At 43.4% G+C, this 60,948-nt stretch overlaps 3 protein-coding genes across 7 annotated transcripts; 2 read left to right on the top strand and 1 right to left on the bottom strand.

Moving 5' to 3' along the window:
* Positions 1-21,620: 21,620 nt before the first annotated feature.
* On the top strand, positions 21,621-29,669 carry chrna4b (cholinergic receptor, nicotinic, alpha 4b). The gene is made up of 6 exons (XM_034537043.1): positions 21,621-21,672; positions 23,966-24,117; positions 26,137-26,181; positions 26,265-26,374; positions 27,257-28,694; positions 29,544-29,669. The coding sequence occupies exons 1-6, from the start codon at positions 21,621-21,623 to the stop codon at positions 29,667-29,669; spliced, it is 1,923 nt and encodes a 640-aa protein (XP_034392934.1).
* Positions 29,670-34,642: 4,973 nt separating this feature from the next.
* On the bottom strand, positions 34,643-39,482 carry zgpat (zinc finger, CCCH-type with G patch domain). Its single transcript, XM_034538152.1, has 6 exons — positions 38,798-39,482; positions 38,255-38,388; positions 37,949-38,113; positions 37,582-37,704; positions 35,683-36,106; positions 34,643-35,124 (listed from the first exon to the last, which is right to left on the bottom strand). The coding sequence occupies exons 4-6, from the start codon at positions 37,700-37,702 to the stop codon at positions 34,986-34,988; spliced, it is 684 nt and encodes a 227-aa protein (XP_034394043.1). The 5' UTR covers positions 37,703-37,704; positions 37,949-38,113; positions 38,255-38,388; positions 38,798-39,482; the 3' UTR covers positions 34,643-34,985.
* Positions 39,483-40,515: 1,033 nt separating this feature from the next.
* On the top strand, positions 40,516-59,854 carry tti1 (TELO2 interacting protein 1). 5 transcript variants are annotated; one of them, XM_034537710.1, is made up of 14 exons: positions 40,516-40,782; positions 41,443-42,210; positions 42,717-43,054; positions 43,157-43,448; positions 44,477-44,651; positions 45,224-45,516; positions 47,471-47,881; positions 48,748-48,907; positions 49,151-49,315; positions 49,469-49,620; positions 50,334-50,474; positions 51,369-51,573; positions 57,249-57,336; positions 59,149-59,854. In XM_034537710.1, the coding sequence occupies exons 2-14, from the start codon at positions 41,485-41,487 to the stop codon at positions 59,408-59,410; spliced, it is 3,408 nt and encodes a 1,135-aa protein (XP_034393601.1). In that variant the 5' UTR covers positions 40,516-40,782; positions 41,443-41,484; the 3' UTR covers positions 59,411-59,854. The 5 variants fall into 5 exon arrangements, 4 of the variants coding, with proteins under 4 accessions (XP_034393601.1, XP_034393600.1, XP_034393603.1 ...); XM_034537709.1 differs by having other exon boundaries at positions 40,516-40,722; XM_034537712.1 differs by having other exon boundaries at positions 40,516-40,722; positions 49,472-49,620.
* Positions 59,855-60,948: the final 1,094 nt, after the last annotated feature.

Genomic DNA, 60,948 nt, shown 5'->3' on the forward strand with positions numbered 1-60,948 from the left:
GGAACAACTCACCTTTGATCAATGGTGGAGCAACACCACCCATGCAGTGTTTTGTGTGTGGTAATAGCCTCTAACTTTTAAAATGGTGAAAAAATAATGTTAATGTCATTAAAACGCAGTTAAAGCATTGACTCTCTTTTTAAGATGTAAAAGAAGCTTCACACCTGAAATATATTTGAGACAGGGCAAAAGCTATCAATTCTTACACTGAATATATATTTTACATTTGGTTTAACGGTCACAGTTTAACTACTTATCTTCCATTTTTCTAAAGTGAATTGCCACACTCATAAAGGGCAGAGTCATGCTTGGTCTTGACTTGGTCTCAGTTTGGATGGTCACTACAACGCTGGCTGACAGCTCAAATCTTTACTTCTAAGGTCATGTTGTACAAGGTACATTTGACTAAACGAGTCATTACTTCGATTTCGATTGAGAACCCCAAATTGAAGTTGACAGATCTTCATTTCATAGTTTTAGAGTGATCATGTTTGATGCCAATCATGATTACCTTGTAATTTCAAGAACGCTCCACATAAATTTGAGATTGGTCAGGGATATTGAATTGGAAAATGTATTAACACACCGATACTGTGTCTCATGAGCAGGTCTTCTTACTGCCCTGTGGTGTTGAAGCTGTATTGAGCAAGTTGAATGCTGGGTAATGCTCTGAATTTGTTTGTAGGGCGCATAATTTTTTGATAATCCAAGATTTACTTCAACACGACTTAAAATAATACGCCGGGGACCAGAAATTAGAAATACCTTTTGGTTATGTATTAGGTTTGAGCATTGAGTACGACCACAATATGACTACTACCAAATAACTCGAAATACAACAGTACTCATACTACCAATTTTACTGCAACATAAGAATCCCACTCACTTGTTTAAATGAATGGAGATATAACAGAAGATAGCGAAACAATGGGAAGAGTTCTGTTGCTGAGTCCATTAAGGTCGCACAATGTAGCTCAATAAATCCTTCTCAGCAAAATGAAGGAAACATAATTCAACTCCAGGCAAACAAACATAATTAAACTCCTCGCAGACAAAGAAACAATGCCGCTAAAGCACAATAAGTTCTCAGCTTATTCCATGTTAGTGCTTAAATTATAATTGTTCATGGTAAACTTCAGCACACGTCGTCATACTGCAGATAGACAAAAGAAGCCACAAGACTGCATACTGGAGATATAACCACTGTCCTGGCCCGACAGACTCGGGAGAAGGATGAACTCGAGAGGTAGATGTAGATCTTTCTGGCCGATACAGCAAATTACCAATATGTGAATATTTACAGAGCCTAGAAAATGTAGCTGCTTTTCCATTCATTAGTATGCAGTGGGAGTAGCAGGGTTGATCTCACAGAGCCTTTAGGAGAACATCTTACTGATGTTAAGAGTCTAAAAGAGCCAGGTTCCCCATGAATGACTGGTACTACCTGATAGCAACTGCCAAAGGAAGCTAATCGGGGTGGTGGGTATATCTGATCTTAAATCCATAACTGATAGTGACATCAGGAAATGCTTCAATAATTACAATGATGGATTCTTGAACCAAGAAAGCAGAAGGGGTATTCAAATGCATGGAGCTTTGGTGTCAGGGATGTCCGCACGCCCAAGGAGACGACACTCGTCATAAGGCCTTTGTCTGACCAGGAGTTTTAACTCTCTGACCTTGTGGAAAAGAAGAGAGAGAGAGAGAGAGAGATAGAGATAGAGATAGAGAGTGAGAGGAGAAGACAGGGAAACAAAACTGAGCCACATAAATAATCTGTTGACTGCACGTCGAACGACTTGAAGGCAAGCGTTTGGTCTCGTTCCTTCTCATATTCGACTAGGAAATAATTCATTAATTTATTGACACCTTGGTGATTACCGTGGCGATATGCCAGCTCTAATTACAAATTTGGCAGAAGTGTGTGAATGTGTGGTGACCTGGCCCGATGATTAGAAAGGGATGATGGAGAGAGGCATGATTGGCGTATCTTGTAGTTTCACAGAAGTTAAAACAAGCTGCAAAGCTCACAAGGCCCCTCCAACCCCCCATCTCCCAAAAAAAAGATGGCCTCTGAATAGTATTTGTGGTCGCAGACAGTGTTTGAATTGAACCAGTGAGCTCTGAAGTAAAAATAGAAGTTCTTGGAAGGAAGTGGGGGTTCTTTATTTCTTTTGTATGGAAATGGGGAACGTTGAAGGTCGAAGAGAACCAGTCAGCTGAAGACAATTGAGCCACTGAGATAAATGTGAGTGAATGAAGCTCAAAATGGGAATAGGTCTGGCCATGTGAGCGGAAGCTCACCACAGAATAATGTGAAAAAAGTCAAATTTGAAGGTCTTTAAACAATTTTGTACTTTTTCTAGTGGGAATAAAGTTTGAGCAACACCGCTGTGGAGGTCTGCACCCATTAAGGTTTCTAATAGGCTGCTGATAAGTGTGTTCACACGCTGCTGATAAGGTGTGTTCACTCGTAGCTCCGGTTAGCATCATATAGAAAGGCCAAAGATAGTGTATAGCAGATGCCTGGAACATCTGGAAGGGTACAGCCAATCAGAGGCAGAGTAGGGGTGGGGTCTTCCTGCAAGACATGTTCATTGACCAATCAGATGCTTTTACCCGCCTACTGACTTTTGATGGATGAAGCTTATTTACTTAACTTAGATTTATCTTATTCGAGTAAATCAATAAATATAATTTTAAATTGACCAGGCATATAAATAGTTCAATTAATGTGTGAATAAATGAATATACACATGAATGAATAAATCTGAAGTCTGAATATTCAAAATACACTAACAAAAACAAAAGTGGCGATGTATGCAATCGGCTCAAAGTGGTCGTAGAAGACGCGTCCTACAATCTTGCCAAAAACAAAATGGCATTCACCAAGCTGTCTGCCCGCTGAATGACAGCAAATGTCAGTGAGTGAGGAGTCGGCAGACAGTCAATGTGTACAACAGGCAATAAAAAGTGGTTTGAAATAGTGTGAGTTGGCAAAGCCACGAGAGGCCCTTGCGCATTCAGCCATAACTGGACACCCACAATATTATGCAGTTTGCTGCTGCAAAAGAGAGAGATTGCCGTGGACAGACAAAGAGCTGCACACTCACTCACAGGCGCATGTATTCACACAGACGCGAGTGATTGCGTGATTCTTCGAGTGGAGATAATCATTTTCTTTAGTCATGCTGTCTGAGTGTATGAAGTCTTTACTCCTTTAGTATTTGTGTAAAGGAAGGCATTGATGATAGAGGTGAAGAAGATGAGTGTTGTGTGTTTTTAAGGGAATACGACCATGTGGAGGAGACCCATCTGTCCTGCTTGTTTTTCAAATCTGACAGACGGTGCTATTCAGTGGAGTGAGCAACTTGTCATAAATGAACGCAGATGGCATTGCGGTGTTTATTCACGGAGACTTGTTGTCATCGAGGGGAACGAATGGAAGCCATGTCATGACCAAGAGGCATGTGAGGGATTTGAGCTGAGAGTTCAAGGGGTGAAGTTGTAACTTCAGCTCAATGGATGGGAGGCAAAGGTGCGAGCGGATTGCTTAACCTGTGTTAAAGCCTGCAAGACCTCGATCTTAACGGAGACCGGGCTGAGGTGCACAATGCCGAGGATGCAGTCGTCGTCTCATTTGGATGTGAATGTAAAATGGTTGGCCTTGACGTGCGTCTGCTGTAGACCAACGTGACTTCCAGCCAGGCGCTTTATACAAATAGAACTCCGTCTACAATCTGGTTTGAAGCTGTGTCTTTTGTGCACATCGTGATTAGAAATCCTTGAATTCATAATTATATTCAATGTTCCACTAACAAGCATTTTCCAAGGCTTTCCGCTGCATGCCTTCGTCAGCAAATGTAGTTTGCCCATGTGGCATAGGTCTGGATCCTTGATCCGCTAATAACAGTATTTGTCCTGTTTAATAAGCGTGGTGCAGAGCTTTAAAGGGCTACTTTTAATGGATACTACAAGACAAGCAAGACCACTCCCACTTCACCCTGATGACATCACTCAGGCTTTCAGGACTTTAGAAAGTTTGCTGTGTTTTTTAAGGAGAATCAAATGTAGCTGACCTTTTTCTCACTGTGCTCGACCTCTGTGGGAGTGGACAGACCTCACAAATGCAAATGGTCAAATGCAGATAAATAAAAGTGTACATTTCTTATTTTTCTTCTTCCTATATAATACTGTCTAAAGGGTAAACTAGTTTGTTGGCATAATTTTTCAATACCAAATTAAATGGAATTACACAATAGTATTTGTTTGCATGATCTGAAAAGTAATAAGTACAACTGATCTTTTCAAGGTCTGGACGGAGTCCAGTGGAGCTGTTTCAAACTTATGTCTCTCAATCAAAACAGAGAGGACTCCTTTGCCACGTTTGGTAGAATTAGGTAGCATTAAAATGTTGTGTTATACTCTGAGGACGATCTGTAAAGTTATGCTTTCAAATGTCATGATGACGCGTGAAATGCTTGGAAAATATTGAAATCTGCAAATTAATGTTTTTAGCCTCTTTATGATTTCCTCTAGACCTTAGTCATCCCTTTTGGATTGGAAATGATTCATGACAAGCGAGATGTACTCTGACCTCTGATGCATTAGAGTTATTAGGGAGAGCTGTGAGTTACTGTGTAATTTACAATTTTAAATCTCAAAGTTTAAAATGGGGTGACATGCACTACTGTGTATTCATGGCAATTTGTCTTCCTGGAAAGGCTTTATATACTTGAAAAGCCTTAATGTGTTCAATGGACTCCTAAGAAATTGCTGTGTCGGCAAAACGTCTTCTCACTAGCCTGTCGGGACATTCCCAAGTGGACCGTCGACTCATAAAAGAACCAGATACAAATGGCACAAATGACTTTCAGTGAAAGCAGAAAATGAGTCAACGTCAAATAAAAAGCTAAATTGTATATTGTAAAAATACATAGACGCATTTCAACATACAATATAAACTTCATGAACTACAGCACATTGTACCAGGCAAATGGTGGCAGCCCTGTGAAGTGAGCCCGAGACCACAGTGGGTGGTGTGCGACGACACGATGGGGAACCCCAGGAAGTCTTGTCAAGCTCTGCAACACAATTATCACTCATCCATCTTTAATATCTCATCCATCTTCTCCACCTCCACTGACGGAGCCGTACTCACCTTGTAATTATTATCACAGCTGGCGTTCAAAAGGTGGAATTGGATCTTCGCCCCCCCCCCTAAAAAAAATACTGATATGTACAAAAAAAACTAAAAAGGTAGAGAGAACAAAATATTTAAATAATTTGTTGAAATCCATAGGCATTAAAGGTTGGTTTCAGAATCTGGAACGCCTCATTTCAGTCTGTAATGATCAAAATGTTGTAGCTTATGTCACACTTTACCTTTTGAGGTCCCCTCTCAGTGGTTTCCTGCATTACCCAGAATGTTTTATTAAAACATTGTCATTTAGTTATTCATTTAGCTACTAAGACAAACAATTCATCAACGCTGGGCTGTGTCACATGCGTTGTTATGAATCACACTGCTTTTCTTGGCAAGCCCCGCCCCACACCCTGTGTAGCATTGAAGCGCTGGGATTGGCCAAGCATCCCTGCTCACAGGCCCCAGGAAACCAGTTTGGTTCAGGTCCAACGTCCTGACCAATGGACTATCCTGACCCTAGCTACTCAAGGTCAATGCCTAACCTTAACCAATTGCCTCTGCCATAACCAGCTACATAGGACCTAAGTGTGAGGAGAAGGGCTGAAATCTATAAGCACAGGAAAGTGAATATACAGCGCAACAGGGCGTCTATGAGTGTGACGACAGGGTTTTACGAAATCTGAATTGAAATTCTCTCGATTCTCTCGAGTGATACTCTCAAATTGATAGACAACACTCAACACCACAACAGCTCTGCGTACGGCAGTTCACGACTGGCATTAGAGTGTGTCTCCACATGGTCGACTCGAGTGACCACTTGTGATGGGACATCACTTCCCCACTCCATGTGCAAATAGACACGTGTGCCAAGAGTTGAGTTTTCGTTCAAACAAAATCGTGACTGGTGTGTTAACTGCATGCCAGATTAATCAGAGCAAGCAAAGCCATATGGCCTCCTGAGTTACCACATAACATTACATTTAAAAGAGGTACTCACTCCACATGCAACGCATTTACTCAATATTCTCTGTCACGGGGCTGGGTGATAATCCAATATGATAATTTATCGTCTTTCAATGGAATCATATCGTTATGAAATCATATCGAGATATCATGATACACAATTACATCATCAGAAATTGATAAGAATAAGCACATACAAAGTCAAAGTTTTCTGAAAATCTGACTTGATAAGAACTCTGCTTACGGCAATGCCCTAGTGAAATTAAATCAAACTATTGTCTTAACCTCATTACTCTTTAATCGTGGGCAGGTATGTAAACATGTATGTATACATACATGAAAATGTTTCTTCATTTTTCTCTATAATTTCAAATTTATTTATTTAAATTATTTAAATTCAAACTAAAGTTCTTAATTAAATGAGTAAATTCTTTGTACTTTTTGTTTGTCAGGTATCTAATTCACATAGGGGTTTACAAAATGACGCTTTACCATGTGGCTATATTGACTATTTAATTATTGACCAGAAAACCAGAAAACATGCTTTATCGTGATATACATGTCATCGATATATGAAATAACCCATATCGGGAAAGAAGATTTTGGCCACAGAGTCTTTTTGAAACTTCACAAGGGAAGAAAGCCACATCACCATTTGTCACATAAAAAACAACAACTTCCGTTTGCATTAGTTTTCATCAAATTGCACATAAATGCTCAAAGGCACGTACACATTGGACAATAGAAACAGGGCAAATGTGGCCCGGGTCACATTCCTGTGCACACTGCTAAAGAGTTTTTGTGGCATCTTAGTTGCCGAGTTATTTGTGGAGATTCCTCACACGGCTCTGTTTACCTTCACGTTTCTAAATCAATTGGTTTCTTACTCGGCACACCAAAGATTAAACCTTTGTCATAAGCCTTTGAACCAGCATGTAAGATTGGTTAGTCGCTGCCCTATTGGAGTGAGACAAACGTAAAACACTTGTCCTGTCTATTTGCACTTCCATTAATTTAAAAGTGCCACTGGATAAGAGCCTGAAGGCATGAGTGCCCAAGACTCATCAAATGAATTAACAAGTGCATATAAAGACCCAGAGCTTTGGTTACAAAGCACTCGGAACTAACTCCACCGCAAAGTGACTTTGCATGACTGAAAATAGACTGATTGGCCAAAGCTAATTGTCAGTAGCATTAAACATTTATTCTTTACAGATAAAGAAGCCATGACGGATTGAAATTGTTGAATGCACATGGCAGGACATGCATTTGTCAGCAAAAAGTAGCACATTATTGAGAATGTTGAGGTATTGACAAGAGCCCACTCCCGCTGGACGTAGATGGTGACCTGAACATCAGCTGCTCTTAAGTATTCTTTATTTAATTAAAGCCATCACAATAGGGCTCTCTTTAAACCAGGCAATCTGTAGGCATTAGTGAAAGATTATTAACAACTAGGGTAGCAATAGCAGTTTGGTTAATGTGTTTTTATAATAGTTTTTTTTTATGCGGAAAATGATAAACCTAATATTTAATACGTTTCTTTTTCATTATCTCCAAAAGAAAGGCATTAAAAATACAAATCTGCCATATGTAACAACCGTAATGCCAATTACAAGAAAAACAATTTTCTTTTCTATTTTCCGTTGTTAATCTGTCATTTCAAAGATCTGCAGGAAAACATCAGCAAAACAAAATAATCATTCACGCTGTGGTGCCAAAAGTAATCTAATTAGATGTTGATTTCAAAATGATGTGTGGAGATGGAATTTAAGTGTTTCGATGCTGCAGCCAATCGTAACGCTGTAACTATTCCTTATACCATTCTGATGATATTCGTGCATATGTGTGCGTGAACCTGAAAACATTGACCTACTTACCGACCTTTAAAAGCATGGGTCTCCTGCAAATTTGACTGCACGAGTTGAGCAAAACATAAATTTCCTTTACAATAATGTTGAAACAGAATAAAATAAAAGCATTAAAAAACATTCCCCCACATGTGCATAAAATATGAGAGAAATAATGAAAACGAAGAATGGGCTTTTGTCTTCTTTTTTCATTCCATTAATCTATTGTGCACAATGTAGCTGAGTGCAGCAGGTCCACTAACATATAACACCAGCAGCAGCAGCATCCTCCTAGCTCACCTTGGCTTGGTACTACACAGGGGATTTACAGTACTAAGGTCATATTCAGAAGCTATACACATTGACATGTTTTTCTTTTTTATTTATTCATCTTTTTAGGCCAATTGTTTCAATGGACGGGAGCAATGTTTTTCCAGAGGGATTCATTCTTATAAATAAAATATCACCATGATACAAACACACACAAAAGCCCTCTAGCACAGCTGGAGAGTGTCTCCAACATTTCATCTTAGGGACCGTGGAAAGGAATATCCAAGAGGCCAGGCAGTAGACAGTCACCATGCATTTAGTCGTGCAGCGGTTGTTTGTCACAAATGTGGAAGGCTTCACTGAATATGCAACATGAAACATGCAAACTGCAATTTGCAACACAAGATCATTTCTTCTCACTTGTTTCAACACGTTTTACTAATCTAAACACCATACTTGCATATCTGCAATATTCACTCGGCCAGCAGTGGCTAAATAAGATAAAACCACCTTTTGCTCCTACCTTAAAGCAGTTGGCTGGGAGATGTTTTAAAATGTGTGCAACTCAACAAAATAAACCATAAGTGGAATGAAGTCAGGAAGTCAAAGACATTTTGTCTGCTTGATAAATTCAGCGCGTGTTTGGGGCAGAGTGTGTCCCGGCTGAAGCCTTAGTTGATCTGGCTCAGAGTTCTTATAAACCTGATGGAGACAGTGGAGTGAAGCCAGGAGGAGGCTATGACACTGGAGTGTGGCCATTAGGAACGGATATAAATACTTCTGCCTTAAGACAAGGTCGGACAGCACATTGCAGTGCTGAACACTGTGACTGCAAGCTTGTCATTGTGAGAGTCTGGCTGAGACCATTGTTAATGGGACAGTGTGTAGGACTTGGTGACATCTAGCGTGGTTACAGATTGCAACCAACTTACTCCCCCTCCGCTAAACTCCTTCCGCTTCCACCGTGAGCTGCCGAGTGCCAAACCATGGTACTGATGGTCCCCTATGCCGTGACATAACAACACTAAGAGGAGCATGGGTCCCTTATTCTCCCTATGTGATGCCAGCGTCCTCAGATTAGCTTCTATGTTGCAACTCTGGCCTCAGGTAGTAAACAGGGGTGAGCGAAACAAACGTTGTGGGGAATTGAGTTGGTTTTTGTGACTCATTTAGAGGAACTCCTCCATAAAAGCCGACATTTCCCAGAGTGCCTCCCTAAGAATGGGTATTAGCTTGTGTCCAGCAGTTTGTCAAACAGTATGTATGGATAGATGGATTAATAGTTTCTGGTCTCTTGAGGCTGTTTTTCAATCTCAGATTTCTCCCTCGTTTGACATTGCGAGAAACCAATTAATAGTTTTGAGCGAGGACCAAAAGGTGGAGGTGAAGGACCATCGACTGTCCATGAGAAGTGGACATGGACACCGTAAACCAGAAGTGACACGAGAAGGTGGAGCTTAGTACAACTGAATGCTGAACAATATTTTTTTTTAGCACACCAAAATGTAAGAATGAACTGAAAAACACTGAAATAGTTCAAAGTTGTAAGATGGAACGCACGGACAACTCCAAGAGACCAGACAACGCCGTGGTAGCGACCTGTCAATCACAAGGTAGCCCCGCCTTGAAGCATACCCTCCATTGTGGTCTATTTTACTCTAAATGGGACCATATATATGCTGCATTGAATAAGACTTGAAATTAGCGAATGAGCCCATAATTCCTTTCCATTACATTATCCACACCGCTTATCCCATTGACTGAATATATAGCTGCAATGAACATCTTCTATTCATGATGCGTTGACTCAGCTTTTCTCCCAAGCGCCACCAGTGTGCCGGGTGAAAATGATTGCTTCCAAAATACCAACCATATGTTGATATTCAACTCACTAAAGTATGCTATCAAAATTCGAAGCATGTTTTGAATGTGATGCATTTTGCTGTTGTTTGTTTTTGATGTAAAAAGTTTTACCTTTTAGTTTGCTTTCCAACACAATATACTAGTATTGGGTGTTGTCAGCTGTCGGAAACGTCAATACAGGACACACACACACACACACACACACACACTCACAAACTCCCTTGAACCTCCTTGTACTGAAGAGAAGACAGCAGGTGGATTTGGGGAGACACATTGAGATGGATGGTGACCCAAAGAGGGGCATGTGGTGGAAGGAAAAGAGAGCGAGAGAGTGGGGAGCAAGAAGCTGGGGAAAACCTTGGGACAAAAGTGGAAAGCCAAAAGGTAGAGACAGAAAAGGGCAACAGGGGGTCACCCTCCTACCGTTACTTTTCCACACATTTCTCTCTAAGCTTTAGTCGTTTCGGAAGGTGTCTGTATGACAGTTAGAGAGTCGAGAGATATTGAAGCTTTTCTAATTGCTTACCTGTGACGTAGGTAATCAGTGTTCAAGGCCTCTCTGAGGAGTTTTTGTCTGAATGAAATACTTCCAACAGACTGAGGAGGATGACTAATGGCTTGTGTGCACAATACAGGGGGAAACAAATCCTAATGCTTATACACATTCAGCAGCTTCTCTAGAGCACAAAGATGCCTCAAATGATGACGAGGCCGTGCGCACTTTGCCTGCACTTCCAACGCCGTCCTCAACCCTTGAATAAAGTGGATCTGGAAACTGCTGTCAACAGGCCCTCCGGCTGTTGACACCCCAAAAAAAGCTCTGCAGCGCAAATGACTTCCTTGTCAATCTCTGAAGAGCCTCGCTGCCCGGAGTCAAACAGCCTCTCTCCTCCATTATTACAGGAGACGAGAAAATGAGATGGGCTCCATTATGCTCATTGTTGGTCCAGCTGGTGGGCACCGACTTGAGCTACATGTCTGGTAATAGGAGCTCTGCTGAATATTCTTATGTTTCAGCGGGCCGGGAGGGCAGGTTGTGATGGGGCGACAATATAATATTACCAAGGCACTAAGGGGGCCCCGGGCTGTCATAATATTAGATTTTTACCAACCTTTTCAAAAAATCTGAAAACAAATCACAGTAATGCTGTCAGAGAAATTCATCTTTAACTTTGTTTATTAGGCATTGTGTCTCTTTTGTGGGTAATCAATTGCCAAATATGAGTTTAGAGAGGTGGAGAGGACGTCTGTAACCATAACTAAAATGTTTTAAGAGGCGCTGAATTATTTACATGATATTATAATATGTGTATTAAAAAACGTCAAATAAAAATGTCCCTCTTGAAATGTCACGGTTAATGATAATACCGGTGTACTTAAACACTCATACGCTAGGTCACACTGCAAAAGGCTGCGGGCGCCACAGACGCGCAGTATAATGTCTGCAAATGCTAAGAACATAGTTAATAAACAATAAATATAAATCTGACAATATCCCAGCACACAAGGAGTTAGCACAACTTTGACCATTGTGCATGCCCGACAGCAGCCTTCTCAGAGAGAATGGGCTAAGGAAGATTGGCAGTCCAATCCCCCGGCTACTCCAGTCCGCATCTTGATGAGGGTAAGATACCGAAGGCTTCGTAAGTATGTGTGAACGTGAATTAGATCTGATCCCGACGAGCAGGTTGTGGTGTACTGCGAGTCGTGGGGAGACGACAAAAGACACGATATATCATTGCATGTTCCTTTGCCATAGAGAGGTCCGCGCAGCAAAAGGTGCCAGCATGGTGAAACGTTGCCTTTTACTAATGATGTCATTGATGGATCGCCATCTGGAGCAAGAATCACGCGTGGCTCGCTGGGAAGCACAGCGGGATGGGCAATGAGGGGTCAGAGGCTAATAGTCCTGGAAGTCAGACAGGCACGTTGTGTGCCGTCGAGTTGACTCGTGATGGATGATGGAGCCATAATGCAACATGCCTGGGATGTTCAGGGTCCCGGCGTCGCCACGAGGGCCGCTCACTTCGGCCCGAGATAAATGACTCTTAATATTCATTGGAGATTTCCCTCTAATTCACTTGACATTTTGAGACGTCTCGTTAATTCCAACCCGTCTCCTATGAATTACATTTATATGCGACATTTCCACTCGGGAGAAATGTTCAGTGCAAATGCAGCAGGCGGTGTGATTTTCATATGGTGAAGCTCACAGTGAGGATATCTCGGTATGCACAATGACGTGAAAATAAAATCCTCACAATCATCATTTAGACTGCGTTCGCCACAATATGATCCAATCATCTGCAGTAGCTTCTTATTTACAGTGCTGCTTGATAATCTATGACAGTGTCCGATAACATTCCCAGAGGGCATTAGGACCAATTGTTGTTGAGATCCGACTCTCTTAGACCGTGAAGAGCTGAATATTTTGCCTATTATTATAATTACACAAAGAACAACATATTCACCGTCTTTCGAAATCAACAAGAAATGTATAGCACGCAACAGTGCTATATCTATATATCTTGTGTGATAATGCGATTTATGTTAATATTGGCATATGGAGCTGATGCAACTCTCACCGGGTTGTTTCCATGGGAGCGTTCCTTATTTTTCTTACACGTGTCATAGTGGTCGTCGATGTTGGCAGTTGACCTCATTAGTTCGAAATATCTTCAATTAGTGTATTTCAGCGGGATGAAGACATTCTCGAAAGGAAATCACAGTACAGAATATGGGGACATTATTGTGTCTGTAAGGCAAATGTTGATTGTAAATAAAAGTGGATTTTGCATGTGCCAAATACATACAAAATTATTATAATAATTCAATTTCCGACCGTTTTTTGGTGGCCCTACACTGTCTCCCAGGAGAGCCTCCTCAGCTGTTTTACTGAAATGCTGCTGACACGCCGGGGACTTCACACCGTACTCCCCCACACACAACACCATCCTCTAAAACACATCCTCCAGATATGGAACATTCTGCCACCACACCGCCGAGGTGATGCCTGGAGGTCCATCATTGCTGTTTACCGCGTGGACGTCATTGGAAGTTGATTTATGGCCAAATGGCGGCCTAATGTTAGTTTTTTATTGCATTATAAGGCCATAAAGACACACGGGAGAAACGTGTGTGCAAGCTTCACCCACATAGACAGATTACAGCCTTTGTTACACAGCTCATGTTTTTCAATTTTTTATTGAAGAAACATGCTGTTTAATGCCTTTGTTTAAAATGTGTTTATTTCCACATACTTTTAGAAAACTATGGACCTGAACTTCTTCGCACCATTATTACAATTGTAGCTTTTAAGTGTCACTTCTATGCCTCCATGTAGTTGATAAACAGAGGCACAGATAACTAGGTAACAACAAATGTAGACAAGATCTTTACTCAGCTTTTTCAAACAAATACATTTACAATGGGCTTTCATTCTGAAATTCCGGAACAATCAGTTATTCAAATCCAGTTGGCAATATTCTTTTTTTAATCTTAAGACGGCACACTGCTAACAGACACAGAGGTGAGTAAAGACAAAGTATGAGTTCCAGATGAAGACACCGGGTTAAGAGTTAAAGGCCAATCAGCACTGGCGTGGGCGGATGAGAATGCAGCTCACCTTCGCGATACCAAACAATGGTGGCACACTTACAGTTGCCTCTTATTTCCCATTTGTAATTATGCCGTGCCCCAAGCACTCGCGTGCTCATTATGATGCAAACGTGTGTCATATAAAGCAATATTGCATGGTTGAAAGATTACCTCCCTCCCACCAGTGCCACACTGATACCTCAGAGTGCAACCCTGTCCACGACAAAATGAAGTTCCCCATACAACTAAACTGCATTCTCAATTGCGTTACAAGGGAAATGTAGTTTTAAAACACATAATTATCATGCATTACATAACCCCCCAACAAATGTATGTGTTATTTCAAATAAAAATATGTCAGTGTTGACGTTTGGTTGCACACGGGACACAAACAGTGGTCTTCTGAGTGAAAGTCCTGTGTGTCTTTCTCCCATCGAACAACCCAGAATTCCGGCCTGACTACGACACATAAAAAACAAGTTGTTTGGGAGGGTCATTTCCAAAAGGCCAGGCTGCAGAGAGCGCGAGGGGGAGTGAATAGAGATATTGAACTCATTCTACAATAGACGAGAAAAATGTATCCAACAATGTTGCTGAATTATTCTCCAAATTCCGTAGCGTTCTCTTTCACCCTCTCTGTGCAGTCCCTCAGACATTAATAGCACATACATGCCCTCGCATGGAGAATACTGACTCAGCTGTGGCAGCAGAGGATTAGGGATCGTATCTTTTGTGTATAGTAATTAAACTGTAATTGAATTTTGTATTAGCTTAAACCTCAGGTGGCCTTTGTGTTAATCAAGTCTAATGTGGATATTGCAGAATCTCAACAAAACCACCGAAAGCTCTCGTTCCAATTACAAGTCGATGAGGCAACGCAACTTTGTTCATAATTGTTGTTGATATGACCCCGGCCCCCATTTATTAAATCCTATGGCGTCAGCCTTCTGTAGAGATGTGCTCCACTGATCATTTCTGATTTTATTGTGGTTATCTTTGGAATATAAATGGAGTTACGCATTGAGGCTGCACAGGAGATATCTCAAGGACTATTGTGTTCACCATTTAAAGGAGCCACTGGAGGTAAATGTTGTTCATAGACCCTGAGTGTTCTACTAACATCTAAAACAAATCAACTTTGTGAATGGATTCAAAGCAACAACAACAAAAGGCTTCTCTCTCAGCCGGTGGCGCTGTGTTGGAGACGGTTTGATTCTGAAGATGTAACAATGAAGATTTGATTCGAAGATCTGCAGTGAAGCGGTTTCAGGGAAAAAATAACAAGGTTACATCCATTTAATGTATTAAATGCATTGAATGCCATAGAAATTAGATCCGATTGATATCTCTTAAAAATGCCTTCAGTGAAGAAAGACGGACAGGGAAAGAGAGACAAGAGTATTACCTTGAGGGTGGAGGACTGGTGGAGGCTTAAGGAGGTTCTCTGTCCACAGCTGTTTTCTCTCCAGCATGGAGAACAACAAGGAAATCTTCCGTCTGTTCGGCATGTGTGAATATGCTCTTCGAGAATAAATGACTCTGTGTTGAATTGAAATACATATGCAGTACTTCCAAAGCATTAAATAGCATTGGTAAGAGTTTATAATAATCTGGCATAAATAAGTGGCATTGCAGCATTCATGATACTAAACAAGCCGGTGGAGAGTTGGGTCACGTCAATTCAGGACATGGAAATAACATATTATACTGTGTGTCCCCTAGTGCTGAAACAATGATGTCGAATCAGATGAAACATGAACATGTTGATTAAAACATTGCAGCTGCCATTATATATGATAAATGTGTCCCACTGTATATAAATAATAAATGTTTCTTTTTGTATTGATGTCAATCTTGTTCGAGAGAAAAACATTGGGGATCGGAAAAGTAGTGTGCAAGGCAAAGATAAATAAGATACCGACGTGTCAAGATCTCCCTTTAGCCTTGGCCCACGCCATAGCTTTTACAAGCTTTTTTATAAAAGGCGCAGTTATGACGTGTGGTGAATGCAGCGGTAAGGCGATTAGTTTCTGGGTTTTATTCTATTTGGCGGTCAACTTTTGGCAACCGACGAGGAACTACTGTTTTATTTATGAGATAAAGAAATGTATTTCCGTTCCCTGTGAAAACATCAAATGTCTTCATCCCCCAGTTATACAATGTGTGGTTCCCAACACTGACAATATTCTGCTCTAAATGTATCATTACTTTGACTAAGTTGTGACAGACATTATAAGGTAGCTCTAATGGGACTGTAATATCATGTCTATGATCAATCTATTAACGACCGACTGTCAATGGACACATAAAGCCAGGCACTGCTATTTCCCCCGGACATAGTATCATTTGGTTTAATGGTGTTTCTGCCGATTGATTTTCACAGTAATCTAAATTATATTGATCTAAAACTGCACTGATATCAACCACTGGCATCAGCGAGTGTAAAAAGACACAATTGAGTTGTCCTTGACGTCTTTCAAGAAATAAGGAAGTTGCATTAATGTCACCCTTGAGGATGAAACAAACAATGGTGGTGACATTTGGTTGTGTGTGTGTGTGTGTGTGTGTGTGTGTGTGTGCCTCACAGATGCCGCAGGTGCTCCATCTTTACTGGTGGTCCCCGGCCATCTCGGCCCCCCCCCCCCGGGCTGTTGCAGGTGGGTTTAAGGTTGGCAGCCCGAAGTGTGAACATTGTTCCATCGCCCGCAGCATTCAGGATGGCGTCGACATTCATCCACCGCTTCAGGGGGCTGCTTCCGTCCAATGTGACTCCATCCCACAAAGCAAAGTTGACCAAAAAAGAGGCAAAAGGCCACAATACTTTTATTATCCAAGGCTGAAAGACCTACATTCATATTCCCACAAGGCCTTCACAGAGAAGCAGATCTGTTCCACACAGATAATCCAGGAAAAGCGTTGCCTCTCCTTTTAAAGAAACCGATGCCGTGATTGACAGGTGATCTTGGCAACCTTAGTAGGCTGTTGATGCATGCATGGGATGAATCCCTGAATCTGTGTGGGTTGTTGTGTGTGTGGATGCATGTTAGTGTGAGTGTAACAAAGAGAGTTGTGTGAATCACTTGGGCAAATCCTGCACTGGAGAGCGCGCGCTGGCGATTTCAGATCCTGGGTCTGTTCCAGGGAGGGGGGGGGACACTGATCCGTGATCTGTCAATACTACAGATGCTTCACCGGGATTTTGGGAGCTCATCAATAATGCTACTATTCTCATGTATGATTCAATCCCTTCGCGGCTACCTACAACTGCCTGATTACCATTGAATCTGTAGCGCACCTTCTCACTCCTCGCTCTCGGCCATGTCCACGCAGAACGATCCATCTTGTTATTGTTAATGACCACTGAGTATAGTCGTGGACTTAAGTGGTACGGGAGGGTTATTTTGGCCAATATTCTGATTGGCCTCTTTTTTCTCGAGGACAAAATAATAAAGAGGAAATATTATTAATATTGGATCCCCAGGCCTACAAATTGTCAGACCATTTCTGTATTTTCCCAAACGACAATCCAACATTTACACCCACTTGGCCAGCTGTGTGAAGGTGAGAAAGAAGCCAGAGTTTCAACTTCTCCCTCCAGCTCTCTTTTTCTTTCATTCTGGACACTTTTCTTGTGAACAACCAAGTGCGACACGATGAATGTCTTCCGGGGAAAGACAAATGTGCGCCGTTATCCCCATATTTAAACGTTCTGATCGACGATACCTCAGCCCTCACTGTGCACTGCCACAAGGATTCATTGCACAGCTGCGTACATGAAAGATACTCTTGAATTGGTCTGAACCAAGATCATTTATTTACTCTGTCGGTCTGGTGGAGATTAGAAGGCAAAGTAGCAGTGCAACCTTAAAATAAAAGTATATAAAATGTAATTCTTGCAGGGAACCACCGCTCAGTGGTCAAAATGTGTATTATAGTAATATTATTTATTCAGTGAAGCTTAATACTGTAGATAGACACTGACTGGCCTTGAAGGTTATGTTTTTGTGGATTTGTTTGTCAGCAAAGAAGAACTACTGGCCAGATACTTGTGAAACTGAAAGGAAGGGTGTAACGCGGAACAAGGAAAAGCTTGTTAAATTGTGGAGGGGGATCCTAATCGCGGGGGCATTATGTTTCACTTACGGAAATAGCCTTGTTGGAGGTCTGCAATTTCTGAGTGCCCTTATATTTATCATTGTTTTGTTTTGATTTGTCTTGACATAACAGTATAGCTCTTTAGGTTCATCAGCAAACAATTTGAGCTAGGGCTTAAAGTTACAATATATAATGTTTCAGCAAAGGCAGGAAAGGTAGGGAACTGTTATTCTCGCCGCGATCTCACTTGGCCAAGTTGCCACTTCAAGACTGCGATTCGTCTTGTTTGATTTGGAGGAACATCACCCGGAGCTGCATCAATAACGCTGCGGAGGGACGATGTCATTGTCGGGTCTCAAGTCTTTATAAGCATTGAAGTCCCAAGCGAGGTTCAAGGGCCAAAAACGTCATTGTTGAGTCTTCAATTATTCAAACGTCATTATGTGCTCGTCAACGAATCGTTTGAACGATGAAAATGTGCCGAGTGATTCATTTTCCCTCCTGCTTACTCCAGACAGCCAGGCACAGAATCCAAACCGACAGGAAGACCCGGATTGTATATATATATATATATATATACAATATCATGCACTGAGCATAGTATTTCTTGTGTGGTTACAATGTGTCTCATATATCACAACTTTCTGTCTCTCCTGCCTTTCTCCCCATCAGTGGAACGGGCTTCTCTGAGAACGACAAGCAGAACATTATCGCGATTCTTAATCTAGGTTTGGCAGGGTGTCAACTCATTTCAAGCCCAAGTGGAGTTTGACTTTAAGTAGAGTTCTGAGATTGTGTATAATTGATTCAGCAAGTCAAATGTGACTCAGCTCTAAGTAACCTTTGAGACCCCTAACTGAAGTCTAAAGCTACATAAAGTACTACAAAGCAAGGTTGGCATGGGGACGTTTTTAGATCGCAGTCGTCAAATACGTTTAAAGTCACAGTGGGGAGCATTTAGGGAAATCTGTTGGCAGAAATAGAAATAATCACCTGAAAATAAGAATCTTGTTTACATTCCCTGAGAATGAGTGGTTTACGGCTACATAGACTGAATATAAGAAGTTGGTGGTTTGTGGACTGCACCACCAGTCAAACCAGTTGCATTTGAAGGGCCAAGACACTGCTCAGCTCATGTGTTGTCTTGGTCCAGATTGTTCAACCCTGGAAACTCAGAAATGTGTATGAAGCAGCCACGCCCGTCAGCTGCTCACCAACATGGCCGCAGAGGGTCAGCAAGTGTGTTTGGGCCCTGCCCATCGGAAGCAACGGTCATGGTGGGCATCACAAAATCCTCTCCAATATCAGGACGAGTTGAATTATTAAGCAGGCTGCAGCCAGAGGTGAATACTGCCACTGCTTATACTCCCTTACGGGGGCGGCCGTAGCTCTGGAGATACAGCTATCATCCACTAATCAGAAGGTGGGTGGTTCGATCCCTGGGGTCAACATGTCCTTTCGGAGGGAAGATACTGAATTTGCTTCCGGTGGCTTTTGTGTGTAGAGAGTGAATGTGTATCACTCCTGATGATGATCTTGTGCTACAAGTGTTTGAATGGGTGAAAGCTGGCTTGTGTTGAAGACTAGACAGAGAAGGGCCGTTTAAATAGCACTATATATATTAAAGAGCAATATGCCCAACATATTCTATCACAATATAGGTCATTTTTATATCTCTATATAGATATATATATATAATCTTTTCTAGAAACTTCATAAATAAATAATCTATTTAAAATAACCAAATGATTATGCCTCATTTTGTAAACTGATGTATACGTAAAAATAAAATAATTTATCTAAGAACTTGAGTGCAAAATCAATGTAACACTTTCAAGAGAAATTATTGAGAACAAAAACGCTACATAAGAGAATAGTTTGATGTAACTATACATTGGGGGTGCTCCCATGAGCCGAAATCGTATCAATTCCCAATTTTCACGGTGTGCTTGTTAGTGTCAATTTAGACGACGTAATTGTGTGTCGTGATATCACGATGTGATTCCATTGAAAGACGATAAACTCTCATATTAAACATTTACGCCCATCCCGATGTATCAGCGCAGTCCATTTCTCACACCATTGGTAAAGTGCAGATGGTCACAGAGGAGCTTATATGTGTCTATATGTGGGTGTGAGATAAACTGATGTATGTGTCAACCAGGCTGTAATTGGCCTATTCGTACACCCTGCACCTTTACTGCCTGTAAAGTCCCCCCCCCCCTCGCTGCGTTGTCCCACTTACAAATTCCTGCCGGACTCCTGACAGCAATCCAACTAAATAATCGGCCATCAAATCTCTGATGGTGAGAGTGAGCATCTGCGCTGAGAGGAATCTCTTCATCTGTCAAGTCACCGTTAGTCATCGGCGGATCAAGAGAGCCGCGTCTTTGATTTGAAAAAAATCAATGTGTATACTGCGGGGGCTCGTTCTCTGTGGGCTCACAGTGTATTGAAAAGAAGCATATCTGACAAAGACATCTACAGAGGCAAAATAGATCTCTCCCGCCCGGAAACCTCTTTGGTTGCGCTCCATCACGTAACGCAGTCCAAAGCCGGGCTTCTTCATCTCAAGTAAACATGACTCTCGAGTCAAGGTTTTATTTGAGTGCCTCACTCTTGCGTTGGTGCCATAAAAGCACGACATATTGGCCTTGCTGGGTGTGTGTGTGTGTGTGTGTGGAGGTGAGGGGGGGACAGTAAACACACCTAAAGCAAGTGCAACTGTCTCAGTAGAGTAGATGGCCAGCAATGGCACTGAGGGGGAAAAAAAGCTGTGAAGCAGACTGGCAGGGAAGCACAGAGAGAACGATACAATCTCTGTCTGACAGCACATGAGGGTCAGGGGTGTTTGAGAGAGAAAGGAGGGGGCTAGCATAAAAGGAGAGGGGGGGGGGGGGGGGGGGGGGGGGGGGGGGGGGGGGGGGGGGGGGGGGGGGGGGGGGGGGGGGGGGGGGGGGGGGGGGGGGGGGGGGGGGGGGGGGGGGGGGGGGGGGGGGGGGGGGGGGGGGGGGGGGGGGTATATGGGGGGGGGGGGGGGGGGGGGGGGGGGAATATATGCCCTGGGGAACGGGGCAGAAAGGAGACTGAAGAGTATCCAGAGTTCCTATGACTCACAGGCACTTTTACTAGACTGGTCTTTGACAGGCATCCACACACACACACACACACACAGCACTTCTTATGTAGAGAGGGTAAGAAAAAATATCAACAGATATATATTCTCTTTTTCTCTAACATGCACACTAACACACACACACACACACACACACACACACACACACAAAGAGACAGTCAAAAAAGTTCACTGTTTTTCATGGGAAAAAACAACTGAAGGTGAGACAGAAAAGTGTAACTGGGAGAAAAGCAAATAAGTGTGAGGGAAAGAGAATGCAAAGAGAGAAATGAGGTGTGTGTGTGTGTGTGCGTGCGTGTCTGTGTGAGAGAGTGAGAAAGGGAGAGAGAAATGGAGAGAGGTGAGGAGGCGGAGAGATGATAGGCGAGGGAGGGAGTAATGGAGATGGGGAGGGTGGAGAAGAGAGGGATGAGGCACACTTGTATGAAGGATTCCAGCGGAGTGAGGAGGGACGTTCAAGTGTTGACTCGAGGAGACTGAACTGCAGGTCTGGGGTCCTTCAGACTGAACACTGTGGACCGGACAGAAGACCAACTGAAGAGATGGACAGATGGGGGAGCACCAGGCCCGGGGCTGACACAGACCGACGTGACCTCTCCATCTGGCGGTTTGCCCTAATCTGAACCCTCCTGACGACCATCACGGGACACATGACCGACCCCGGGACTGAGGTCCAGCAGAAGTCGGAAGGGAGTTCGCAATGGATGTATACAAGTGTCTGAGCGTACTTTTCTTCACTCTTCCTCCACAAGGTAAGTCATTTCCCTGACTGACAGTTACAGTGGCTTCGCCTCTCATTTTTCTTTATCATCGTGAGGGACTGTGTGTATATGATTGGGGGCGGGGATGATGGTGTGTCAGGAAAGAGGGAGGGTTGTGGATGTTTTAATATATGCTCAAAGGAGGCTGGTCTATATGTATTGGGAGAGCAGGGGTGTGTCAACCTTTACTCACGACAATATATTTTTTCTTTAGTCGTTCAAGTTGATGCCTCAACCGTTCATCAGCTTTTCATAAAAAATAAATAAATAAAGTACACCAACATATTCAATACAACGCTCATTTTTGTGCAGTCCCTCATGACACTCCAGTCCCAGTATTGCATTAGAAATGAAGGAGAACTCAATCACTGACAACTGAAACACACAACCTTCAAGACACACAAACTTTGTTGCTTGCCATAGTTTTTATTGGACCAGGAGGTAGAAACTGCCTCTGTTGCTTAGTGACCTGGCAACAGCGCTTTGTTTATACAGGACTCACTTGTATAGAAAGTGATATTTGTGCTCTCATTCATTAGCAGCCTTCGAGAGTTCATTGATTTAAATGAGGACATAACTGGGTCTCGTGGCTCTGACACATCTACATAACTAAGCAGATCAAAACTATTTATTTATTTATTTATTTCTGACCAGATTTTACTAACTTTTCTGGATGATTTACATAATTCATTTAGTTTAATTTTTTATTGAATAAATATCGGAACAGTTGCTATCAATGAGACGCAGGCAGGGGAATGGCATGATTTACAGGAACTGGATACTCACAAAAATCGGAAAAGAGAGATTTGAGTGAGTGTGTGTCAGCCGACTGGAATGAAAAGGTTCAGGTTTCTTCATTCTGAGGTAACATCCCAGTCTGTGCCGGGGTTATTCACAGTTTCCCGTGAAGCCCATTGTGCAGAAGTAGGAAAACAGTCACCTATTTTCTCCTGCACACATTACTGCTCTGACTCACACATTGTCAAAGTCATGGCACCCGGCGAGCTCCCCCATCTAAACCCATTAGTGGCGAGGCTGCTTTACAGTCGACTGGACCGTCCCTGTTTATTTAATACCATCTGCATTCAACAGATATCGCTCCGAGGTGACGTGATGAAACAAAGGCACCTGTGTCGGTTTCTTTCATCTGCATAAAACGCGGAGACATTTCAAGGTTGTCGAGCATCTGGACATGTCGACCACATTAAGGCAGAAAGGGAAGTAAAAAACTGAATCCATTCAATAAAATATTGATCCCAAGCCTTTTACAAACTGAGGATGCCAGTTTTCTGGCCACTGAAGGACAGCCCTTCAGCTTTGATTGAGTGGATGGGAGAACCCGAGAGGAAGGCCGGCGGCATGACAACAACATCTGTGTCCTTGCTTCAAGAATACAAGTTAGAACAGCAATTTAATATTTTGTACAGTGGAAGTGCGAGGAATAATGATATATCAGTGAGGCTGGTGAGACCAAATCTCAGCCTATGATGAATCGCTTTGCCATTGAATTACCTGCACAGACAACAGGTAATTAATAGAAAAAAATGCCTAATTCAATATGAAAAAAAGAGGTCAGGGTTACAAAGGACATTGTGCTGTACGAGTCTCGGGACGATCTCCGTCCCTTTTTTAATTGTTCAGAGACCTTGTTGGGTCATCCTCAGTGCGGGGTGGGGTGGAGGCGGTGGGGTTGAGTTGCTCCATCAGAGCGGCCGTGGCAGAGAGACAGCGAGGGGGCGAGCGAGGGGTGAGACAGCTAGGGGGCGAGGGAGGGGTGAGACGTCTCGACAGTCCGCTCCATCAGCACGTCTGTGCTGTTCAGAGACACAGCGGATGTCCTCAGACTCGGATTCATACTTCCGCTTGTTCCTTCTCTCATCTCCACCCCTCCCCCCAGCACTCAGATACAGCCGCTTGTAACTAAACGCCACCTGTATAATAGAGGTCACCCTCCTTTTAGATTACACTCTGTACAGTGAATCCTTCTCGGCGGCACGGATCAGTTAAATCCATTAAAGATGAACGTATTGTAGAAAATATATTCAGTATTAATATTATGCATTTGAAATGGTGGCTTCTATTTGGAGTATCAAAGAGAAGAAAGAGAAACAAATCAAGGCTGCGCTCATAAAAGAGCACAACGGAGCAGCATTTATATGTAGTCTTGAGCATTGTTGAGTATTGTTTTGAACAGGCCATTTAATGACACATAAAGGGGGGGGGGGGGCATTGTAATTGATTGAAGCTTTCCTTCTGTGGCTAATCTCTTCTTCTCTCCCCTCAGTTTGTTTCCAAGTTCGACCTCGTGCCCACGCTGAAGAGAGGCTGCTCCAGGATCTGTTCGCACATTACAATAAGCTCTCCCGTCCTGTGGAAAACACTTCAGACACAGTGCTCGTCCACTTTGGACTGTCTATTGCCCAGCTCATCGATGTGGTGAGTAAAACCTCACAGCATTGTTACGTTTCACCAATAGCCGACCCCGCATATCAATAATAAGGGCCAACCAAAATAAATTCCTTTTGTTTTAGTTTTTCTACTGCTACAGAATACATATGTGCTCTGTGAATCACTGCCCTGTGGTCTCCTCTGATGACAAAATCAAGAGCCGAAAGGAAAAAAAGAAATTCTTTCATAATGGCGTCCGTAATACTTTGAATCTCCAACCAAAAATAGGTTTCATAAATATGTTTTTATATCCGTGTCGTATAACGCAAAACTCCGCGTGGTTAACATTGTGAACAATTGGTTATGTTTAGGCAACCAAACTACTTGGTTAAGGTTGGAAAAATGATCATAGCTTCTGTCACAATAATAACGTAAAATGCAACGAGAGTAAATAAGCAACACAATCGTATCAATGCTACATAACAGTAGTACATAAGTCAATGTTTACTTTTGGTTTCACATGGGACACAAGACGTGGTCTCCTGGGTGAAAGTCCTGTGTTTGTTGTGTTTGCTTCACCCAGCCACCAACCGCAGGGGGACTTTCTTGCTAGTTGTACTCGTTATTATTATCACCTAACTTTCAATAACAGTCCCTCGATAAACTACGTCCCTTTCTCCGCTGCACTACGTCACCGGTTCTGACCCAATGCAAATTCTACTCCTTCCGTCGCAAACTTAAAACACTTCTTTTTCGACTATACCTCGAATAGGGAAGGTAGCGCCGTAGTAGCACTTTAGTATCACTTAAATGTCTCTTACTGATAGCACTTTGTAGTTTAACTTTATTGAAGAAATTGTACTTGCTTGATTCTTGTTGTTCTGAGTTTGGACTCATGGTTTTAATGCACTTATTGTAAGTCGCTTTGGATAAAAGCGTCCGCTAAATGACAGGTAATGTAATGTAATGTAAATGCTAAAAGAAAAAATGTCTGCCGACTCATGGGCATCACAGGCAGACATTGACAGCAGCCGGCTACACCGCAGCTCTCCTTCTTATCTAACTTACAAACATGACCACATGTCCTGGACCTCCGCTCGCTGAACCAGCCACCAAACAAACGTTCGCCTTGGAAAAGTGCACCGCTAATGCCAGTTTTCAGGCTGAATAGCTAATAGGCAGGTCAGCTGCATCCCATTAAATTGCATGAAAACTGAAGTGCAAATATGACCTCGCTCAGTTCAGATGCAAGGCCCTTGAAAAGTTGATTCATTATTATGAATGTTGATCCAATGCAGATGTGTATAGTGTCAATACTCTCTACTACGTCTTATGTATCATATGCGTCACGATCACACTAGCAAACAGCTCAAAGCTACACCAGGCAAGGGAGATAAATCTAAATATACAGATCGCTTATCAGCGGAAATTAAGCCACAACAGAAGAGAATGATTTATTTTCACAAATTAAATTCAGTTGTCATGTATGCTATTGCTGGCAGTAAATAGCCAAATCCATGAGACAGCTGGTCTCAACCAAAAACATCTCTATTCCCTCTTGCCTCTTGTCTGATCTTTGCATTACGGACACAAATGATGTTACAAGGTCTCTGTAGACTAAGGTAAACCTGTTTTTATAAGGCCATTTGGAGCCATGCAAAGTTCCCTGGCACAGCTTCAATATGGAGTACGTGCAGCCTGCATTGCTACGTGGGACGATTTTTTTTCTCCGAGTTTTTGACACACAATTAGTTGGCAGGGTCTGCTTCTCATGCCCGGTTGTCTTCTCCTGCAGTGTGTGTTCACTGACTGCTGGGAGAGAGCTGGAGAGAGCAGCTTGCCAGCCCGTAGCATCACCGAATGTTTCTTTTCTTTTCTTGATGTATTACACAACTGTCAACAATCTATCTTTTTAAATAGAGGGTATGTTAACTTATTTTGAAAGCAGCTATAAAAAAAATAAAAGATGTAATAAAAAATGTAATAATTACTCTCATGCGATCGTACAATTCATTTGTATATCTGCAACATACAATTTTTCTCTCTCTCCCGTTTCCATGAAATTAGGACGAGAAGAACCAGATGATGACCACAAACGTCTGGGTCAAGCAAGTATGTAATAATATAGACACATACTAAATATACAGTCCAATATAAAGCTGCAGTATATACATTGGATTGATGTTTTCCTCCAGGAGTGGAACGATTACAAACTCCGCTGGAACCCGGAGGAATACGAAAATGTCACCTCCATCCGCATTCCCTCAGAGATCATCTGGAGGCCCGACATTGTCCTCTACAACAAGTGAGGATCTGTGTCAATAGCTTGTTTTCATGTGAAGAAAAGAGACTCTGAGTTCCCAAATATTGCCACATTCAATGCTAAACTAATGGCATAGCAGCCACTGTTCACATTGTGATGATTTAATTCCAACAGACCGGAGGGGACACTCTGAGATTCAGCATTTGTGCCTAACATCTTGGCCTGTGCCAATGTCGTAAAGTAATTCAGCTGAAATAAATGTGAACAAGGTCAGCGTTAATGGATGTGGTTACAAACACAGCCTGGGACATTGTACAAAGCAATACATTAGCCCAGGAATTAGAAGATGGAACGTAATTGAATGTGTTTCAAGGGGCGTCGGGTAAAATGCATCCCCAAGTAGACCTGTATTTATTTCACTTAAAATAAGGGAAATCAGCTCAAATTGAAAGGAAAAAAAACTGTATCGAAAACCTGGCATGACAGAATTTGCGTCATGATAGAAACCAGATTTTGCTTTCTCTGTAATAATATATATGAGGCTCAGCCATTTATTTGTCGGAATTAATAGGGAAAGGCAGGGCAACTTTATTTTTAAAGCACATTTCGTGCACAAGGTATTTCTCTAAATGGAAGACATTGTTTTTGTAACAACTACGGCCTTTTTTGCTAAAATTTTGCTCAGTTCTATGCTACAAGTTCACTTGAGTCAGCGGTTAAAAATGGTCAACTTTTCCAACCGAGAACAAATGACCAAATGTAATCCCTGTTAGATGGTTGTAAACAATAACATGTGGATTTAATGGTATTGCTTGAAGCCAGAATTAAAGTGTTGTAATGCAACCCTTGCTGAAGGTAAAAGTGTTAAGTACATTTTCTGTCCCACTTTTCTCCCCTCTCACACCCCGCTCTTTGTATGTGCAGTGCTGATGGCGACTTTGCGGTGACCCACCTCACGAAGGCGCATCTGTTCCACGACGGTCGGATAAAGTGGATGCCACCGGCCATCTACAAGTCTTCCTGCAGCATAGACGTCACCTTCTTCCCTTTTGACCAGCAGAGCTGCAAGATGAAGTTTGGCTCGTGGACCTACGACCGCGCCAAGATCGACCTCATCAGCATGGCCAGCGACGTGGACCAGATAGACTACTGGGAGAGCGGCGAGTGGGTCATCGTCAATGCAGTCGGCAAGTACAACACCAAAAAGTACGAGTGCTGCACGGAGATCTACTCGGACATCACCTACTACTTCATAATCCGGAGGCTTCCGCTGTTCTACACCATCAACCTCATCATCCCCTGTCTTCTTATCTCCTGCTTGACCGTGCTGGTGTTTTATTTGCCATCGCAATGTGGAGAGAAGATCACCCTGTGCATCTCAGTGCTGCTGTCCCTGACAGTGTTCCTCCTGCTGATCACAGAGATCATACCGTCGACATCGCTGGTGATTCCGCTGATTGGTGAATATCTGCTGTTCACCATGGTCTTCGTCACACTCTCCATCGTAATCACCGTCTTTGTTCTGAACGTACATCACCGGTCGCCACAAACCCACGGCATGCCTCACTGGGTGCGGAGGGTCTTCTTGGACATGGTGCCGCGGGTCCTCTTCATGAAGCGACCGCCGGGCACAGCCAAGCAGCACTGCAAGAAGCTCATCGAGATGATGCACCGACCGACCACCATATCGGCAACGGGCAACTCGCTGGCCTATTGGACGGGGTTGGAGATGGGGCTGAGAGAGATGTGCCAGGAGGAGACTGCTCTCCCAAAGACTCCATCCGACAGTCCAAGCGTCCTCGTCTGCTCGCCCTCTCCACCCTCTTCCCCTCTTGAGGACCGCAACGGGAATGATCACCCACTGAAGGCCAACATCTTCTGCGGGACCACATCTGGTCAGTATTCAGTTCTCTCCGAGAAGCAACCCCTACGGGGCCGCAACTCCGCAGCCTCGTCTTCTTCGCAATTATCCTTGCCCCCGGCTCTGCCACTGGGTCCACTCCACAGCCTTTCCAAGGAAAAACCAAATACACTGGCCCCAAATGGCCGCTCCCTCAGTGCGGAGCAAATGTGTGACCAGCAGAGGGAGCTCCCTCAGAGAGCCGGGCACCGCTGTCGCTCCCGCAGCTTCCAGTACTGCTGTCTGCACGATGAAGGGCCTGGGCTCATGGCGATCGCCGGGTGGGTGAAGAAACAAGCCCCGACAGATCACCCGGCAGGAACCATCACGGGGGAGTCAACTAAAGACGCGAGTACCCAACAGGACACCATTATTCCAACTATTTCCCCAGCTGTGCAACGGGCCATAGAAGGAGTTCAGTACGTCGCCGATCACCTCAGGGCGGAGGATGCAGATTTCTCGGTGAGTTGAAACATTACTTTTATTGAAATAATCAGTAAAGTCTTGGTCAATTACATAATAAGATCTAAATATACATGTAGTGCTCATATTTTGGAGGAGTCCAACAGAGCTCCTTACGGCTCAATATGGCTTCAATGAGTTTGTTGTATACCAGTACACACCCCTCAGCACAGGCAATAAGGCTGTCAACGGAAATTTGAACTGCTATTTTAATGAGGAAAAATATCAGTGTCCAATCTGTAATCATCTGTGCACATTCTCAGTGTATAAGCGGAATTACTTGCATTACATAATTGACCATCAGACAAGTGACAGTTTAATGAGACTTTAGCTCACGTCGCCCCATGTGTCATCCTGCTGGTCTCAAGTTTTGACCTGTGTAAAAAAAAGTCACACAGCTCGTTGAAATGAATCTGTGAAAATGCATTTTGATAAGGAAAGTACAGCACTGATTCAGTGTTAATTGCAGAGTCGCTCGCAAAAGAAAGAAAGCTGTCTCGTGGAAGGGGAGCAGAAGTTCCAAAATGTGTACAATTATTCTAAAATAAAGGAAATGACAAAGGTTGTTGCATTCATTGCCACCAGTCATTGTCAGGACTACAATGTACTTTCTATCTCTATCCAGAAAAGCCCCTTCTTTGGGACAATGGGACCTCTGTAATTTGACCTTGAATATTTCATAAGAGAGACGAGCAAGAATTGACTGACATTTCGGCGATAGCCGCCTCCTAATGAAAGAAACCAGCCATTCGAGAGAAATCAATGAAGGGTGAAACCGGACAGCTGGTAAAAAGAAAGGTGGTGTGAAATGTTGAAATGTCCCCCTCTGCTGTGTCTCTTCTCTGCTAGGTGAAAGAAGACTGGAAGTATGTGGCCATGGTCATTGACAGGATATTCCTCTGGATGTTTGTGCTGGTGTGTATACTGGGATCTGTGGGACTCTTTCTTCCTCCTTGGCTGGCTGGAATGATCTAGAATCTCGCCACTTAAATCTTAAATGACCAAGGGAACCACAAACACTTACAGAACACTCTGTCTTATTAAAAAAGAAGAAGAAGAAGAAGAAGAAAGAAAATTATGGTTTATCATTTCTTTATTTTTCAAAGGTACTTGCCCCAGGTTATCAAAAGGCTACTCGCGGAGAAACAAGATGAAATATCTCTCATTGATTCCATTGAGCGTATCAATTCTTTATGAGGGCAAAAGGCCAACAGCGGAAAAAAAGACCTTCCGTACCACTCTACTTTGAGCTTTATAGCCCACGCTATAACCTTTATAAAAAATTAAACACAAAAACAAAACGCCTCAGAAAAAGCGAGACTCAGGAAACGTTTTTTTTTTTGTGAGACGGTACAAGGTTGGGTTTGAATCTCCATTTCTGCTACAATGTCGATGTGAAATATATTCCAGTTTCAGTGCGTCCTGACTGGGAGTTGTGCGCGTGTGTTCAGGTGTGTGGTTTTGCTTTGCAGTGGTCACTGCTGAGGTGAGCGCACATACAGCTCTCTGCTTTTCTAATCCTTTCTTTTGTTGCTACCACAACACTTTGCCGTTAACAAGGTGGAATTTAAAGTCGGTCACGCATAGCCCTTCCTCCCCCTCAACCCCAGCCCATTGTTTTATATTGCTTGATCAATGAGTAGAATAGGAGTGGAATGAGTGGAAAATTATTATTATTTTTTTTTTGTCAAGCATGTCTTTCAAGAGCATAATAATTCCTTTTAGGAATTGATATTTAAAGTTTAAGGTGAATATCAATAAAGAACTGCCACATCATTCTTTACGAGACATTTATATTATTCTCTGGAATAAAGAAAACCATCTTTTTGGAAAGGAAAGTGCTGAAAAAGAAAGAACCCCCAAAAGAAAAGCTGTTCTTGATGAGCTGAAGGTTTCTGGCGGACAGAGGAAGCAGTGAAAGGCTGATGGTGAAATCACTTCTGAATATTTATGACAAAAAAGAAACTAGAGCGATGCCAACGAGCAGAGGAGTGTTGATGGGACATGTTTGAATTATTACACCATTAGGGAGAGATACCATTCCCCAAGGTGTTACATATTTTGACAATAAAAATGTGGTCCACCCTTTACAATACATTGAAGAGTATTATTGTTATTATTATTATTATTAATATTAATATTATTGCATACATGAGGCTGACTTTATTGTGGAAAGGATCCAAACCTTCCTCAATAAAATCACATTTTGTTCATTTAGATTTAGTGCATGACTTTTGCTGCTTTGCTTAATTAATCTTTTCAATATCTGCAACAGCTAAAAATGAACAGATGAAGGGACCGTTGGTTCTGTACAAACTGTTCAAACTATTAAGGAAAGGTTAATTGTGCTGCTGTATATTGACACAAATTACTAGATATAATATTATGATGGAATTATAAGATGCTGTTTTATGTCTCATAAATTGTTGCAGCAATGTTTGGATTGGTACGAATTGTTATACATATTTTGGAGCTAAATTCATCTATGCCGTGATTTGGTTTGAAACACTTTTGACATTTGGAGATTTCTGTAAGAATTGCATTTTTTTCGCCGATTGAATGTCAAGTGCTTCTGTCTGTAAACTTCTGTGAACCCCGTTGTGAGTCCCTACACCTGGGAAAACCACACGACCTCTGAATGCCACGGCTCTCTAGTTTGTGGACGTAACAATACCACATTTATGAATTCTAACAACTGCAGGGTTGTTGCCCAACGCTGCATGGGCTCATCATGAAGTGTCTGTCAAGGAGAAGCTCAAAATGGCCATGCCGGTTTTCCCTCGGCAGAATTTCGTCCTGAAGTTCGAGCGTTTTTACCCTTTTACCGACACCCTAGCAGGACTTGGTACCGATGAGGTCCTCTAGTTCCACATGACAACAGCAGCTTCGCTCTGGCTTCAAAACAGAGGCAGCTGTAGCCTGCGGATTGTTTTTGTGTTTCTGAATTGTTAATGTGTCCAAAAACGAAACAAAAAAAAGCATTAAATTCCCGTTCATAGCAAGTCATCGCCTCTCGTGCACTTTGATCCTGGTCCCATACACATAAAACTCCCGATTAGATTTAAAAAGCCTGTAACGTTACACCTGAATGGCCAAAGTGATGACCTTCATCTCGACCTCGGCTAACAAACTATTATATTTCCACTGGCTCAGCAGAAGACCGACCATTGATCATTATGTAAAAACACGCAGGGGAAAATTGCAATCAAGCACAATGTGGAAAGACAGCACTTTAAACAAGGTGATATATACCGAATGGCAGAGCCGTGTATTTATTCATAGAATCCAGCACGCAATTTGCAGAAGAAAGGCTGGATGATGGCCTGAAATGCAAAGCAGCTTTGTTGCAACTTTAAATGAGTTGAAAGCTTTATATAAAAAAAAAGATTAGCTTAAGTTATTCTTTTGTCTGTATGTAAAGATTCATACATGAACGGATATTAATTTCCTTTTGACCTTCATGTTTTCCCGGGAAGCACAACAAACGAGGACGGTCTTTATTAAACGACAAGCTAATTTTCCATTATACAAGTCGTGCCTTTTCAGCAAAGGATTTCATATGCAACATTCTGGTATTATTAATATTATACTTGTGCAACGTCTCAAGAAAGCCACGTGAGTACGTGAAACTATTATTCACGACTAAATGTCATTTTGGTACATTAACCTTGATTAAAACATTGAGACCGTCAATGCTAATTTCAATTATCGGGATTGTCTATTGCAGATCCATGTGCGAGGACTTGGATAATTCATTTAGACAAGGAGACGTGCTTTAATTTATTAGATGAACCTGATGGTGATGCCGCTCCCTGATATACTGCTAGTGATGGATGTACTCTATGCATGTTAGCACGTGTACATGCGTACCGGTTCTAGTCCCCCCAGCTGGCTTCTTGATGTTTCCAGCTGATTCATTTTAGAGTGAGAAACCTGTAGAGAGGATACAAACACATATGTCGGCTATTTTCTACGAGACCAAGTTAAAAGTCTGAGGCTAAACCCAACAGGTAACAGGCAAAAAGTCAGCTTTCTCCAAGTAGAAACTGAAATAAAGGATGTGCTGATGTTACAGTACGGGATTACAATCATGCTCTCGGGCCTGGTTTTGGGTTTCTATACGGACTGAACCACATCGCAGAACTGGAGTTTACTCGTTATGATGGATCCCTCAGCATTTAATATGGACACATTTCTGCCCGATACCGCTGACAGGCCTAGAAAAAGGCTAATAAGTGGACCGAGTTAAGGTTGTTTTATCAAACTATTTAAGGTCCGTACTTGAAATGCATGCTAGCACGCTGGTGTTAAGCGGGTATACTAATAACCATATAGTGGCAGCGACTCCCAGATCTCTCTCCCCCTTCAGTAGATACAAATATTTTCAAGCTGAGGAGGAACGTTAAAAACTTTGCGCCAATACGCATGGTCGATGTTGGGTGATGTTGAACTGCTGGTTACACCAAAGACACGAGGCTTCATCCTCTGGGGAACATGGACGCTCCAGACAAAATGCCATGGCAATTCGCTCAGTAGCTGTCGAGGTATGTGTGGACAGAAGCGGTGTCAGGCTGACCGGCTAAGAATGGATGAAATAGAAAATGCGATCGAAGAGAAGTGGCTAGAAAGTCCGACCCGCTCTACTCATCCACAGGTCATCCCCCTGTAGCCTGGCAACCCTCGGGGCCGGACAGCCTAAAGTGAATTCCTGAGTAAAACATCTGTCAAGGTGGCCTTCCAATCAATTTTCCCATCACATCTCCTTAATCACATAATCCGGACCCTGATAAGTGCTGATTAGCAGAGAAAACTCCCCTAATAGGCCCGTCTGAATCCACACGCCAGCCAGACGTCCGCAGGAGTGTGCACGGCATACAGACGACCAAGTTTGTAGACCACCCAGACACACACACACACACACACACACACACACAACCGGCTGTGTGGTGATACCGCCAGGGACCCGTAAATGGGGTAAAGTGTGAAGCACATACCCTCGAGGGATCCCATTAAATCAACGCACGTGCTGCATTTTTGCCTCCCCCCCCCCTAAAGATCAGCAATTTCAGCGTGATCCCTCCAGTCACCGGCAATTTAAAAGCGCTGCCACTCATCAGACCAGAGTACGAGCGGGACTTCCCTAAGGATACAGAGGGGGTGTGTGTGTGTGTGTGTGTGTGTGTGTGTGTGTGTGTGTGTGTGTGTGTGTGTGTGTGTGTGTGTGTGTGTGTGTGTGTGTGTGTGTGCCAGAGTCCATCCAGAGACTTGAAGGAGGGCTTACAGAGTGCACTGTATCTCCCAGCTGATTGCTTTAACATGAGGTATTTGCTATCTCTCTCCCCTGAGGGGACAAAAGGACTTGCTGATGGTCGCCAGTTTCTCAAGCCGTCTTCCATGCACTCGGGGTCACACTAAACTTTCAAATCCATCCCGACTGATTCTTTTGCAACGCCTTTATTAAAAAGAACATGTGCGGCAAATACAGTGGTTTTGCGCTTTATGCTGAATTCACATTATAAATTGCTCATAAGAAGGAGCTCATCTCCAGCTATCTTACATCTTAACTTAAACCTTTACCTTTACCTTTACTGCGTCCAGCGAGGCGGACGCAGTCACTGCTCAGCCCACCTACCGCCTACAGGCGATGTGTGTCGGATCAACGAGCAGACAAGGTGCTCTCCAAATTCATTATTTAATACAGGGGTTATGGTTGTAGCTTCAAAGCCGGTAAGAGGCGTGGGCGTATGGGGGGGCTTCGCTTCAGAACTGCGTAAAGGTCTCCCGACTCCCGAGGTTGTAATTTAAAAGTAAGACAGAGATCCGAGGTATACTGCAGTTACCGTTGGAACCGCCTCTGGCTAGAATTATTGAAGCCTCGCCCCGAAAAAATACAACAAAGGAAACACACAACTTAGGTGTATGGATTAAAAAGAAAGAAAGAAGGAAACTCCAAAGACAGGGTTTTTAGTGTGGATGAAGAAAAGTACACAAATTGCTCATCACAAATAAAATGTTGCATGGAACGATATTGTGAAGCGTTCAATTAGGAACCCGACAACTGTTCTCAACTAAATGAACTGCCCTGTCTTTACCAGAAATGATGATCAGCAAATGCTGCGTTCTGCATAAAATGGGCATCACAGCTCGAAGTCGAATCCATGATGCTGGTGAGGAATAATGCAAAAGAAATTTTTAAAAAAAGATAGCAAAAGAAAACTGGCAAGGGACAAAAGTTCATCTCAGGCAAGCAGTGCTTCCCGTTGTCCTCCGAGTCTTTGGAGAGAGCTGATGTTAAAACTCAGTCATCTTCTTGTGCGTGTCGGCCTTCCGGTTCTCTCGCTGGATGGACAGCTCCTGGGCTTTCTGCTGGGTCAGCAGCCGGCGGGCCGCTGACAGCTTCTCTTCCAGCTGCTTCACTCTGGAGGAGTCCCTTTGCACACAAATAACAAATAGATTAGGATTTACGCGACTTTGCAGAATAGGCTCACCGCGGAAAAACAAGTGTCTAACCTCCACTTTTTGCAACTTATTTATAGTTCAACTCCCACAAGCCAACTCGACATAGCAACTAAAGTGCTAATATTTAAATAAAATACAGTTATGCAATTTGTGTACAATTATGTGTGTATGGGACTGCTAATGGCAAATGGACTGTACTTGTATAGAGCTTTTAGAGTCTTTCGACCACTCATGTCGTCATTCACCCCTTCTCACCCATTCACACACTGATGGCCTGGGCTACCAGACAAGGTGCCGCCTGACATCGAACCATTTAAACATTCATACACCACAGGAACAGCCTACGGGAGCCTTTTGGGGTTAAGTGTCTGGCCCAAGGACACATCGACATGGACGGGGAGCGAACCACCGATCCTCTTGTTGAAGGACAACCCTGCTCTTGGGTCCGTACTCTCCATGGAGACAGTTTCATTAAGTGATTATTAATAATGTATAGAAATGTATAATAAAATAAAAAGTGGATACTGACCTGCCCGTCTGTCTGCCGAGAATCTCAGTCAATTTCTGGATCTCCCTCTCAGTCTGTGACACCCGCTCCGAAGCCTTGAACAGCTTCACATTCAGAGTCCTCTTGGTGCTTTTCCCCCCCCTGTAAGCCTCCACCCCAGTCGCCGCGGCCGCCGCCGGTGCAGCGGCAGCACCACCCTCCACGGCAGGGCCGGTGCTCTTGCCTTCTAGCTTCTGGTTGAGAAAGTCAAAGACGGTACGGCGCCCTGCGGCATTGACCCGAGGCTTCCTGCGTCTCTTTCGACGGCCCGTCGGCGTGCCGTCCTGGGCGACCTTGCTCTGGGTGCGCCGCTGGGTGAGCTCGGCACACTGGTCCAGAGACTTGCGTTTGGGCAGGACCACTGCCATCACTGGCTCTAGTCGACCCTCCTGCATCTTTCCTAAGCCTGAGAAAAACAAAAGCGATTGAGTGAGGGAACACGTGTAAAAAGTGGGGAAAAGGTTATGCCAAACCAACACCTGGCAACACGATGCACAATATATTGAAACGTACATTTTAAAGCTGCAGTTAGGTTATAGTTTTATCTGCTTTTTATTGACTCTTGTTGGCCTCTAGTGTCTTGTCAACCGATGTCACACAGCTTACTACTTTTAACCGTTTGATATTTTTATTGTATCTTTTGTGACCCACGATCGGAACTTGTATGTCTATCAATGTGAGTGTTATTTTGTTCCTATGCCTCGTCATAAATAAGTATTAATGGGAAGAGACGGTTATAATGTCACTCAACCAAAGGGAGCTGTAATTCCAGTGTGTTATTATATTTCCCCCCCCCCTTCTATTTAGGTACAGCTGGCAGCAACAGTGCAGAGGCCAAGGACCAACTCAAGTTCTGAGGCTAAATGCTTTGGTCAAGGGCAGGAATGGCTTTGTAAATCCAGCATGCATGTGTTGGGATTAGGAGGAAACTTCAAAACAGGGGGGTTCAAACTGCCACGTCCTTACTATGGGATGACAATACAACTGAGGCACTATGTTGGTTGTAAAGCTTGAGCTTGCATGTGACAAAGAGGCTATAAACTGATGTGCAATTAGGGCCCGAGCACCGACCTCATTGAGAGTAACCTGTTGAAATGCAAGGAATTACTAGTTTTGCAGATTCAACTATTTACCTACATGGATTCAATTTGGCAGATGTAAAATGTGGAGACGCACAAAAAAAGCCTCTTGGATGTTATCCGTGAACCAAACAGGAAATCAGAATTTATATTTATTTAATTTATGTGCACTTTTAGGCCATTTTTCGCCATTTTACAAACGCTTTACTTTAAATAAATTCTCGAACAGATTTAATCAGATCGACTACAAATTTGGTCAGTACAAGCTAAAGGCCTTTGCAATTAAAAGCTACCAAACATTTCTGTTTTCACGCGACACTGTATAATAATGCTGGCATGCTGTTCAGTGAGTTACAACGAACCCCCTCATTCAACTCTGCTGACAATAATGAAGCAGCTTCAGTGTTTACCTCACTAGTACGTGATGCCAGAGGTGAGACATGCTACGGGTTATTCTCTTAACCACTGGCTCTCTGATCGAGTGAGTTTTGTACATACAATTACGTTTTTTTTGCACCGGCCCTTTAACCCCTGAAGCATTTGTCGTTCACTCCTGTGGGAGGCATCATTGCACCCAGCAGAACTCCTGTTTTGTTGTGCCTGGTCAAGTAGGCGTCCCACCAGTTCCCCTGACACATTGGAAGGTGCGAGGGCTTGTTCATTGCTTGCAGCTTTGATATAGATATATATATATATATATATACACTCTATGTGTGTATCAAAAGCACGTATATTGGTTTTTTCCAGGCAAAAGTTGTGACTTCAAACTAAAATGTGGCTAATGTTGTGCACTTGCACTTACCTTTCCCATATTCATAGCCCATTTTCAGCATAAGCTTGGATCCGATGCCTCTGGTATGTGCCTCCCAGCCCCCAAAATTTGCACTGTTTAGCATATTTGTGGATTCTCCAGGAGTGTCCATAACTGTTGGTAGCAAGTGGAAATCAAGTAGAAACGGTCAGTCTAACAACTTTCAACAAATTCAAATGTTAAAATCTAAACTGGGAAGTAAAATGGAATACTAGGCCATTAGCTGGAGGAGGCTTATAACTCGCCTCCACAATTCTATGAAAATACACCGAAGTCATATTTTTATCTTTTGCAAGACTTCGAAGACAACCTCATGTTTTGATTGACATTGGTATGACAACACATAATTCATACACACCTTTTGCAAAAGCCACGTCATGTCCATCTCCAATGTCGTCCAGGTCAGAGTCAGAGGAGAGCGGGTCGTCTTCTCTCAAAGGGGGGATAATGCAGTCGGCCTCGACCGCAACATCTTTCAGCAGCACTGAGTCAAACTTCACAGTGTAGAAACCACTGTCAATATCTACATTGAGAGAGAATATTTTAGTCAGCAAAACATTCAAACTAACAGGAATCCTTTCATCTGGGTTATTTTTTCACAATTATACAATGGTATTCTGTTTGCTTTGACAACATTTTTGTTGCCAGCAGAAGAGCGGAATACCTTTGATTTTGGCTGGGTACCAGATGCCATCCTCGTGTCGAGCCAAGCAGGAGGAGCCTTCTTCGAGATTACTGAGGTCAAACTCGAGGAACTCTCTGAGCTCCGACACATACACCACTTGGCCGTGGGAAAACCTTAAAGAAATGTTTTCAAAAAACGGAAAAAATAACTGAGATCAAGTGGATAATATATTAACTAATGAAAGGATTCAACCAACATGGACTAGTGAAGCTCATACTGGACTAGAAAACACTGTTTAATTATTGCCCGAGAAATCCACAGAATTAGCCCCAAAAAGTGTGCAGATCAATAGGGTGAGAATCAAATTATTAGAATAATAAGTGCTAAAGAACACTCAATTTCACAGCAGTTTATTTTTAGTTTCCTGTAGCTATGGTCAGCCTGCATCATGTGGACAACGGGTGACACTTGCTGGATAATATCTGCTATTACAAAGACGGCAGATATGGGCAAGTTAACATACAGCAATCGTTTACATGTGCCTCTGTACAAAATTAAATCAAAAATACAGTGGTACTTTACCTGCAATTCTCCAGGAAGCTGCATTTGTCCTCCAAGTAGTATGGACAGGGGCTTCATAGACTTTTGGTGGGGTAGACGTAGAGCACTCTTACTTGTGCCTCCTCTCCATCCGACGGTTCTGCCCCCACCACCATGGCATTGTGATACTCAAGTGTCCCCCATGTTGTCCGGTAGGGCGCTTTTACTTTGGTACCACTGAGTGCATCTTCTTCTTCTGCCTCCTCTTCCTCATCATACTCCACCCCACCTTCCTCCCCATTGTCCCGATATCCAGGATCAGAGCTACTCCCTGATGACTCCCCGAGTTTGGAGTAGAAGGCAGCCATCTCACCGTCCAATCCGCCGTTTGCGCTGTTCGTGTCGGCTGCTGCCTCGGAGACGTTCGCCCACAGTCCATAGCCGTCTTCGAGGCTGGCCAGAAGCTGGCTCTTTTTGACAGACACTAGGCTGGACTCTGTGAGCTCTATCAGCTGACAGAGGTCGTCCTTCAGTTTGAGCAGGTCGGATTGCTGGGAAGGGTCCAGGCCAGCTGACAGGGCTGACTCCACCTGCTGCAACTGGGCGCCATAGGTACTGATGGCTGCCTCAAGGGTTTCTTCATCCATACTGACACTTGGCACAGGGTGGGGCAGGAATGGGCAGGAATGGACAGCATCAAGCCCCCCCCCCCTCCCCCACAAGACACCTGAGGAAAAAGGAAGATGGTTCATTTAGCGTAGGAGTCAAGTGAAGACAGAACAAGGAGATAGACTGATTGAGCTGCACTCCTGCAGAAATGCTATTATCCTTTTCTCATCACACAGGATTACAATGTATCCTTTGCTGGGTCGTTTCTAAGTCATATTTCAGGAACTTCTCTTTATAACAGAGACTCAGTAAAGTGGCAACCTGGATTTGGAAAACATTGTAAAAAAGAAGATGCAGTAATAACGTCACGTTACCACTGAATCAACGCAAACATGCTGTGCTTTAACGACACTGTAAGAGGAACTCACGTCAACGTGACTTCCGACACTGACGGTATGTTATGGAAGCTTTTCCCTGAGATGTGTGAAGCCCCCCCCCTATCTACCGTATTTAGGCAACATATTTAACAATACATCAATAACCCAGCTTTATATCAGAGTTAGTTTCAGCTAACTAGATGTTAGCGGTCTTCAAGCTAACTTTAACAACTGTTTATGATAACACGAGCGTTACCTTCGTAATTAGCCGAGCGGGCTGACCTCCACTGCACCCACGGAACAAGTGACAGCCATGAAAATGTGTGCTTTGTTGAGAAATGAGGTCATTCAAAAATAATTGCTAAATCCTCCAGGTCGAACACCACAGTAACCGGTTTAGTTTCAAGCTAGCAGAAAATAATGAACGGTAGATCCACGATGCGAGTTGTCTTTTCCTTCAAAATAAAACTAATATCTGCTCTGATCGTAAACATATAACACTAGGTTTATTTATATATATTTAAACTAGTGTCTGAACAAAGAAATCACTATTCTCTGTTGTACGATTTGAAGTATGAAACCGCTAACTTAAATATTCAATTAAATGTCACAGTTCACATTTAACGTAGCAAGATTCACACATGTCTACGACGAAAGCACAGTATATTACGGTGTTGAAGGCTGTGTCTGTAAAACGTGACGTTCTTTTATTTTGAAGATACATCTCAAAAACCCGGAAGTCTTAGTTGGCTTTACGTCAAACGTGCGCGCCGTCGGCGCAGAATCATGACGTTTCCTCGCGCTTGTGTTCGGCAACTTCACCAGAGTTTGATATCATATTTTTTACATTTAAAATGAAACCTCTTCCACGGACTTATTGCTCAGCGCAGCGGTCCCACGTAACCGAGCTCACGCGAAGGTAGACCACCGGTTTGTCGGCGCCGAACACCTCCGCTTCAGCAGCATGCTCGCTGCTGTCAGGTAGCTAGCTAACTGATCACTTGGACTCGTTTAACGTTACATCGATGCTATAGCCTAAACGTAAGACGTTCTGCTTGCTCCTGCCTCCACATCATGTTCCCGTGTGTCTGCTTCTCATCTTAACTCTAGTTTCAACGTTGTCATAGTGGGCAACTAACTAGTTGCTAAGAAGAAGAATAAACCCCTCAAAACAGCGTTGCACCTACAGCAGCTAGTTTAATACTGGTTGGTACGACACACTTAACGTCAGCTCCAGAAGGTTAAGAGTCTCGTGCAATACAACAACATAAACCACCATCATGACCACAACCATCATCAAAAACAATAATACTGGCATGCTGTTCAGTGAGTTACAATGAACCCTCTCATTCAACTCGGTGTTTACCTCACTAGGAAGTGATGCCAGAGGGGAGACATGATACGGGTTATTCTCTTAACCACTGGCTCTCTGATCCAGCGGGTTTTGTACATACAATTACTTTTTTGTTTTTGTTTAGGTCAATAATTTTTTCAGTGCCACTGTTAAACAAATTGTGATACCTTTTGATCAGAAAATCACTCCTCATACATTGAATATCTCGTAAAAAAGGCCAGCATAGATTTAATCTCAAAGTCACAATGTTAAATGTAATAGCTTCCAAAGACTACATTCATGTCATAGTCTCCTACAGTACTTGAACAGTCTTGCGTTTTTATTCATCTCGTTCTCGCATCCCACAGTTCTTCAGCGACAGCCCCTCACTGAAGGGGCTCCCTGCTGTCATGCCGCCAATCATGGCTCAGATCAGTGATCCCAAGATCGCCTTTGCCTACCTGCGCCCGGCCTGTGTCCTCCTGACCCGAGCGCCCACCGTGACCAACGTGGAGGCGCTGAGCGGCCAGGTGAAAGAAGTCGACGATGCCACATTGCAGCAGCTCCAGGAGTACGTCCTCTTCCCTCTTCGCTTTGTCCTCAAGGTCCCCGGGCCCAAGAATAAAAAACTGGTGCAGGCCGTGGCTGAGGCCGTGAGCCACGTCCTCCAGAACACCTGTGTCCAGAGCTGGGAGACCCTCCGCGACCTCTTCTCGGAGCTTTGCCTCTGCCTGTCCTCGCCAACCGATCCTGGGAAACCTGCAGACACGTCGGAGGAGCTGAAATCTGCTGTGCTGAGGTGCCTGGACGCGCTGCTTCACGCCGCTTACGGCGATATAGTCTTCAAACTCTTTGAACCGGTTATGCTGCCCGGACTGGGAGCTGCCATATCGTTGCTGCTGGCCTTAGCAGAGAAGGAGAAATCTCGAGATGTACAGGCAGCAGCGCTGAAGTGCCTCCAGGCGTTGACTCTGCAGTGTGACTGCACTCAGGAGCATGTGGTCCCGTCCTCCTCCGAAAGATGCGCGATGGGCAGCACCATGGCGTCATTCCTGCCTGGGATCACTGTGGCCGTAGCCAGGATCATTACAGGAGATCTGAGGCAAGGCCATGCAGTCACAATTGGGGCCATCAAGGTAACATTATCATTCATAATTCCTGGTGTGATGATGCAGTACAGTAAACAAATCTTTAAATCTTTTAACCGCTACATAACTTGTTACAAGCTGTTTATTGGGTAACTGATGACATCTCTCAGGTCCTGTGTTACCCTGTGTTCACTTTGACTGCATTCCACATGTTGCTGGGTATGTTAATACAGAACAAGTTTGTTACAATTCTAATTATGTATTAATAAAACTGCAACTAAGGATTATTTTTAGAGCTGCAACGATTAGTGGAGAAACAGATTAGTCAGTCATCAGAAAATCAATCTGCAACTCTGCAGTTATTTGTCCATTGTTATGACGGTTTTTAGCTTTTTAAAAATATGAAGATTATTGTACAGAAGGTGCAAGTGGATGGCAAGCTAACCACATCCAACACAAACTATAGAAAAAGTGATCATATCCTCGTACAAATGTAATGCAATGATTTCTTCATGCAGCACAATCATAGCTTTTTTCTCATTTTGATCCTACAGGTTTGGTCCAGGACCGTGGGGCTTGTCATGGAAGACGCCCAGATTCAGGCCGGCGAGCCCGGGAAGACTCCCTCGGCAGACTTGGGGAGAATCGCACAGCTGATGGTCCACCGGACACAAGCGTGGGCGGAGAGCACAGCAGGGAAACTGTCCGTGCTCCTGAGGAAGATCATCTCCTGCACCTCGTCTCACCAGCACTGGAGGGTTCGACTGGAGATGGTGGAGCTGGACGACCACCTGCTGGCCAGGTGTAGCCAGTCACTGGGAGAGTGTGTGGGCCCGCTGCTGGAAGCACTGGTGGGAGCGGTCAATGACGAGGAGCCCAGAGTCAGAAAGAGGTTTGATTTGCACTTCTGCGAGGAGACACGACTCGATCCCAGACTACTTGATGGCGAGACGTTAAATGAAACTTCTCTCCTGTCCTCCATCCTCTCCTAAAGGTGCGAAGCTGTTCTTAGCGAGGTATCGCAGAGGAGTCAGAGGCGTAGCATCAGCGGCAGTGATATTACCAGTAAAAGCAGCAGCAGTGCTCAAACCTTCACTGATGTGCTTTCGGAGAATCTCCACTCTTTGACCACCTCCCTGCCCAGACTGATGAGGACCTCCGACGACCAGAAGAAGCTGTTCATCCTCAACGTATTCCTGGGCTATCTAAAAGTCCTGGGACCTCTGGTCTCCGCGGTGCTGAACTCGGCCGCGCACCTCGAGCGGATTTCCAAAGCCTTGATGCAGGTGATCTAACAGCCGTCGGGTTATACTTAATATTCTGTTTGAATGGGAATCAGGAAGAAACATAGCTCATTTTATTGTTGTTTCAGGGGACATACAGCAAATATGTTGAGGTTCAAACTTGTGTTTGGGGCTTCTACATGTTTACATGTGGAGGTAGAAAACAAACCTGCATCCACAGCATGGAGCAGCAGTGTGTATTCCCCTGTTTGCATGCACTGCTGTCCGCTGATGCCAGAATACCGCTGGGAAACTAGAGGCCTTCATTTCTTGTATACACTCCCAATGTACTTTTTTTGTACTACACCTGCACCAAAGATTAAATTGCAGTTTCCATATCATGTTGTACACAACCAGTGTACTCAAATCTCTAAGAAAGTGGTCATAAAGTCAATATGACATTTCATGTTAATAAGTTTATTATATGATCATTATAGAATATAACTGGGTATAAAATACAGCGTTTAAGCATTTTAGTGGTTGACAAGTGGAGTTAAAGGTATATTAAGTAACCTTTCCACTTTAAAATGAGACCTGTGTCATATATTCTGTTGAGTTTCCAGCAATTTTCCAACCTAGAGAAATCATTAATTTTAAAGCAATGGTCAGTTTCTGTCAGAGGCACATCCTGAATTGATTTTTTTATCTAGACACATTTTTACGATACACTTTTAAGACCTTAGTTTGTTTTTTAGCTGTATATTTTTGTCCCCGGACGTCTGGATGTTACGTTACATTCTGAAGCTGACTGCAACGATGGAAGTGGTGTAGAACACAGCAACTCCCATTACCCTAAACTACTTTGAGACGCCAACAAACTTCTCCTTTTGTTATTGTTTCGATTGAGTCACCGCATTGGCAGAAAACGACTTTAAACGTTTAAATGGCGTTTTTGTTTTTATAAAACTCACACGTGACACAGCCAAGATAAAGCTGTCGTACCCGCTGTGGGAATACAGGCCACGCTGTGTCAGTTTCACATGAGACCCCCTCTTGTACTCTGACTTATGCCTCCTTGTGGGCCTTTGCAGGTGCTGGAGCTGGATGTGATGGATGTTCGCATTGTGGAGGAAAGGAGTCCCGCCGCTACCATAGCGACGAGCCCGGGCTCCCAGCACTACGCTGCTCACACACAGAGGAAGCATTTCCTCTACTTCACAGATGGGAAGATCTTCTCTGCGCTCATGGAGATCTGTCGAACATTAGGTACGAGGGCTGTTTCACGGGTACTTGAGGCAAATGGTAAATAACTTTACCGACAGCATAAAATACCTCTTTTAATGAAATCGGCTCTACTTTAAAGCCGCTGTGGTCATTTTGAAGTAAGAGACCAATACGCCTATTTGGAAATCACCTAATTGTATTTGATCAATGTTTCTGACTGAGTAAACCAACATGTTTTTTTTCAGGAAAAGGATTTATTGATTTTGGGTTACTACTCACCCTTTTCTCTCACTGGGATTGTTGTTATTGGCAGTGGTTGAAGAAGTACTTTAAGTATTCATAGTACAACTGTTAATATTTAAATTTAAATGTTAATTAAATGTTTACTTTAAGTTAAAGAAAGACATTGTCAGCATAAATGTTTCTAATTTCTGTTCAAGGTGGAGCTTTCATTTCTAATAAGATTCTGAAAAGTGTAACGAATCATAAAGCATTATATATTAATAGTTTTATTTCGAGAGTCAAATCTGAATCTGCAACGTCAACATTCGGTTTCCATTTGGCATTTTTTGTGACGGCTCTCGACGAGTAATTTCCCCTGTGACTATCTTCAGGTTACTATGGCAACATTTACCTGCTGACGGATCACTTCCTGGATCTGTACCGACGGTCCTCAGCGTACAGAAAGCAGGCTGCCATGGTGCTCAATGAGATTGTCAGGGGCGCGGCGGGCATCGGCGTGGCAGCAGAGGGTCACGGTCTGGAGAGTCAAGTTCGGGGACGCTCCGCCAGCCGGGAGGACCTCGAGGTGGCGGTGGCGTCTGTCATGGAGGAATACACCAGTCTGCACAACTGGCACCTGATTACTGTCAGTGAGGAGACGGAGGGAGACCGACAGGACCAGCAGGTGAGGCTGCTGAGTGTTGCTTAAACGCTCCGTGATATTTGTCCTTAACTGACTGCAATAAGTATGACTGGTTGACTCTTTACTGTCTCATTGGAGCACGAAAAAGGCTAGCTAGATTTTAAATTTGTCGTCTTTCATTGAAATTGACGTTGTAGTCTGTTGCTTTGTCACTTGTAGTATAAATGTAGCATTAATCTTAAACTTCAGCCATTGGTCAATTAGTTTAGCTTAGCATAAAGAACAAGAGCTACATAATCCACCAACCAGCATTTCTAAAGCTCACTTTGTATTTGTTTTGTTAAATCCATACAAAAATCTCAATTTAAAAACAGTCAGTCGGTTTTTACATTAAGATTTTTGTAAGCCAGGAAATCTTTTTATCAAGAAAGCAAATAAGTGCATTTCCCAAAATGTCAAACTCCTAAGTCCAAATTGAAAAAGAAAGTTAAAATAGTTTAAGATTCTGTGACGGCTTGCAAAAAAAAAATCATGGGGCGGCTGTAGCTCATGGTGGTCGTCCAGCAACCGCAAGGTCCCCGGTTCGATCCCCACTCTGCCCATATGTCGAAGTGTCCTTGAACAAGACACTGAACCCCCAGTTGCTCCCCGGGCGCTTTACTACAGCCCACTGCTCCTTAATAACTAAAGATGGATCAAATACAGAGAATAATTTCCCCAATGTGGGATTAATAAAGGATACATTTATTATTTTTTTAAATTTAAATGAGACCTCGGCCGACAAGCTAACCACACCGGTCATAGGAAGCCGCACCGATCACAGCAGCTAGAATCCCGCTCTTCTTTGAACAAAGAAGTTTCCAAATTTTACATCTACTTTTTTTATTCAGAGCACGTTTTCCAATCCTGCTGTGCCCGTATTGCACAGCTCTTTCTGCACATCAGGTTCGATCAGATCACTCCAGTCCAAACAAAGAACGATATCCACAATCATCCCCAAACAGACCAATGCGGAGAAGTTCCAGGATTCAAGTGGCTGCGCTAAACTTTCACGGCCGACAGAGGCCCGAGAACATTGGCAGCGGTGTGTTCTTCGTAGATAAACTTTCAGTTTCTCTTCGTCAGCAAAAGCTGTGAGCCCGGAGGCACACCACTCTAATGAAAAGGAATCTAAGCACAGTAATAAACACCAGTTAGAGAGGATGTTTGGCCACTGCACAGACTGCTGTGGGGCTCTGCCTCAAGTCAAACTAGTACAACAGCAAAAAAGCATTATAGAATAGATGTATGAAAGTACAGGCAGTTAGCTGTAAATGCTGACATCAGTGGTAAGACACTGTGTTTATGCAGTCTGCGCTGATACAGCAGGGAAACAGCCAGTTACTGATGTGAGCTACAGTCACCGTGGGCAGGGAAGAAGCTGTTCAAGGTCGGAGGCTTGACCAGCCAAGAGTGGCTTGGAATATTTAAATAATGCTTTCGATGCTGGAATATGGTGATATTGCTGTGTTTCGGCCATCTGATGTTTCTTTTTCAAATTAAGGGACCCTGTGGACTTTTGTTTTTGCCAAATTAAAGGTCCCCTATAGATTTATTTTTAATTGTTATTTAAAGTTTCCTATGAAGTGTTTTTGTAAAATGAAAGGTACCCTGCAGATTTATTCTTTTGGGTAAACATTCCCTTTTTATCACCGTAATGCATTGAATGTATCCTTCAGACCTAATAGCGTGTTTAATGCATTTCATAAATTGTTTGCATCCATGTTTGCTTGCTAGCTTCCTGTTACTGTGTTATCTTTGTGCACTTTACTACCACCTCAAAAAGAAGGACTGTGAATTGTCTCTCAAACAACACTGCTCCACAGCGCTAACTAGTGGTCAAACATTCCACGGGGTACCTTTTTAAGATTCTTATCTATAAACTAAAACACTACTGAATAGTTCAAGAAAACTCTACGAGGCATAATAATGCCGTTTATCTCTTGTCTGTCTGTAGCTGCTCAGCCCGTCAGGACTCTTCTCCATATCCAATAATGTCAGCGACACCAAAGCAAACCCTCTGCAAGTGATTCCGTCTTCATTTGGCACCTCGTCCTCGTCGACGACCTCCGCAATCCACCGGCTCAACGGCAACATCTGGCAGCTGTGCATCCAACTCGAGGGCGTCGGCTGCTTCGCTCAGGCGCTGGGACGGGACTTCCGGCCCCTTTTGATGGCCTCACTGTACCCCGTGCTGGAGAAAGCCGGGGAGGAGACGCTGCTGGTCAGCCAGGCGGCGCTGGGCTCCATGTGGGACATCAGTGAGGCCTGTGGCTACCACTCCCTGAAGGAGCTGATCAATGAGAACTCCGACTACCTGCTCAATGACATCTCTCTTAACCTGCAGAGGCTCAGCCAGCACCCACAGGTAACTGTCACGGTTTGGGGCGTTGTTAGAAGGCAGAAGGAGGGAAAATACAAACTAAGGAAAGGAAGTGGTGTTTACAGGAAGTTCAGTAAGATGATATTATCCTTTAAAAGTACAAATGTAACAAGAAGAGTTTGTGGATTTTTATAATTGTATCAAAATACACTGCGACATTTCACGAGCTGATATTGTTGTGCAAATTAGTACAGCGGCAATATAAGTAACTCATTGTAATTGTTTAGTCTATGGGATGTAAGAATAATAGTGAAAATAAAATGCCATAAGTTGAAGAGGGTGACATTTTGTTTTGTTGGACCAAGTCCAAAACATGAATGTTCAATGTATGAAAAGGTAACGACAATATTTGGAATTCATCCTTGATTAATGACTTAAACAATGAATCCACTATCAGAATTCTTGGCGATTCATTTCATTTGTATGACATTTTCTCATAATTATAGTATCATCGGTTTGTACAATAAAATCATACCCACTTACACAAGGTACTCCGACTTGGGACTTTGTTTTGCAAGTCACAAGTAAGTCTCCAGATTCACATTGAAGTCCTATACTTTGTGTTTCGAGCCCTAACCCCTTCACTAAATGTAACACCATACACATTCGTCAAACAGAGTAACAGGATAGTAAATTAAGACTTGCTTCGATTGATTTATTTGTTTCAGACAAACAGCAAAGTTAATTGCTGTTAGTTGCACGTTTGTTAATTTATATTATTTCTGTGACGCAACTCAAATCTTTTCGGCTTGCGGAGGCATAACAAGTCTTTGCCAGTCAAAAGGCTAAAGTCACATGAGGTCACAAGTCATTGGGGTTGAAGTTCATCGTGTTGCCGTCTCGTTGGCCAGGCTCCACGGGTGTTGACGGTGATGTTGACTCACTCCGACTGCAGCCTGCTGCCTCTGGTCGGGGACATCGTTCAGGATGTGCTGGCGGCTCTGGATCTCAGCTACGACCTCAAGGCCGCTCTGTTCTGCGCCGTGCTGCACGCACTCATGAAGGCACTGGGTGAGATCTTGTGTATCACACGTGTGGGTGGAAAAAGAAGGGATTTAGCACATTGCGTACATGACGCTACCATACTGTGCCACACCATATTCCATATATATATATATATATATATATATATATATATATATATATATATATATATATTATAAGAAAGAAAGGGATCTTGCATATAAGGCTTTTGCTCCACAAACCTCACTGCGTCACTAACCCACCCTGCTCTTGTGGTTGTTCTTCCTTTAGCGAGGTGGTTCCCCTCCAGTAGGACCCGTGAGTCGGCCAGACCCAAACAGACCCCCCCTCCCAAGGAAGTCCTCGACATCCGCCAGTTCCTGCTGGATCTCCGCAAACAGAAAGAGCTGGCGGAGGGCATCGGAATAGAGGACGACGACGCCCCCGAAGACCTTGGTAATGCAGTGCGCCGTCTGTATGAGGACACACAAATTATATTTCATTGTAGTGTAAGTTTCATATTGTTGTCGAGGTCATATTCCGCAGTGTGAACTATAAAAGCCAAAAAGCAACATCACATCATCCGTCTGACCGTCACTGTCTCTCCAGAAGTCCCGCCTCCCACACAGTGTGAGGATGTGGAAGATGTCGGCGGTCCTGATGTGAAAGCAGAGCTTCCCGCCCACATCGGGGTCACTAAAGATGTCATGGAGCGCTGCATTCATCTGCTGTCCGACCCGAGTCTCCGGCTCCGACTCAAGGTATGGAATGCAGCGTTGGATTAGATGAACCTTGTGTTACAAATAATACCACCATGACGGTCTGATACAGAACTGATATTGTTTAAAGTTTGGAGAAACAGACGGGAGTACTGGGGCGGCGGCGGCAGCAGCAAAAAGTATTTTAGCGACCTGGGAAAAAAAGGCTCACCTCCCCAAAAGAATTTAAAAAAAATCAATATCTGTTTAAGTGAGCGCTATATTTAGCGTATTTTCACCGCTCTATCGTGCGTCAGACAGCCCTGTCCAACAGAGAACAGCTGAGAACGCTCTCATCAATACCACAAGACTCCATTGCCAAAACAGTATTGATAACAAGCTCTGGTCCTTGTTGTAAATATTCTAAATGTAGTCGACACTCAAACTGGTATTGATTTATTTAGGTGGCTAAAATGCGTATTGCTGCCGTGAACCCACGGAGCCTGGCCAACAAGACGGTAAAATGCTGAAATACATGTCGGAGTGAGAGACTGAACAGAAATCAAATCAACCCCACTGCAGAGTTCAACTGAAACAGGCAAGACTCACTGTAGAGAAACAATTATTTTTAAATTATTGTTACTGAGGAGCTTTTGACCTCCATTACGGCCGACAGAGGCTGAGTTACATCCCCTTGAAGCCACCCGTCCAGGTGTACGTGTTGTTGCTGCCGTCTGTATCCAGTGAGATCTAAAGCAACGGGTGTTTGTCCTCAGGTTTTGGACGTGCTGGAGCTCTGCGTGTGTGTTCTGAGCGAGAGGGAAGACGAACTGCTGCCGATGGCCCATCGCTGCTGGCCCGCCCTCCTCCAGAGGCTCACAGCCGACGACCCGTTAGCAGTCCTCCGAGCCTTCAGGGTACGTGAAACAAGTCTGTGTTTCCATTAGCTAATTGTAGTAATATGTCATATTTTTTTCATGTGTTAGTTGATCATCTACAATTGTATGCAGTTTGATGTTGTGAAAAAGTACATCAAAAGTGTATTAGGTAACTGTTGTTTTACATTAAATGTTGTGCGTTATGTTTATGTACATCAACAGGTCTGGCTACATTGTTGACTTAATTAAAAAAAAACATATAACGTATATTAACAAGTTGTGCTTTTAGGCACGAGAGTCGTCTAATTTCACAGTAAAATGGCTATGTATATGGTTGGTATATGGTATACGGTTACTTTTGACATGCTTTTTCATTGTTTGTAATTCTGTTAAAACAGTTTTTATTTCTTTTTAATAATTGTAAGCTAAGCAGACAGGGAAGTCTAAAAAAATAAAAATGTGTCATCCCAAAACTGGCTTTTTCAAACAATTTCAGAGAGTGACGGGATGAAAATATCCCTCTACCTTGTTCCCCGATGAATGAAGATCACACTCATGTGTGTGTGATCATTTCTCAAAGTACAGGTGTGAATTGATTCTTCTGTCACTGTGGATTAGTCTGCTTGTCACACCCCGTCTCTAGTTGGACTCGTTTCGTGTCTGTCTCTCATGCTTCCCCTGATGATGAATTGAAAGAATCTGACATAAGTGCTTCCTAAATTGACATTCATTCGTCGCTGGCCGCTGTCAAACCGTGCTAAGGTCATCAGCAATGTGGCAGCTTTTGGGTTTTGTCAATACAATAATTCATCCAGGGGGGATAATACAGTGTAAATGTGTCAGACTTTCATGATGAAGGATGAACTTTCATCACATTTCAGCAACTCGCTGCGGACGGACGTACTTTACACTCTCTCTCTCTTTCTCCGCCAGGTGCTGTGCACGCTGGGTGAGACATGCGGGGACTTCCTGAGGAGGAGGGTGTCCAAAGAGGTTCTGCCCAAGCTGAGCGCCTCGCTGGTGCGGCAGGCTCCGGTCAGCGCCAAGGCCGGACCCGTCTACACGCACACGCTGGCCTACAAGCTGCAGCTGGCCGTGCTGCGGGGGCTGGGCTCCCTGTGCCAGAGGCTGGATCTGGGTGAGAGACCTAAACACTTCACAGGTTTTTTTTCCCCAGACACGGCATGCATAGCACAGCAATGATCATGTCAGGATAAAAAGGACATGGAACACTTGATGATGATGATGATATGGCACGTTTCTTAAAGGTCAGTGCAACATTATGCCCATTTAAGCAAGAACATCATCAATGTGCAATATTACATATTGTGTAAGTTTGTTATATTTACCTGAGTGTGATTTTACCAGAACAAAACTGTGCTCAAAGTCGAGCCATTACCGAGAAACGGATTACAGCCAGTAATCTACATGCATCACGGTTCAAGCAAATCTCTTTTTAACGGCAGCATTATTAAAGGAATAGTTTGCACTTTTTGGAATACAAATATTTTCTTTCTTAATTAAGCAAGATTGCAGATGCTATTTGTGTGTTTGTGCATCAGGTAGTAAAACTAGAGTACCAGAACCAATTTGCCCAACTCTGTGCAAAGTGAAAATTGTGAAAATATGTCTGATTTACTGCTTTTTGCACATAACACATTTTAACCCATTCATGAACAGAGATGTAAAGATGCCAATTTGATATTTTAAGAGGAATTCTTTTTGACACAATGCACAGGTTTTGTATTGTTCCCTCTGTACAGACTTCCAAATCTGGCAACTGTACTGCCATGAAAGACTTTGGGATTAGACGTGTCTGTGGTTTGCTAAGACATGTTCCAGCTCATAACTCCCCCTAAATAGTTATTGATTGATTTCTGTTTCATAAAATGAAAAATGTCATTTTGACTGACGTTAAAGCTTCTCTGCATCCTCCCAATATGGCCACCTCATTTCCAAAACTCTGTCAAAGCTGCTGGCTCAAACACACAACGAGCCCAGTGGCTATTTATTTCTTTACCACCAGGTGGCAGTCTTGTATAACAGTAAAAAAACAAAACAGGCAGGAGTTTGTATATCTCAATTGTCCTGCTGTTGTCCTGCTATGAAGAGATAAAGACACATTCCAGTGTTTCATTGTAAGAATTTGATGAGGATAACTTGAAAGTCCTATCCATTTTTTATTTATTGATGATTGATTGATTCCAGGAATCTTGGTTTTGGTGTTTGTCTCTCTCTCATATTCGGGACGAGGCGTCGGGCCTCACGACGCTCGATGTGCTTTCCGATTGTTTTGCATTTGCTTGTCAGATCGGTGTCGTTCTGTCAGCCTTCCTTTGTCGAAGGCGCAGCTTGCATCCCAGCGCATCCCGTGCATTGCAGCGCGCAGCAATTCTACGTTTATTATATTATTATTATTATTATTATTATTATTATGTGGCACGGTGATACGTGCCACTTTCACTTCCACTTTGAACCACAAAACTGTCAATGGAACGCGGCAACTTTAAAAAAGGCCTTGAGGTTGCGGCAGGGCTTGAATTGAACATATTTTAATGATGACTTTGAACACACGGACCAACTGAGCCGACGGGGATGCTGCCGAATCCTCAGTTGCACTCTCGATAACTGCCGCGAGCAACGCTGCTCTCCCTCCAGCTCCAGCTCACCACGGCCCAGCAATAAACGCTGTGAAATCTGCACAGCCATCAGCAAATCACGACGCTGCAGGGAAGGGAGAACATTTAATTAATTTAAATCCAATAAGTAATGTTTTCTTGAATTTCTTTATTGTTACAGTCGTGTATTTTGTGCTTGGCATATCTTCAGTATCTTGTCAGGAAAAAAAGTGTCTCAGTGCCACAGTGTGTTATAGTGATATAATTATAAGCTGCTTGTCTAATTGTTCATCAATCCACGGCACTGGGTTCAGGTTGCTCCAATTTCTTCCCGGCACTGCTGAACACTCGAGAGGAATCGCAGAACTCGTAGTGAAACCAAAAGCATCTGCAGGTTTGAGTGGATACGTGTGGTTTTTCCTAAACTAGGACGGGTGGTCAATCAGTGATGAAAACATTACGGGGGGGAAAAAATGCTGTTCTCATTCATTAAGTGGTGATCATAATCACTTGTGCTTCCCAAGGACAGAGAGCATGCATGACGTTGTTGGTGAGGCTCCAGCAGCAAAGCACACACAGACGTTTAATACAGCTGAATCATAGGGATCGTTATTTTTAGTTTTTGAAGCAAAGAAATCGCTGAAATTCTGATCAAATAAATAGATGCATCAGATTTATTTTGAGCGCAGGGCAAGTTTCTGTCCACCGCGAAAGAGCAGGGATTTGATGATATGTGTGAGTGTGTGTGTGTGGCACCTTTCCTGCTGACCAATGGAAAATAAGTAGCCACCTCTGTGACTCCCCGAGCCGACAGTGGAGCTATCGGCGACCGCACTGCGGTGCATGGGGAAATCTAAATTGAAGTAATTTGATTCAAAACATAATATTTCCAGTGCAAACGGCAGCTCATGGCTGTAGGATCCGTCTAGCGTTTGTTCCGTGAAGCTGATCCTGAACGAGAACCTGCCGTCTGTAAACTGCAGAAATCGGTCCGCGGCAGGAAATTGGTGTAGCCATACAAACGCTCCTTGAGAACCAGAATAAGCAGAGGTGGCTATTTCTATTTATTTTTTTCTGTTTAAAAAAAAAAAAACATTGAATCTAACTCCTACAAAGCAAATGAGTAAAATATACATGGAGTGTAAAACAGTGCTAAACAGACCCGTGTATATATGTAGAAAATAAAACATATTCAGACACATGCATTCAGCATAAATACTTAAACTCCTTCTGAGTTGCATTTTGCATATCGTTGTGTAAAAAGTGCTGGTGATGTGTAGTAGTGTTGGGCGTCTGTGGCTTGGGAACAGGGGGGGGGGGGGGGGGGGGGCAGCAGTGTATGCTGTTGCTCTTCAGACGGTGCCTCGAGTGTCCTGAGGTGCAAAGAAAAAGCTGCAGAGACGCCAACATCTCCAACGACATCTGTGGTGCCACTACGAATATGAAACGAATAAAGCATCTTAGTTTACGTTGAATCGCTCTTCTAAGTATTCACACGCACACCTCAAAAACAGTGTAACCGTGGCAACATGCCAGGCTTGTGAGGGTATAATATATATACTTTAAAAAAGGATCAAAACGCTATGTATAATATCAAATGTCTCGACCCACAGGAAAGTATCCAGTGGCTACGGAGCCATTGTTTTCTGTTTCCCAACTCCCAATAAATTAAGCTCTCAACCACCTTGTTTTCGACCTTGAGTAAAAGAAATGCCCGCTGCATGCCGCTTGCCCAGCATGTTGTTGTTGTTGTTGTTGTTTTCCGCTTGTTCCACATCCCTAAAGTGGGCCCAAAAATAATCCACGACAGGGCCCCGAGTGGCAGCAGGCTAATAAACCAGGTAGTTCAGAATTCCCTCTCCGCCAGCAACGTTTTCCAGCCCCTCCTGCGGGCTGCGCCTTGATTTCCTGTCCATGAAAATGTACACACACACAATCGTTGGCAAGGGATGAACCGGTTCCCCACGCGCCGGACTTTGTGCTGAGAATATGAATTCAGCTCTCGCTGTTGTGTGCCTCTCGATGGTTCTCACGTAATGATAATGCCAAAAAGAATGAGATTATTATGATCACTACACTAATAAACCCGCCTGTATTTTTACTTTACTACATTTTTTACCATTGTGATTCACATACAATGAGAAATAATCACACCCAAGTGTAAATCCCACATGGAGGAAATAAAAGCTGCAGATTGTGGACTCAAACACAACCTCACACTCTGGCTGCCACTTTCTTTTTACTGTTTTTTTTTTTATTATCCGTGTGATGATGTCGCATTAGGACAATCTACCACAATGAACTGGAAAGGCCCTTATTAGTTATTGCAATCGACCACGCATTACTTTATGAACATTCACTGGCGTATATTCTCACATTAACAGTTTTTTTGTTTACATTTCTTTTTTGGGAATCTCAACATTTTGGTCCGTCTTTTTATATTTTTCTTAACAAGCCTTTGGTGCCCCAACAAGAATGTTAGGATGCCCGTTCCTTTGTCCTTCATCGTACTTCCTCCGACGTCTTATAAACCTTATGAGCGTCGCACAGGACGTGAGCAGTCTGACAATGACACAGGTTGTAAAAAAACAAACCAATGTGCACCGTTGCTTGACCCCGGTGACGCATTAAAAAGGAGGGAGCACGCCCTTTCTGCGTGGACAGGCCGCTCCCTCGCTGCTGTGTGGGAGACAGGTTACAGCGTAACAATTCCCCCCTGTGGGGTCAATAAGTGCCCTCTCTGTCCATCTATGGACCGGCTTTCCTTGCCAGCGTTGATTCATGACACCAGGATTTAATTAGTGTCAAAATGGAAAGACTTCAAGGGTCATCGAGGTTTTTTTTTTCCTCCCCTCTTGGATTTTGGCAGATAGACGTGGTGTAACCGTGCATGAAGAGGTCGCCCAGTACAGCGTAGCTTTAAACAGCGGCTTCTATCCATCGCACGACCACCACTTTATTGCCTCGCTTCAAATGTTTCAGGTACAACCTGCATATGCCTGGAATCTGAGTCGGAGAGGGAGGGAATGCGAAAGAGCAGGAGGGGAACGGTCGGCGGCTGCAGCCTTTACTCGTGTGAATACCGATTCTGGCTCCGGCTTACCTCTGGGACGCCTGCACAAGCCAATTACCGAGCCTCAGTCACAGGGAGAGAAAGACAGAAACACAGATTGACTGAAGCAAATAATGCTTTTCCGGCCCCGGCAGTTCCAGCTTCAGCTCCAATTCCACCCCGCGATTCATTTACGCCGGAAAATCTCGACAGCACCTGGCCCCCACTTCCCCCCTTTTTTGAGTCTTTCTCACTCCTCTGCTTTCCCTCCGGGCGCCTTGATTCCACAAAAGACGACAGGTATACGAGTGCAGCACCGGGAAAAACAAGAGGAAGAAAAGAGGGGGATGAAAGCGGCCGCTGAATAATCGCATTTAACTCTGAAATGTGCACCGCTGCTTTTATTCTCGACGCGCAGCGAGCAGGCCCGGCTCAAGCCGAGTGTGGGTTGAATCGGCAAACGGGGGTGAAGCGATGAGAGGGAGGGAGAGAGAGGGAGGGAGGGAGGGAGAGACCTGTTTTGAAATGAGGCTTGAAAGGCTGCCCAGTTCGCGGCTTAGGGAATCGCTAAATGTCTGCTGGGAAGGGAGAGGGAGAGGGAGAGAGGAGATGAAAGAGTGGAGAGAAGTCATGTGGATGGAGGGAGCAGGAGCTGGCAAGGCTATGAAAGGTAGAGATAAAGAAGGGGGAGGAAAAGGTAGCCATTTTCACACACATCCACTCCTCAATAAGAGGGAAGGGGGGGTGGATGTGTGAAATCCATGTGGAAACGGCCTGCTGTGAAATTTCTTTTCCTCGGCCATCTCAGCAGTTTCTCTCAGCTCATTAGAAAATGTCTATTTTTCTTCTCTCCCCCCCCCCCCCCCCCCTTCCTCTTTTCTCCCTTTTCCTCCTCCCTTCCCTATCTGCCATCTCGCCAAAGGGACGCTTTGTGCCGGGAGCTGTGATTACATCTCGAGTTTTTGCTCGTGTGAATTCCGGTGACGCGGCCTATGAAGTTATTGATAAGTTATTGCTAGTGGCCGATTGTGTCCCGATGTGATTACGTTCTTCTGACGACGACTCTGTGTATTTTAAAATTGGGCTCTCAAAGACGACACCGAGGAAGAAATGCAGTAACGCTGCCGTGTTTGTGTTTCTCAGGTGAGGCCGACCTGGATGCCGTTTGCGAGGCCTGCCTGCCCTACCTGAGCTGCAGACAACCAATCAGACTGCAAGAGGCCGGCAGAAGGTGAGTCCCTCCCTCTTAATGCTGTGTATTACAGTCTTTACTTTGCTACATTTTCACTTATAAAACCATCACGTGTGGTGTACTGTTCTAGATGAAATAATATCGTGTATACGGTCGGTAAAATGAGCCGAGCTTCAGTGCCCAAACGCTGCCTACGTGTTAAAGGTGCCATGTGGTGGAATTACACTAAAGTCATGTGCACTATTTCTAGCTAAAACATCCTGTCTGGATCTTTGAGGCCTCATGATTGAATCCACTTCCTTTCTCATAACATGGAGGACATAAAGCCGGTGTGTTTAAACTGCTGCTGCAACTAATTCTTAATTTCATTACCTATTAATATGCCAATTGTTTTCTCCATTATTGTGTTTTTATATTGTTTATATTGGTCTGTAGAACAGTGAAACACCAATTTCTTGAAGCGCAAGGTGATTTTTTTTTCTTCAAATGACTAGTTTTGTCTGTTGAACAGGGAAAGGTTATGAAATGTTTATCAATATTGTCATCATTACATTTTCTGATGATGGATTATTCAGCTTATGCTTTAAGCTTTACTTCCAAGATACAGATGAGTTTCTTTGATATGAGAGTGCACCTGGATGAGACGCCGTCCATGCTGCCCAATATAGCTTGTGCATATTTAAGTGTCTGAGGCGTGCAATGGATTTAAAACGCATCCATCAAATATGTGAGGGTTGTGAAGGACACAAAGAAACGTTTCATACTATGGGGAATTGCTCAGTATGAAAAACAAGTATTTCAGCTGGCTGCACTATATATTTCATGTTCCTGGGTGGAATTCAATTCAAGACCGTACACTGATGGATTTACTTGCTGCTCGAGGCAGCTCGTAGTAAACCTGAAACGAAGCAGTGGCTTGTAAATGTCATGAATATGCAGGTCGTTTATTGGGAATGTCATTCTGTCATTATTTTTCATGTTAGACGTGAGCTTCCATCAACACAGCCGACTTGGAAACGGCAAACCAGGAAAAAGTTGACGCTGAGCTGAGCTTTCTCACCCAAGTCGTTGGGACCCAGTATGACTGCATGTGATTATTGGGAAACAATAAGACTTCAGCTTCATGTGTCGTCGATGTTGGCTGTATTGATCCAAAGTATTTAGTGAGCCTTAAAAATCTGCCCCCAATCTGCCACTGTACACACGGCTATATGTATTGCATTGTCGTTGTTACATCCTGTTGTGCAGCATGACATCATCAGAGTTTGATATTGTATGTATGATCCGGCTATAGATGAAGCATGGTTATGAGCAGATGTTTGATCATTTCACAGGCCTATAAAAGGGTGGCCGCTGTAATATTGATTGATGGTGGACAGGTGGGGGCAACAGTGCTGCCCTCAGACAGACTCTGATTATTTATACAAAAACATTTTCAAGCCAAACTTAACGTACAGGTTATATCGGGCGGGATCTTGTGCACATTGCCCATCAATCTGCTGTGCATAGTTTCTCAACCATTATTTGTGTCCCTGTCCTCTGGGACATAGATTGGATCCAGTAATGAGAGGCAGTAATGATTGTTTTTGAATGTTTGGTATTTTATCTCAAATGATCTAAGGATGGATATATATATCATTTTATATTTATATATATATATATATATATATATATATATATATATATATATATATATATATATATATATATATATATAAAATCTTATATTTATTTATATATATATATAATCTTATATTTATTTTTATATATATATATATATATATATATATATATATATATAATCGCACAGAGATAATCCTTTTCCCTTCCATCTTCTGTTCCACCCCACAGTGTATTCCAACACTTGATCCAGGTGGATCCGGATGCCTTCTGGTTCACTCTGAACGAGCTGCACTGCCCGTCCCCGTACGTCCCGCCCCACCCGGACCTCCAGCCGGTGCATCTGAGCGGAATGGGTCGACCGAGGGACGAGTACTCCGACAACGTGCTGAGACTGCTGACGGAGGAGTTTGGCTCGGCTGCAGAGACGGCTGCAGCTAATGAGCTGCCGCTTGATGCGATCGACTCGTGCCTCACGCGGACGGCCTATTGAACCTCTAACTCAAACTAGTCGGCTCCCTGAAAGAACTAATCTGACAGAAAGACGGCCATCAGATAGGGCTGCGATAACCTTCCTGCTCGACACAGCTCTGATAAGCAGCGAGGTGCAAAAGGAAAATATCATTGAAGCATAATATCTGCTGCTGCCTCTCCTGCAGGTGTAGGAACCAGGAGCTCTTCTACATTAGGAGACATGCAGGCACATGGCAGATGTTTTTCATTCCATGTGAATACATAGACATATACTGTATGCAAATGTTTATATCTGTTTCCTCAAGAAGTACTTTATTCCTGCTAGGAACTGCCTTGATGGTCTGAATTATTCAAACTGATGGTTCAGAGTAGTTCTGGGACTTTTATACAGATTGTTGGTGACCTAGATAGAACGCTTTTTTTGTGACCCTGAAACATTCTTAATTAAAAATAATCAAATGCTCCAGCTATTCAAAACACTTTGTCAAGAAAAGGCTGGCTATCGAGCCTCAGATGTTATTGGTGTCAATTGAAACGTAAAACCTTCGCACCAAGTACGGAAAAGCTCACATTTCTGGCCAGATTGATGATCTTTTTAAAGTCCTTAACGGGGAACTTCACCGCTTTTACACTTCAAAGACTGCTGACGGGTCTTGGAGAGTACGACTGAATATGTGAAAAAAAGCTGTATGAAGCCTTTTGTGGCTCCAGAGGAGCTCTGTGAAGTCTGATGCCTTCAAGCGATGACACTCGAGTCAGCATCGGTTTGGGTTGAAGAGAAAGAAGAAACTCTGTTGCAGGTTGAGGTGATGCACCTTAAAGCTGTCTCTTTCGCTTCTACCCAACCAATAAAGAAGCTGCATTCTCTCTACTGGCCATCAGGGGGCGACTTCTCTGGTTCAAAAAATAATTCAGATTGTATAGAAGTTTGAGAAAATGACTCTACTTCTCTCTAGATTTATTCCCTCAGTAAACATTGTAAACATGAGTTTATGGTCTCAATCTCTAGTTTCAAGTCTTCAATACAGCATGATGTTTATTTAGTAAATAATGTCCCGGTTTACCCAGCCTTTCTAGACATTTCTTACAAATAGCATATATATTATTTAACGATCAAATTAATAAAACTGACAAAGGCATTTTTAGAAAGTGTTCTAACCGAGATGAAAAGATGCATGGTGCAAGCTTAAGTGCCTGGTTTAGTTCATCTGGGTTAGTCTTTAGCCTAAAGGACAAAGCTGGTAATATTCTATACTTTTCATTTAGTCTTCAAACCAACAATGAATAGACTCCAATCATTCTGTGTGTATTATCTATTACTACTATTAAAACCAAAGCCAAATAACCTTTTCCATAGATACGCGTGACCTGTTTTTAAAGAGTACACATTCAGTAGGAGCTAGTGGGCAAGGGGTTAAGTGTCACGACGCGTTGAGAGACGCACGAATGCGTTATTGGTCGTGATTTTTTCATGGAATTTGCTCGTCATAAGGATATTGTAAAACCAGACTCATCCTTTAAGAATACTATGGCGCTGTAGCTAAAATAAAAACAAAG

The sequence above is a fragment of the Cyclopterus lumpus genome, chromosome 7 (genome assembly GCF_009769545.1).
Source record: "Cyclopterus lumpus isolate fCycLum1 chromosome 7, fCycLum1.pri, whole genome shotgun sequence".
Taxonomy (NCBI): Eukaryota; Metazoa; Chordata; class Actinopteri; order Perciformes; family Cyclopteridae; genus Cyclopterus; species Cyclopterus lumpus.

What these genes read in the sequence shown, in the direction of transcription:
- chrna4b (XM_034537043.1), top strand. Translation starts at nt 21,621, where the DNA reads ATGGATGTATACAAGTGTCTGAGCGTACTTTTCTTCACTCTTCCTCCA. An exon ending in CAAACGTCTGGGTCAAGCAA is followed by an intron (nt 26,182 to 26,264) that starts GTATGTAATAAT and finishes GTTTTCCTCCAG; the next exon opens with GAGTGGAACGATTACAAACT. An exon ending in GACATTGTCCTCTACAACAA is followed by an intron (nt 26,375 to 27,256) that starts GTGAGGATCTGT and finishes TTGTATGTGCAG; the next exon opens with TGCTGATGGCGACTTTGCGG.
- tti1 (XM_034537710.1), top strand. Translation starts at nt 41,485, where the DNA reads ATGCCGCCAATCATGGCTCAGATCAGTGATCCCAAGATCGCCTTTGCC. An exon ending in GAGCCCAGAGTCAGAAAGAG is followed by an intron (nt 43,055 to 43,156) that starts GTTTGATTTGCA and finishes CCTCTCCTAAAG; the next exon opens with GTGCGAAGCTGTTCTTAGCG. An exon ending in GGAGATCTGTCGAACATTAG is followed by an intron (nt 44,652 to 45,223) that starts GTACGAGGGCTG and finishes GACTATCTTCAG; the next exon opens with GTTACTATGGCAACATTTAC.
- zgpat (XM_034538152.1), bottom strand. Translation starts at nt 37,702, where the DNA reads ATGGACACTCCTGGAGAATCCACAAATATGCTAAACAGTGCAAATTTT. An exon ending in GGGCTATGAATATGGGAAAG is followed by an intron (nt 36,107 to 37,581) that starts GTAAGTGCAAGT and finishes TGTTTTTCTCAG; the next exon opens with GCTTAGGAAAGATGCAGGAG. An exon ending in CTCGGCAGACAGACGGGCAG is followed by an intron (nt 35,125 to 35,682) that starts GTCAGTATCCAC and finishes TTGTGTGCAAAG; the next exon opens with GGACTCCTCCAGAGTGAAGC.